Source organism: Phycodurus eques, chromosome 18 (genome assembly GCF_024500275.1).
Source record: "Phycodurus eques isolate BA_2022a chromosome 18, UOR_Pequ_1.1, whole genome shotgun sequence".
In the NCBI taxonomy this organism is placed as follows: Eukaryota; Metazoa; Chordata; class Actinopteri; order Syngnathiformes; family Syngnathidae; genus Phycodurus; species Phycodurus eques.
In genome coordinates, this window is record NC_084542.1 from 5348250 (window position 1) to 5420338 (window position 72089).

At 40.3% G+C, this 72089-nt stretch overlaps 1 protein-coding gene and 1 long non-coding RNA gene across 4 annotated transcripts; one reads left to right on the top strand and one right to left on the bottom strand.

Moving 5' to 3' along the window:
• Positions 1-25954: 25954 nt before the first annotated feature.
• On the bottom strand, positions 25955-47024 carry LOC133416945 (uncharacterized). Its single transcript, XR_009770305.1, has 3 exons — positions 46911-47024; positions 44781-44889; positions 25955-26014 (listed from the first exon to the last, which is right to left on the bottom strand). It is a non-coding gene; the product is annotated as an uncharacterized LOC133416945 (long non-coding RNA).
• Positions 46866-55415, top strand: LOC133416944 (protein FAM177A1-like). Of its 3 annotated transcripts, none has more exons than XM_061704325.1 (5): positions 46866-46966; positions 47141-47353; positions 50891-50957; positions 52692-52789; positions 52871-55415. In XM_061704325.1, the coding sequence occupies exons 1-5, from the start codon at positions 46898-46900 to the stop codon at positions 53060-53062; spliced, it is 639 nt and encodes a 212-aa protein (XP_061560309.1). In that variant the 5' UTR covers positions 46866-46897; the 3' UTR covers positions 53063-55415. The 3 variants fall into 3 exon arrangements, with proteins under 3 accessions (XP_061560309.1, XP_061560310.1, XP_061560311.1); XM_061704326.1 differs by having other exon boundaries at positions 52874-55415; XM_061704327.1 differs by having other exon boundaries at positions 47141-47347.
• Positions 55416-72089: the final 16674 nt, after the last annotated feature.

Here is a 72089-nt window from a genome sequence, read left to right on the forward strand (position 1 = left end):
GACTCAGGACTTGCCTGTCTTGACTTGGGAATTGACTTGGGACTTGAGGGTTAAGACTTGAGACTTACTTGTATCTTGCAAAGCAGTGACTTGGTCCCACCACTGGCTCGTACACAGTCTGTGACAGCGGCCTGTGGGAGGAAAAAACTCTTTATAAATCTTTATTTAACTCCTTATTTAAATCTTTAATTGACTGTGGTGGCACGGTGAATGTCTGGTTAGCACATCTGCCTGACAGTTCTGAGGACTCGGGTTCAAATCCGGCCTTCCCTTTGTGGAGTTTGCATGTTCTCCCCGTGCCGGTGTGAAGACTGAATTGACCGTAGGTGTGATTGTGAGTGCGAATGGTTGTTTGTTTCTATGTGCCTTGTGATTGGCTGGCGACCAGTTCAGGGTGTACCCCGCATCTCGCCCTAAAATAGCTGGGATAGGCTCCAGCACGCCCCTGACCCTCGTGAGGATCAGCGGTATGGAAAATGGATGGAAGGATGGATAACTGTGGGTCCGACTGAGACCTTGACTCAGTGCAGACACAGACTGCAGTCCGCCATTTGAAGCTGTCCACACTAGTCTGTACGTCAAGCCATTTTCCTGTTTACATCCTGACATGGCACTGACCAACAATAGAAGAGACAAGAGAGGACGCACTGTAGTTTGATGGCCGGCTAGAACTGTTTTTACCCTCGATTGGTTTGCTGGTTTACAATTTCTGATAGAAATAGCAACAAAGACAATCAGCACGTTTGAAAGACAATATCAGACATATCATCAGAGTGTAATTAGTGGTGGAAATTCATTTGAAATAAGTTGGTTCGGGGGTTGGGGGTGTCTTCAATAGCCTTGCTTCTGTAACTGTTACCCTCGGACTGTTGCCAATAGGTTGGACCATGTGCCAGATTAGGTGTGCGGGGTTTGTCTCTCACTTGTATGCACAATGTGAATTTAAGAAAAACACTGTTGATTATCTGCGCCTCATACACAGGCCTTTACCGGTGCCAGCTCTGACTATTTTGTGAATCCACACCAAATCATTCCGGCACAGGAAAAGGATAAGGTAACAAATGTGAAGAGAAGAGACACCTAACATGGGCCTTGTGTATTCTATAAATACATTAAAAAGCTGAAGAACTAAAATGCATTCTGTCACATGAACTTAAAGTTTATGAATTGCCTGTGTAAGAATTAATGAAGCATTTGTGAAAATTCATTAAGGAAGATGTTCTGGCTTCATGCTGCCTCATTTACCTTCATCCACCCTTCATTTCAAATTTCCAACATTGTCAAAATCCTTAATTTACAATTATACAGCTTGCATACCCAATAAGATCACCAGTCTTGCACTTGTGCTGTTAGAATATCCAGCATTTTTGGTATTCTCTCTTTTAGACCTACAATAGTACAACTTTCCTATGAGGTGTCAGAAATGTTCCAGGAATGGTGTAACAAAATGTTCAATCACAAACTGAGTTTTCTCCTTTAGTGTGGGCCAGACATTCAACCAGTGCATCTGCAAAGTGATACAGCATTTATTTGTTCAGTGCTTGAGAAGAGACAAGAGTTATGGCAGGGCAAGTCATGGCTGTTCCACCTCGGCAACGCACCCTTTTACAATGCCCTTAGCATCCGACAGTTCCTGGTTCAGAAAAAGATTGCTGTGCTGGAGCAACCTCCATACTTAGCCAACCTGGCTCCATCCATAGTAAGACATGTCTGTACCGAATGAAATTGGGCATTTCCATAAATACTAATGTACTGTATTTATTTATTTTTTTTAAACTAAAAAGAAAAAGCCTATACTACTAGCCTCTTTCAACTTTTTTCAACACAGCCCCGGGAACGCTTTAAAACAGGAAACAGAAAACATTTGTCATCACCCATCCTTTTTCTTCCAGCCTTGCTCCTCCATGGTCCTTCCTTTCATCGATTCATCCCTTCTCTCCACCCATTTGCTTTTCTCTGGTTCTCTCGCCTTTTTTTTCTCTTTGTGACCGGCCTCCAACAACACCTTTGCAGGTGTTGCAGTCACGATACGTGTCTTCACTTTTTCTTTTAGGCTTTGCTGCCTTCAACTAGGGGAATGGCGCTTACATCTATTACGTTGCTATGCAGCCAAAATAATACATACAATACAATAATATTAGATGGGAAGCTCAACTTGCCCCAGCCATATTGTGCAACCATTTTAAATTTACAGTGTATTAAGCCCTACAGCTAATATGGTGCACTTTTTTTTTACTAACTTTAGCACCCAGTTTTGCAGCTGTTGGATATCCTAACTGATGTACAAAACTAATTTAAAAAGACGTACTTTGGTCTCAATCATCGTGAACCTTATGATAGTGCTAATTTTACTTTCATGAGTAGAAACTGTTTTTATTCTGGACATAAACGTCAAACCACTTCTGCCCTATGACTCTTAGAGTGAGAGAGAGTGGTGTGTAACATAGGTGAGTGTGTGGGTGTTTTACTGTTCTTCTAGCATTGTATTAATGGCTGAAAAGTGCATCGGTGACTGCGGCTCCCCTTTCCTACATGTGAGGGCATTACTGTAAGCCTTAGAATACACTTAAAAATCCATGAATTAGCAGGGACGTACGGAATGATGAAGAGCCATATAGCAGTGGAACTGTCATGATTGGATTTATACTGGAGCCGAGAGCGGGCGAAGGCTGAGAGGTTGTTCTGAAAAGTTTATTGATAAAGATGGTCCTTGAGATGTGCTGCCGGGTTGTTGAGGCAGAGAACGTGTGGCAGGCCGTGACGAGGACAGGCGGCTGGCTTGGCGACGTGGTGGCAGAAATCCACGAGGAATACGAAGGGAACACTGAGGACAAGGAGAAACACGGAGGTCAGAAAGATGACGAGGAATAACGTAGCTTACTTGGTAACTGGGGAGCCGTTGTACCGCAGGAGAAGCTTCAATACTCTGGCGAGGATTTCCGGGGTCAGGCAGGCTTAAATGCAGGTGGGAACAAGGGCTGATTGGTGACAGGTGTGCGGCCGAAGAGGTGCTGGAAAGAGAGAGGGGAGGGGAGAGAAAGCGGGCGAGAGGGCGCAAACCGCCACCCAGGGTCCAACAACAGTACTGCAGGGCAGCTCATAACAGGAACACTGTTATAAAAAATATTAAAGTAATTTATAACAGTAAATCAATCCTTTACCTTTTCTGCGACAAATGATGTCTTACTGGGTAAAAAACATCGGACATGTTTCCAGCAATTTATCAGTTTCACCTTTATAATGTTTCCTTCAATAACAATTTATTGGCTTTTTTTGCACCACTCAGGCCAGGTTGTGGCTCATTTTTACTTTCATTTTTCTTAATGTCACAGTTTTTAACCTCAGCACTCATTTGACACTCCCTTAAGCTTAGAAACTGGAAACAACATTATCGTAACACTAGCTGCCAATTTACCACTTCCTATTTACTTTATGTCATGCTTTTAGAAAACTTGAAATTTTACCAGCCATTAAAGATGTGCATAAATTCAGTTTTTATTGGTTTTTCTTCCTTAAGGGCCTTATTCTCCCGTTATTGCACGTCTTTTCTTCTTCTTCTTTTTTTTATTTATATAAATGCACCTGACTTGTGGATCAGCAAGGCATATTCCCCCAATTGAGACTTCACATCCAACCACTGTGCATAACCTGGATGTTTGTATGCAACCTCCAAAGAGAGATCTGACGCTTGCTGTAAATTGTGGTGCATGGAGATTTCCTTAGAGTTCTGAATGTCATAGAAAATCAATTTGTAAAATATAGAAAACTTTTAATATGAAAAGAGCTTCAGTAGCGGATGTGTCTTCATCAGTGAGACGTGTGCACTACTCCGTCTACACGCACCACCAGCACTGGGGCGCCCCAAGGATGTGTCCTCTCTCCGTTGTTCTTCTCACTATACACGAATGACTGCACCTCAACGCAGTCAAACTCCTGCAATTTGCAGACGACACCGCATTCATCAGCCTCATCAAAGACGGTGACGAGTCTGCGTATCGACAGCTGGAGCTGTGATGCGTCTCCAACTACCGGAGACAAATTCCTCGTGTGTTTTTGACATACTTGGCAAATAAAGATGATTCTGATTGTGATTCTGATTCTGATGTTGCATTTTGAAGGAGAGCATGTTTTTTTCTTATTCTGTATGAAACAAAATCTTAAAAAGTAATTTAATCAAAATACTGTGCTTATGAAGGAACGCATGTATGGCGGTCCATCAATAAAAAGGGGGTGTGCCTGCCATCCTTCAGATGCCCTGCAACCCACCAAAACCCTCTTTTAAATACAGTGGTCACCACCACTGATACACCTCTTGCCAACAGATCACACAATCTATTAGAATCAGTGAACATGCAATTTAATGCCCAACATTTTGGATCTGAGTAAAAGATCACAGTCTTAGTAGATCACGCGCAACACGCCCACTAACAGCTCGCGCTGCTATCGCTTGTTGAAGTTTAGATCAGTAAGGGTTTACTGTATTCTTGGGACCGAACAACCATATCATATTTTTATTGTCACATCTGTCTGTCCATATACCAATACACATAATACAGGTGTCAGTTTCTAAGGGTACTTAAATGGTACCGTATAGCTGGCTACAGCTAGAAAAATATGCAACAAGAGGAACAATAAATCCCTTTTCTTGAAGCCCACCAGTTCATGTGAATTCATCACAACATTCGTAAATGCTTCAAGACATTTAGATCTCATTCCCATTGAACTATCTCTAAAGACTCATTGTCAATTCAGAGAAGCTGAATATCTGACAATTCTAGTCAGTCTCAAAACGTGACCTTACTAGATACGGCTGGTTGACTGCTAGCACGCTTGAGCTACAGTAGACAGACTGCCCTCAGAGCACTCGAGGGAAAGTCAAAGGTAGCCTCGACATTTTCTGTGAACACACACAAACACATTTCATGTTCTCCGTTCAACCCCATGTCCCCATCTCACACATTACACCCAAAAAAATCCTTTTAAAGAACACACACCTGCTTATCAAAGCCTTGGTTTGAAAGCTTCTGATCAGTGGTGCAGATGGATGGCCACAGAGAATGGGCGAGTTCGGTTGTGTAGAGCAGAGGGGTGCAAGGAGCGACGAGACACTGATGAGACAGAGAGAGCGTCTCTCTGATGCAGAGACTGTCCCCTCGGTGGAACACCCAGCTCCTTGGAATCCACACACTGTGACAAAGCAAGATTTCTTGTTCCGTAAAGGCTTTGTTTGTCATTTCAACATACTCTTTCATCTACTACCCAGTAGATGATTATATATGATGTCTATTCTGGCACTCAAATTCATGCCACCCTGTCCATTTACTTCTTGCAGAAGCCAAAGGGTGAGAATTTCCTCCAACCACAAAGTTCTCCAAAACCCATTATGCAGCTAATTGAAAAATAGTGCCCATTCAAGAGTAATGACAGAATAAAAACAACAATGAATAGATAGTCACTGGCCACTGAACAATGTCAGTATCCAAAAGAAGAACTTTACACTAAAATATAAAAGCTGACACTGTTAGAGGCATTTTCATTGATGTGTACAACTACACTGCATTTTGCTGAGAGGCATTTGTGACTAAGTAACTATAATTAATTCATTCTAAGCAATTTGTTAATAGTGCCTTAGGAGTCAGAGGAAAGAGTCAATATAATGGATTATCTTGTGGAAGAAAGTTCAGAGGCACAGTAATGGCTATGGTGCCGATATTGATCGAAAAAGAGATGGAAATCAAAACCCATTATCAGACCCTGATCTAATGCATAAAACGGATTGGTTTTATGTAGAAAAACATGGACCAAACTGGTGGGTATTGTCGTGGGATGGATTTTGTGTGTGACAAAAATAAAAAAACAACAACAAAAATAGCTCACAATAGTTTATTTAAAAAAATAACTGATATCTAACCGTTTTCCATGGTTTTATTGATAGTTGTTACTGGGAATATAATTAAGCTTAATGTTGGATTTATCTCACCAAACATTATAATGAATAAACACAAAAGGAATGAAGACGTTGGTCATTTTACTCATGAGGAGGGCGCATGGGAGATTGTTCAGGTTACAGCCTCTCAACACGCTCTAAACAATCTCCCCCGTCGCTCCTACATTTATTTGAAAATAGGAGGGTTCTACAAGACATAATATTCTAAGCATTAAGACACAACACAAAACATAGGACCAGACGACACCTGTCCCGTCCCCGACCACATCCGATCACGTCCTTGGTCAAGGCGCCCTTCCATCAAATGTTGCTGAGTCATCTTCTTGAAGGCGAGACATCTTTCTATCTAAATATTGTCCATAATACTAATGCAAGCTACTAATGCAAAATACTAATGCAAGCTAAGCAAATAAATGATAACTACTAAAATATATCTAACACTTAACCAAGTCAAATATGGAATCATTTTGACTTGGAATATTTTGTCAAGTTCATAGTATTCTTCAGGTACATTAATATATCTTTTTTGTTTTTTGGTGCGACAGCTGCAGTTCTGTGGTCTGCAATGTGCTAATTGCCTTGAATTGCATTTGGTAACCTTTAGCAACGTTTGTGTAGGCATATTAATTGAAAGTTTGAGACTTCACTTGTGTGGGAGTCAGTTGAAAGACCTCAGCAAATGGCAAATGATTTTGTTGTATTTGTGTGAGAAAGTTTCATATTGTGTGTGAGGCAAAACAAAAAAGACATCAGACACCTTGTACTGACACTAATTATTTGCTTTCTTCCACTTTAACATCAGACCATAAAAAGTTTACCAAGCCGTTACCTCTGCTTTCATCAGCATATTACTTTGTGCCTCTATCATGCAAATGAAATTGCACCTCAATAAACCAAACATAAATCAAATTGTGAACTTGTCCTGACAAAACTGCACACATGCATTTGTTCAACAATGCTGTAATAATCACAAGAACATTGGTAGTTCCATTCTGTTGCGTAAGATCATTTCACGCAATCAGCATGTCATGTTGCCACATTTAAAGCCTTATTGTCAGCATATTCATTCTCTGCTTTCAAATATCTTTCTGTAAATCCACTGTGCATTACCCATTTTTTAAAAATACATCCATTCCAGAATGAAGATAAATTAATCAGGTGGATGTAAAATTCATTCTTTCATTTTTAAATGCACCAAAGTAAAAAGGCAGGACGCAGAGAGGAGTGTGAGATGACGAGTCAGATACCCCAACAATATAAAAAATAAAACATAGCATCAAACAGTCTATAGTGGGACCTGATGCCATAAAGGGAATATTTTCACTGTTGGAATATAAAAGTATTTCATTATTTTTAGTCTGCATATTATGTCTGAGACTCTTGCAAATGAAATCCATTGTAAAAAACTTTTTAAGCATGCAACCTAATGTGACCCTTTTACACTACAACAGTAAAACTGTAGAATTACAACAATAAAGTTTAATTACGAGGAAAAAAATCGTACTTTTACAAGACTAGTGTATGTTTTTTATGAGAATATTATATTATATATATATAAAGACATTACAGAAAATATTTAACAATCATAAAGCCTGTGGTAATATGAGGACTATTAAGAGTCTTGTCAATCTACACTTTTCACATTTCATAAAAGATTAAACAGTCAAGTTTGTTGCCAACAACCCAACTCAACTCCACTTCATTTATAAAGTACTTTAAAAAAACAACAGCAGCCGAAACAAAGTATTGTACATGAATAAAATTGAACATGAAATAACCCAAACAATAACATTACAGTTTAATGTGATTGTGTCTCTTCCCGAGAAAGAACTACACAAACTTTTGTTGAGTTTGCTCAATAAATGAATCACCTCCTCATTGATCCCATGTGTACAGTATACGGGGCTGCAGGTTTGGCCTGTGTCTAGTATCATTTTATTGGTCTCGGAGGTGTTGATCACGATGTGCTACTGTCTGCACCACGTGACCAGGCTTTTTTACTGCCTCTCCTGTTCATCCCTTATACACACCACAATAGCTGTCATCCGAGAATTTCTGGATGTGATCCTGTGTTGTGTTGTAGTCTGATGTCCGCAGGTTGAATAGCACGGGAGAAAGCACAGTCCCCTGTGGCGCTCCAGTGTTGCTCACCACCGCCTCTGAGGTGCCGTTCCACAGCTTGACAAACTGAGGTTTCCCCATTTAAGCTATATTGTAGATAATATATGAAACGAAATGTCATGTTTAACATCCATCTTACAAATGGACCTTGTATTTAGCATGTTTCTTTCGACACTTGCGGTGCTGACCCAATGTTATCACGTACTGCTTACATTATGGAAGTGTTGCTGTAAAGGAAGACTCTCGAGCATACTGTATTAAGTTTGCTGCTGCCAATACTGGACGAGATGAGGACAATGCTTAAAGATATTTTTGTTGCATTTATTTCACATTGGAGTGTAGGGAATAAACTTTATTACTATTCCTTCCAGGAAATCGAGGACATTACATGCATCATGCATTTTCGAACTGCCTGATAACAAGCTATACTTAGAGTATATATACAGAATATATTCAATACACTGTTAGCACCTTTGGGATTTCATCCACTTCAGAAAAAAAATCACTGAGAAAACTTTCTGCCAAATTATGTTGCCCTCAAGCCGCAAGCATGTACTGGAGTATACGGTACATCTGGCCTAATTAACTAAAATCCATCCATCCATTTTCTGGACTGCTTATCCTCATTAGGCGCGCGGGTGTGCTGAAGCCTATCCCAGCTATCTTCTGGTACACCCTGAACTGGTCGCCAGCCAATCGCAGGGCACATACAGTGGGTACGGAAAGTATTCAGACCCCCTTAACATTTTCACTCTTTGTTATATTGCAGCCATTTGCTGAAATAATTTAAGTTCAATTTTTTCCTCATTAATGTACACACAGCACCTAATTATGACAGAAAAAAACGGAATTCTTGAAATTTTTATTTATTATTTATTTATTAAAAATGAAACTCTGAAATATCACACAGCTATAAGTATTCAGACCCTTTGCTCAGTATTTAGTAGAAGCACCCTTTTGAGTTAATACAGCCATGAGTCTTTTTAGGAATGATGCAACAAGTTTTTCACACCTGATAAACACTGACAACTTCACGCCAGCTTTTAAATCTTACATGATTATTGGCTTGTGTCTGCAAGTGTGACTTGGCTATGCAGAGACAGCATGAAACACCTTCAAATAAGTGTGAGTGGTCATCCAGCGCCGTCCTGTCAGAGGCGTGAACCCATGCGATCACCGTATCCCGGGTTGAGAGCCGAGTGCACTAACCAGCAGTCTGAAAGCTTGGGAAGCCAATCTACCAGCCAGCACTAAACTTAAACTAAATCCGAGAGGCCAAAACTTCCTGTTATATTGTAAATGTGCATATCTTTATCTAATGCTATTTACTCAAATCTACAAAGTATTTACTCTAAAAAAAAAAAAAAAAATTATGATATGCATCTAATTGCTTATGGGGGCCGCCATTTTCACATCACTATGTGTGCAAAGACAGAATTGGTAAATATTTAGCAACAACAAGCTAAACATCGGCCAGATTCACTTATTTAGCCACCAAATGGCGGACGCGCTAAGTCACAACAGCTGTTGTCATCAGTCACCGCTCGGCTTTAGCGGCGTGGCTAACAGCTAGCTGCCTTATCTATTCGCCCACGGCGCTCTACCGGGAACAACAGCTGCTCGGTCGGCAATGGTGAGCCGCAAATGTCTGGTAGGCTCCCGAGAGTCGGCAGACTACTTTTGAAATGCAATTTACCAGGCGAAAATGAATCTGCACACTTAACCTTTGGTGCTGAAAGTCTGACACAGTTGAAGTTCCTACCCATCCATTTTTATAAACCATGCTTTTTCAAATGTAAGGCAATGAGCTACGTTAATTGTGACGTCACTTCGTCCCTTTCGCTGGTGCCGGACAGGTAACTGTGAGCCACTAGCCACTAACACTGGCGACTGATAAGTGATGAGAACAGTCGTTGTGAGTCAGCGCGTCCGCCATTAGCTGACTAAATATGTGGTTTGGGCATCCAGCCTTTAAGGCTTCCGAGGAGTGAGGTTTCGAGTCACGGAATTTTGCAGAGCGCGAGCTGGCATCCGTTATGTAAACTTACTTTGTCTGTGGCAATTAATCTACATCCATTTCTTTCTAAAAACTACACTCAACCTCCATGCAGCACCTATTCTAAAATGATAAAGTTAGTATAAGAAAATAGTTATAATATGTCTAAAGAACTGCCAGTTTGATACATAACACAAACGTCCCAACTGTCTCACCAGCGAGCAGATCTGAACTGCCATTTAAAAGGCGCATTGGTTCACAAAGCATGGACACTCCCTCCCTCTCTCTCTCCAGAGGCTCCAGAATCAACCTGGCCTGCTGTCCTCCACTTCTAAGGCAACCCAGAGATGAAACAATAATTACTAACATATTGGGGTTGCATGTCACATATCAAACAATATGGATTTGGCTTGTGGCTTGCAATCAGATATTGGCATCATCATAAAGCGCATTCTCTCTGCATTTCATTGAGTGGCTCAACTCAGAAAATAGCCCCAAAATCCAATTACAGTACATTACCATGGTGGAGCATAAGGTTAAAGATTTAATCACATTTTATCAAATCATCCTTCCATTGAATGTCCTGCCTTGTATAAAAGGCTGTATGGACTGCATGCCAATTTCTATAACCATGGGTATTGTTAAAGTTTGCCTCAACTTTATCAAACATGTCGACTATTAGAGGAAATGCATTTTATCATACTGCCAGTAATGGGACTAAAAGCAACGGCGGACTCGTCAACGTTGTTTGGATCCCATCTTCTTGCAATTTTAGCTACATCAAAGTCTGCAAAAAGAGGATCATTTTCTCCTTATTTGAATGGGATGAGTACATCACAAAATTGGCTCCACATGTAAGACATAAAGGCTGTGAATGTAAACGCTATAATTCTGCACCACACATGGAATTCTAATTTGACGTCAAAGGCAAATCTATTGAATGACTTTGTCTCTTTATTTTTAAATCCATACGAGGGAGGCAGATGTCATACTCATTTTGCTCAAGATAAACACTGTATTAATAGTTTAATGTAATTACATTTAAGCCACAACACATACAGTATTTCACCATAGAAGGCTGTGTAATTTGCTCAAAGTAAATAATTAAACTTTTTATTTTTTTATTTTTTCAAAATGAAAAACAAGCTTAACTTGTTTTGGCTTTTACCGATGTGTTCTCCATCACTGACCTGTGTGATGTATGAATGATTTTGTTGAAAGCTTCACCCGTTCTACAGGAAAACACACAATACAATACACACAATAGAAAATAATGATAAAAGTTTGTCGGAAGTGTACAAAGAAGCTAACAACAAAATACCCTGCCTTGACTTTGACATGGTAAGAAAAATGTGTATGTCTTAGTCGTAGGGCCTGATTTACTAAGATTCCAAATCGCAAGTGCTAAATCTTGTTCACTCTAACAGACTGCGCGCGCTGTTGATGGGCATGTTGCACTTGATCTACTAAGATTGCAATCTTTTACTAAGATCCCAAATAGTGGCCACTAAATTGTGCGCACTCTGACAGACTGTGCATGCTTTTGGCAAGAGGTGTATTGTGGTGGTGAACGTCGTATTTAAAGAGAGTTTTGTGCTTTTAGCTAGCTCTGACGGTTGGAACATTTGGGAGAGCATTGCAAGCGCAAAATAGAGCTTGTCGTGATGGATTGGAAGTACTAGTGGAACAGGCATAAAAAATATCACTTAAAAAAACAGTTACAGAAGAAAATATTATTGGTCTGATAAATTTGGGGACGCCAGCAACCATATAAAAGCCAGGTTTTATTTGATTTCACTCATCCCATGTGTGGCAATTGGATGTATGTGCCCATCCTGGATAACACTGACCCAGATAGAAAGAAATGCAGAGTTGAAAGGAGTTTTTGGTTTTGGTATAGGTGATATGGCATGACTCCTTCTTGTGACTGGCTCCAAGTAAGCCCTTGGATCATTCAAAGGCTCTGACATTGCATTGCTGAATAGAGAGTATGTTGTAAAAAAATGTGTTCCTGAAATTTCAAAAATCTTTACACAAGCAGAAAAGTTTTCCCAACTGCGTATTTTGCCTGGTCTATGCTGGCACCGCTTCAGACACGGTAATTAAAAGACACAACATCCACCTTCACAGTTTGTCTCAGGTTTGATGAATCACATTGCGTGTGATAATTAATGTATTTGCATACACTCTTCCCAGAAAGCAAAAACTGAACTGTGTCAATTTTGCCCATGTGGGAGACACAGTCCTGGGTGTGCCAGCAGATCATTATCCACATCTGTTTGCGTGAGCAATCAAGTTTGCGGCCATTTTTGTATGCAAAAATATTCAGTCAATCAGGCCCTTACTACTTATTACCATAGAATAGATAATAACAAGCAAAACACATTTTACCAAATGCTGTCAATGAAAAATGACACGTATTCTGTTAAAAGAATTCAACGGCAAGTCTTAACATGTTTTCTCTCACATGCAGAGGTTATTTTTTGCTTGCTAAATTGAGGTACTATGAGGTATGTTGACATCTGACACAATATGCTGATGATGAAATTTTATGTGACTTAACATGCATTTTTTTTTCTTCCTTTTTTATTAAGGAATTTCAACTTAAAGGCCATTCACTTTTCACTTGACACAATTTTCTCAAGCCAGTATCTTACATACACATCAAAAGCATTTGATGACAAACTAACGAGATGTGCTATGCTCGATATTTGATTTTCTACAACAGAAATGTCTTAATTTTAAATTATGAGCCAAATTCTTTTCAGGTACGTGTGAAGACAATGCTTACGGCGGGCACCGGTTTTCATACTTTCATACTATTAGTGTCATATTCATTAATAATTCATACTCTAGCCAGGGTCTGTCGAATATAAAATATCAGACTTCAAGCTGAAGGAAATGGAAGCAACAAATACAGAGAAGCATAAGAAGCCAAGACAAACAAACTAAAACAAAGTAAATATTATTGCACCATGTCTCTGAATAAACTTTATCTGACAATTTTTGGTCAGCACGGCGGCTGAGTTTGAATCTAAGCTCTGGCCTTACTATGTGGAGTTTGCATGTTCTCCCCCGGGCCTATATTTTTTCTGTTTGGGCAACTGCAGCTTCCGACCACATCCTAAAAAAATACATGTTAGGTTAATTGAAGAATCTAAATTGTCCATAGGTGTGAATGTGAGTGTGAATGGTTGTTTGTTTGTATGTGCCCTGCGATTGGCTAGCAACCAGTTCTGGGTGTACCCCGCCTCCTGCCCGATGACAGCTGGGATAGGCTCCAGCACGCCCACGACCCTAGTGAGGAGAAGCGGCTCAGAGAATGGATGGATGCATGGATGAAATGGTTTGGTATAGCGTTAAGACATGACCTGATGAACATTGCCGTTTATATGGGGAATTGGCGCTCCCTTGTGGATGCAACTTCTGTAAGAGTATGAGAAGAGCACAGTACCGCACGTTCAGAGTGGATGTCAATCCCATCACACAACAAGCGGCATTTTATAAAGCGCTAGAAATATCCATCCATCCATCCATTATCTGAGCCGCTTATCCTCACAAGGTTCGCGGGAGCGCTGCAGCCTATCCCAGCTATCATCGGGCAGGAGGCGGGTTACACCCTGAACTGGTTGCCAGCCAATCGCAGGGCACATACAAACAAACAACCATTCACACTCACATTCACACCTACGGGCAATTTAGAGTCTTCAATTAACGTACCATGCATGTTTTTGGGATGTGGGAGGAAACCGGACTGCTCGGAGAAAACCCACACAGGCACGGGGAGAACATACAAACTCCACACAGGCGGCGCCGGGGATTGAACCCCGGTCCTCAGAAGTGTGAGGCAGTCGTCCACCGTGCCGCCGCTAGAAATATATTGATTTTTAATGTATGTTTGTCCCCCGTATTAGAGCAATAAATATTAGTTGTGTCTTTTTGTTGTTCCACAGTAGCAGTTGTACTAGTTGTATAACTTGTGTTTATGTTTTCCACACAAATGTGTCATGCTGTCATTTTGTTGGTACCATGAGTACGATTTGTATTCTGTTTATTGACCACCTTGTTAATTTTCACAGTATGAACATAAGAATATTAAGTTATAAATGTACTGTATCAGTAAGTTATCACTTGAACATAGAATTGGTCTATAATTCAACGTTAGCCCTGGATGGGATGCAAAAAAAATTTATGTTTTAAAAAAAAAACAATAAAAAAAAAAAAAAACAATGATGTTATTATGTTACAAAAAAAATATTAAAATTATGTGAATGTCCACATGTTGTTGCCAGGGAGTGGATAATACACCATCATAAAGTGTTCAGAGAAAGAAAGTGACATTTATTTATTTCTTTAAATAAATATCACAACAGTGCTTTGCTATTGATGATATAAATTTTTAAAGTGAGAAAATACCCTGGATCCACATCCTTATGCAGTGTTGCCTCAAAATATGATTAATTTTCTTTTGACCCTCTTGTCATTGGCCTTAAGCCCTACCTCTGCACAAAATTCCACTAAAAACTGTACATTAGGTGTGTTCAAGACAATTAAAAGGCATTAAAAACATCATCTCATTGGCAAGGTTATTCAACAGCTGTTAAATTGGCTGGTAGCTAATGAAGTTCTGCGGAACCTGGTGAGCAGTGGATTTCGCTTTCAGGTCGTAATGTCATTGACCCATTCTGGATCAATGCCAGAAACCAGACTCAATTCCACCAAATGTCGCTGTGCTTTTATAAGCTCCTGTGACCTTGATTTACGTTAGGGACAAAAATATACATTCAACAAACTCTTTTGGTCTTCTTGCTAATTGTGTGTTATCTTTTCTAGGAAGAACATTTATCTTTTGTTTAGTTGCACTAAGCATGAGTTGTTGTTTTTTTGCTGATATATTGTACACACAACTAATATCAAATGAATTAATAGAGTTGGCTGAAGAACATGTATTGTGTGAACAAATTAATAGACAAGTGTCCCCTCTGAATGTGAACTCTTCATCGTTTTCAATATTTTGGCCACAATACTTCTAGTATGGTAAGGACACAATACTTCTAGTATGGTAAGGACAAGCTCGGATTAGTGTGGTGTGGAATAAATCTTTATTTGCCTAACAGTAAGGAAGTTGAAAAAGGAGGTGCCAAGGGTGGGATGAGCATGTTTACATTTAGTGAGGACAGAACAACAATGTTTGGCAGGAATACTGCTTGAGGTAAAGAATGCAGTTTCATTGTTTCACTGAATTTACACAGTCCTTTGTCAAGAAATGGCTACACTTTTGGAATTTTAATCATGTTTTGTCTTGTTTTCCATTTAAAACATTTTTAATGACTCAAATGAATTTACTGTATAACACCTTTCAAATTTTGCATTGATGTGAGAACATAGGTAATTTAAGAATGGTCCCAGCATGTTCCATAATATGTTTCTCCACCTGAGACACCGCCTTCATCACTCCTCCCCCTCCATTTGCTTTGGTCTACTAAAGTGCACCTTCATGCTTGCCTTGCAAATTGCAGTTTTTACTTAACACAGCACTTAATTGCCAGCACATGCTTGAGTGGTCACGGTGCCCATCAGAAGCAAAATGAGCCGCAACAGCGCGGCATATATTATTGTGGAATCAGCTGCCGTGGTGCCAGGCTTCCACTCTAAGCCCTCGCCTGATTGCAAACCGGAGCCGAGTCCATCTCTGGAGTATCGGTACCAGATGGTAGCGCCAATAACAGCACTAGGAGAAAAATGACAGTATGGGATGAGGAATGGAGAGCGGAAGAGAGAGTCAAAGATTGGATGGAAAAGTGTTTGGTGTGATTATTAGATTCCTAAACTTGGTTGGCTACGGGTGGATTTGCATAGCCTTGGGTTGGCAGTGGCCCACTTTCCTCTCCTTGTCTGTCTCTGAGATTGCCAGTGCATTCTATTATTTGTCAAGGCGGGTTGCGGGAAAAAGAAAATAAGAGAGCTGGCACATAGAGTTTACATTCAACCCTCTTCCTCCCTCCTGCTGTTAAAATAAAGAAACAAGTGTTTAGGAGTTAAAGTAATGGACAGATCAGAACAGGACACAACTTCTACAAGCAGTTGAGCCCTTGTCCTTTTTGTGTTTTTTTTTTTTAGAATGAGACCAACTATCAGACAGTTCAAATGACTGCGACACATCAGCTTCTGATCTCATTTTGATCTCAATTACAAAATTGGAATGGTACAGAGTCTGAAGCATATGGTGGAGGCTGAAGAAAATAAATAATTCAGTGCAGAAAGATCAGTCTATAATTCTGACTCAGAAGTGTTTACTTTAAAATACGACGATATACTTTAACACTGAGCAGTTAAATTACACAACACTAGTAGTTTGTTTTTCCGTGTGCAGTGCACATTAGCAACTTGCAGCTTGCGGGCCAGAGGGCGGTATTGTGAGGTGGCGGATTGCGACACGTGCCCGGCCATTCTTGCAGATCGTCCCACATTAGTGGAGGACAAGCTAGCATTGGCCACCATGGCTTGACAGTGAACAGCAGTGTGATGGAAGATTCCAGTACAAGTTCGTCAGACACGTAAAGCTCCTTGTGGGGTTGATGCTGGAGAAAGCTGGGTGGTAAACATCTCAAGATGTTACAGAGAAAGGTCTGGATCACTATAGGCCGTGGTAGAAATGAACAGTTGATCATCTGGTAATGGCTAGCTCCTCAATGTAAGATACAGTAAGTACTGAACTAAAGATAAAGAATGCTGTATGCATTTAGAGCTATATTATCCAGTTGGTGCGTAAGTCTGTATTTTACGCGCCTAACTGTGGTTTCAAGGTGCGAAGATTCTCCGGTTATGACTTCTGACACACCCGCCGTGCGTAGCCGACTAGTTTGCACGTAATGACTTGAGAGGCGTGACTCATTGAAGTCGTAGGCTTGCTGGAATTCCTGGGTCATGGAGTTTGCCTGAGTCGCATGAATGCTATAGAAATCTATTTGGAAAATATGTCATACTTTACATGTGAAATTAACTTCTGCTGCGGATACAGAGGTTAATCGTCGCCAGTGAGACGTGCGCACCCCTCATGTAACAGGCTACTATGAAATGTAATTAATAAATCCAGTAAATGTAATTTCATCGTAAATCAGAATACTGTGGTCATGACTGAACGCATGGAGCCGGTCCGCTTTAATAGAAAAGTGAGTGAACCAGCATTTGTTCAACAGAATTACCCAGCAACGATGCTGGCGTTCCTTGAACGGATTCTACAATTGCAATATTAGTCGTTCGAACTGCTCTAAGTGCTAGAGGACTCTGCATCTTTTTGCACAATTGTTTTTTGTCAATGTCTTTATGTCCCCAAAGTGTTCTGTAAATTGACTGTTTGTTGTACTAGAGCGGCTCCAACTACCGGAGACAAATTCCTTGTGTGTTTTGGACATACTTGGCAAATAAAGATGATTCTGATTCTGATTCTGATTCTGATATAGATAACATAATAACAAATTATTCAAACTGTAAGTCATCACCGCGCCTCATTAAGATGCTGCATTTTTTATGAGGAGCGCTTTAGACAAACTCAGAGCCGCCCGCTGCCCAAGGCGGAAATGTTGCTAGCAGGTGAAAAGAAAAAGTCTGCTTGCCCTGAAGTTTTTTTCCATTAATTAATATGATATATGATGTCAATGTTCGGCTGTCGGCGTAATGTTTTAGGGACACATTGGGCAGTCTGTGAGTGGGCCAGACGTCTCGCCCGGCCGTGCCGGGTTGGCCGTCACTGGCCATCGGCGCACAGGAAAGTTAACTGAATCAAAACGTGCAATATGATGTTTCACCTCCCCAGGGCACTAGACTTACTACAGTCTCTGGAGCACGGATGAGGAAACGTGGTTAAGTCTTTGCAGAATACACGTAAGGCCAGATATGAGAGGGAATGCCGACACTTCAGGCTCCAAGGTGCGCACATGGCCAGAAGGTACGCATATAATAGAATTAAGTGGACGTTAGAATGGGCACAGTCAGAAAGCACGGAGCTGCGCAACTTTAGTGACTTAAGCATACGGGCGAATATGGCCCCTAATAAATGAGAGTTTCTACGTGTCACTGGGTCAAAAATATAATAAAATATCTCCTAGGAAAGTAGTAATTGGCTTTTTTACAGGTTTCGAAGTGGTAATATAAACACCAGTGTCCTTGCACTTTCAAAATCAAATAATCTATTAGCCATTTATTTAAACAAATAATTTGGAACATGGAAGTACAGTATGTAGAATAAACACATCAATAGTTAAGACCAAACTGATCACATCCTGTATGGGTATTTCTATTGAAATTGGTATCATCTGGCTGCAATTGGCACAACAAAGTGCAAAGAAACTGTTTGTGTATTCTATATTATTGTTATCGACACTTGCATATATATTAGCTATTTTATAACTTTACATATTGTGAATATAAAGCAGTTATCAGTAGGACATTTAGTTTAGATTAGAAAGTAAATAGAGGTGTGTTTCTTCACTTTTTTTTTCTATTTTCACCATGATTGTTTTGCTCCTTTACATATTTGTTGAATGTTGAATTTATTAGCGTTCTAAGAAAATGACAATGGAATGCCAAAAGGCAGACAAAAACACCTGGTAGGGTGGAAGGACCTATAGTTGTTTCTCTCAGGACCATGTCACCACGACGACCCACATACAAGATTCACAAGGTTAAAAAACTACTGACCACATACTGTTAAAGTCTGTAAGAACCCTGTCATAGTGCACTTGCATTACTTACAATGTTCAATTGGATAAATCCTTTCATTTAAGTAAAAAAAACACTGCTGTAGAGAACACCCACACAGGCAGCAATTTGATTAAGTCTGGAGGCAAAACACAGACTGTTTCTGTTCCACTGCTCTACCTTTTTAGCACAAATGAAATGAATTTTACAATAAAATGTAGTAGACCTGTTGTGTGATTTATGGCTATTATCAACAGCCAATCCCTTATGGAAAGACATTGGTAGTTGTCAGTAGCGGTTTGCGCCCGTCTGTTCAGTTTTTGTCCTTGGCTATTAGGCCCAGACAATAACAGATTTTTAAAAAAAAATAACTTTGTCTCTATTCATCACCGCATATATTTTAAATGAACAGTCAAGCTGTAGACTGTAGCCCTTTAATGCAAAGTACCTACATTTTTAGGGGCTGAAAAGTCTTTGCAAAAAGAGAAATTGTAGATAAAACTTAATGCTTACCATTATTGGCACCCCTTCATTTTTTGCAGAACCTGTATAATATCTTCAGAAATAAATAGAAATGTACCGAACCTATTGCATAGAGGTCCAAAGTAATTTAACAAAGAAATTGTTTTTTTTTTCTCAACCTAGATATTTTAATTTCAAAGAAGAAGAAGAAAAAAAAACAGAAAACAGCATGTACCACACTATTGGCAGGCCTCCTTAATATTTGGTTGCACACCCTTTGGCAGGAATGACAGCCTCCAAACGTTTCTTGTATCCATCTACAGTATAAGCTTTTTGGAGTTCTCAGGTGGTATTTCCTTTCAGCTTGTTCAAGATCTTGAACATTTGTAGGGTTATTTTCCCCAATGGCAGATTTGAGCTCCCCCCAAAGATTTTCAATTGGATTGAGATTAGGACACATTTTTAAACAGTCCATTTTTTTTCATTTTCAACCATTCCTGTGTGCTTTTGGAGGTGTGCTTTGAGTTTTTGTATTGCTGGAGGAAGCGTGATCTTCGCCTCAAACCAAGTTTTCTTACATTGGGTAAGGCATTGCGCTCTAAAATCTCTTGATAATTTTCTTATTTCATGATACCTGTGATACAGTCAAGGCCTCCAGTACCACATTTGGCTAAGCAGCCCCACATCATTATGCTTGACTGTTGGCACGGTGTTCTTTTCCCTAAAGGTAATACAGTTTGTGTGCATTGCTAAAAAGCTCTATTTTTGTTTCATCTGTCAATGAAATATTGTTTATCATTTGCTCTTTTCTCTATAGAACATTTTCATTCACTTGATTCATTTTCTTGAGGAGATATTCCACGTTTACTACTTAAACTTCATGGGTGTCAAGAATGGTGAGCACGACTGTAGGAGAACTAATATGTATTTTTTTCCTTTTGTCAAAAATACTCCAAGGATCAAGAATTACTGGACACATTTCCCCTTCTTTTTGCTTGTCATGGAGATGACTCAAATCAGGCTATTTTTGTTTGCCTTAGATCCTGGACACCAACTTGTTGACTGGGTTGTAGCCTATTGCAGTTTCCCCATACACATTTTGCAACCTTTTGAAAATATTTAGGGGTGGTTCCCCTTCCAAAGCATCCATCCATCCATCCATCCATCCATTTTCTGTTCCACTTATCGTCACAAGGGTCGCAGGCGTGCTGGAGCCTATCCCAGCTATCTTCGGGCGAGAGGCGGGGTACACCTTGAACTGGTCGCCAACCAATCGCAGGGGACACCTTTCCAAAGCAAGAAATAAATAAATCACAGCTCTCTGTTTCTGACAGGCATCCGACAACGCCATTTCCAAAATGGGTGACAGGAAGAGGACGGATTCAACAAAACTTAAAAAAAAAAATGTAAAAGAAAAAACCTTCGAACAAGTATTTAAAATACAAATCAAGAACATTTCAGAGAAAAGAAAAATCAAGTTATTAATAGGTTAAATTATATTTGGCTCATTACTTTTTGACTGCCCCTCGTACTCGCCGAGTATCTTATTTATGTGCATTTGTGCAGATTATTTACAGAAAAACTAAATGCCTTTCTTTTGTTCTTGTGTGCACAATGCCCATCCCACTGTGACTCTGAATGCGCTGACCTAATGTGCCAACCTGACTGACACCAGAGACCGTCAGAGCAGCCGTTTATTATCACTGCGGTGAATAAAATAAAGCGGTGTGTGCTACGTAACCAGGTCATTTAATCCATCCATCCATCCATTTTCTTTACCGCTTATCCTCACTCGGGTCGCGGGCTGCTGGAGCCTACCCCAGCTATCTTCGGGCGGGAGGCGGGTAAACCCTGAACCGGTTGACAGCCAATGGCAGGTCATTTAAGCCATTTTACAAAATAAAATTCAATACAAAACTGCCAGCACATGCCTAACAACGCCTTACCACAGCTCGTTTTCATAAACCCCACATGAACAGGTTTCGGAGGATGCAGAGAATTTCAAAACAAATGAAAAGATGATTGCTTTTTAGGTTCATAAAAGAACTCATTCCTCTATAAAATTGCCAGTGGCAGTACAAATTGAAGTGGGGGGGGGGGGATTTTTCTTCTTTCAAAAAGTTCTGCTGACAAGTTGGAGAAGGTGCCTTTAGGAGGGTGATGAAATGCAGCACATGAATGACAATAGTGAGAGATAAATGTGTTGGATACTCTTTTTTTCCCCTTTCATCGCTCCATGTGTATTCAGAGGCACACATCAAGCTGTCACTTAAATATAAATCTTGTAGGAAATTATTACGGTTCCAGTTCCATTACTGTTGTGTCTAAGAGGTTGAATATAACGAAACTTTATAAATCTGGCTTTATGCTTTCAAATGATGATAAGTGGGTAATGGGCTCTAACCATTTAACTGTGGAAGTATAAAATACAAAACAAACATACAATAAATGATGGAAAATTAGTCTTTTCTAAGGTGAAAGAGAAAATGGCACCACAATTACACAGTCATTACACAAATTGGTCATTACTGAAGTAGCCTTTTAGTATTCAAGGGTGAATCCAAATGACTGTAAGGTCAGCAACTTGTTTCAGGTGCAAAACTCATTCAAATTGAGAATTATGTTTTAGAATTGATACGCTGCTACTGAATAAACCTTTCATAAGGCAAATTTTCATATGAAGAATTTTCAAGACACAGTATGTTTAGCTCACGACGTTTTGACTCACTCTCATGTGGTCATCAATGTCAGCAGCAGGTTGTTAATACCATGGAGCATTTAGCAAACTTGACACACCAGATGGTTTGTATCACAAAATAGATTGTTTCAAAATCTGTCTGGGGAATAGCTGACAGAAAGTGTTTGGAAAAGGGCAGGCATGGGAACGTTATAGATCAAACTTGTGGTCTGTCACATCTATTCTGAGCCAGTCAGTTGAGTAAACGACATAGTGCTAGCTTGTAAACAGTTAGGGCCCTTCAGAAGCTCCAAAATTGTATTGCTGAATCGATGATATGTCGCGATAATTTTTGTCTCTGAGATTTCAAAACTGTTTACATGAGCAGAAAAGATCTGTTCTCTCCTTCACTTCTCTTTTAGCCTGCGCCGCACAGTGGAGGTGGTTTTCACCAGCCTTTCAGATGCTGTATTTAAAGACGCAAAATCAGCCATTGTAACTCATTTTGAGGATTGATAAATCACATTGCGTGTGCTAAATTAATCTATTTGCATCTACTCCTCTCAGAAGAAGCAAAATGAACTTTTGGCAGACGCAATCCTGGGTGCACGCGGTTAGTAGATCAGCTTGCACATCTGTGTGCACCTGTTTTTGCATGCGTAAAGCAGGCCTATTGGGCCTACCAAAATTGTGTCTGGCAAACATGCTAACTTGCCATGCAGTTAATTTTGCACGTAGTGGGAGGAGTAAATGCACGTCACAATGTCATTTATAAAATCTGAGACTCATTGCACGGGCTGATTTTTCACCTTTAAATAACAAGTCTGACAGGCAGATGCAAACCAACATGCAAACCTCTGCCAACATAGCTCAGGCAAACTGAGAGGCGGCGGGGAGCACTTTCCGCTCATGTAAATGTCTTTGAAATGCCAACAAATATTATTGGGACATATTGGCTATTCAGCATTGCAATTTTGGAGCTTCTGAATGATCTCATTGGGCACTGCAATGATAGTGATGGTCATTTTGGATGCTTCGGAATAAACTGTGCAAATGACCTGAGTTGAATTGTGCTTTACAGTTTAGATTTGTGCATGTATAAAGTCTGAGAATTAAATGACTCATTTTGATGAAAACATCATCAGTATCATTAGCAGCATGATCACATCTCTGATACAGACTACAGAACCCCGCCTGTTCTGAACAAGATGAGTTTGTTGTTCATGACTGTGGTGTATGGAGATAATGAAAAAAAGATATTTGAAGCGTGTGCACATCATCAACACTATCCCATCAAATTGCTGTGGTAGATTTGAGTACACTTCCAGACTTGCTTGAGAAACTGTTAATAGTGAGAAACATACAGCAGTCTTACCCTTATATGTTTGGTAGTTTAATCTAAAACCCCTGAGGGAGGCACACACCAATTTAAGGGCCATTAAATGATGATTGATGAGGCATCCTCGCAATAAGCGTGCTCCTTTCCACTACTTTGGAAACAATCTGTTATCCCTAAAACACCAAAAGTCAGGCCACTTTGTTGTATTAGGCCCTGTAATTTTCTTGCGCCGAGGGAATGGAAGTCATTAGCTGTTTAAGTGACAGCAGAGCGCTTCCAAGGGCAAGTTGTCCTGGGATGGAAAGTCCTAATTCTAACTGAAGGTCAGGGGGCAACATGTTTGTCACACCTCTTCGGAACCACACATAAAACACTCACACTCTGTTAAAAATACTTCTACAGAACATATGGCAAAAATATATTGGGGGAAACAAACCAGTAAATGAGAAAGAATGCGGTCATGTGGTTTAGTTTTAGGGTCACTTAACTTTGACAGAGTAGGATTGTGTATCTATCGAGCTTTCTATCCTATTCTCATCCATCATGCACCCCTTTCTTGTAAAAACCTATTCCACAGTAACAGCCTGTTACACTATTATAATAATGATCATTTTATCTGGTGTAGAGTGACTTATGTAAGAATCAGAATCAGAATCATCTTTATTTGCCAAGTATGTCCAAAAAACATCCATCCATCCATCCATTTTCTGAGCCGCTGCTCCTCACTATATTCGCGGGCGTGCTAGAGCGTATCCCAGCAATCATCGGGCAGGAGGCGGGGTACACCCTGAACTGGTTGCCAGCCAATCGCAGGGCACATATAAACAAACAACCATTCACACCTACGGGCAATTTAGAGTTGTCAATTAACCTACCACGCATGTTTTTGGGATGTGGGAGGAAACCGGAGTGCCCGGAGAAAACCCACGCAGGCACGGGGAGAACATGCAAACTCCACACACGCGGGGCCGGGGATTGAACCCCGGTCCTCAGAACTGTGAGGCAGACGCTCTAACCAGTCGTTCACCATGCTGATGTCCAAAAACACATAAGGAATTTGTCTCCGGTAATTGGAGCCGCTCTAGTACGACAACAGACACTTTTGAAACATAAAGACATTGAGAAAAACAGTCGCTGAGGATGGATGGACTGAAACGACAGTCTGTATCCTCTGTTGCGGAGTTTCACCTGGATACTGGCTCGCTTCCCTCTGTGGCGTCGCCTTCGCCTCCATACGCCGAAGACCGCGGTCGCCGCTCTGGTGAGTAACTCGGGGAAAAAACTGAGCAGATTTGCGAAAGTTGGTGAAAGAAAGTCCGGAGTAGCCTCCTTGATGCTCTGCAAGCATCCCCTTGTGTAAGTGAGTCGTGTAATGTCTCCAAAGACGAACTAAAAACAAAAACAAAAAACAATACTAGAGAGCGCGTAACCGAGGCGACCACAATGGTAGGCGCCATCTTGATATCTAAGTATTTGCATATTCGTCAAATGTTTATTTGGACTATTTTAAAAAGCTTAAACAATCTAGAAAAATGTTTCATCAATGTGAAGTGATCGAAAATCAGCAATGCAAATATCTCACATGCATGGCAATTATTCTGGATTCTAACGTACTGAATATCGTTTTCTTCATTCAGCTTTACTTTGCTTAAATATCAAACTGTATTTTTCATTCTGTAATTCCAACTGATACCTACATTTCTATAAATAGCCTCGATGGTTAATCAATTTAAGTCAAGCTAATTATTAAATTCACCAAAAGTAATTCCCTATGACGCATTTGTTGTTGCCATTGTAAATGTTTTACTTTGAGTTGCTCTAAATAGCCTTTGGTTGGCACATGTCAATGTAATGGAATTGCTTTTTTCAAGTGATTGTGGAACTAAGCATTCGACACCTAAGGAGGTGTGACTCATTCAGTGGTGTGATGAAATTTAAAACACGTTTTTTATGCCATTGAATGAGACGTGTGCATATGATGGATTTTTAAACTTTTAAAATTAAGCACTTACCGCAAGTAATAGTTAGTTGATATGACACTCAATGTTGTTTCGATTTTATTTTAAGCATATGTGTTTGCAATAAAGATGTTTTCAAGAGCAGAAAGAATAGATGGAACACAATATGAATCACTGGCTGAGACATCCACAGATGAGAAGAGGACATAAACGGTCATCCAGAACATACTGCAGAAGTAAAATGATTGCCTGGTTTTCATTTCGCCCCTCTTGTCATAGTAAATCAACCACTTGAGACTTTGTCCTCACCAAAAGCATTTCATGAGAGAAGGTATTTTACATTAAGTTAGAATCATCAGGGGGTGAGCTTGTCGAAAAAGAGAACGTACAAGCAGCAAATGTATGCCATCAAAAATGTTTATTACTAAAGCAGCATGAAAATGGAATGCCTTTAAAGGTTTTTTTTGTCAGCAAGTTGACGAAGACTGAATGCCTGACTTATCAGAATAGATGAGCCCACACCACCGTTTGCCCTCCCATTACAGATTTCATTTAATCCAGTAAACGGAAAAATCAACCTTTTATTTTGACTCTCTCAAGGCCTGCAATCATGTTCTGATTATTGGATGCATGTGACAATTCTATCATTGTATTTTTTGTTATAAGAATTGCTCCATATTTTCTTGTGGAAAACAGACACATCTCTATAAAGCCGACTGCTGTGTAAAAAAAATATTAGAACAAAAGAAATTACCTTATTCTTATCCTGGCCAAAGTCCACACAAAGTACTCCTGGACAGACAGCAGACAGGAGCTGAAAGTCAGACAGACCCACACTGTGGAATTTACTTTTTAAAAAGCACAACAGAATACACACTACATTTCCAATGGACCAAATAATTAAGACGTGTAATGTAGTGTTACTTTTGCTACTTGGGACTATTTCAAATGTGAACAGGACAAATACAACTTATTTGTTGTGGAATGCTAAAGTCACAGATAGGTTCAATTTATTTTAATGCCACAGTGGTAAACGCAAATGTAAATGTAAATTTGTTAAAGTAGATATATTGTACATTTTTTTTCAGAATTTGGAGAAGGCGTTTGACCGTTTCCCTCGGGGAGTCCTGTGGGGGGTGCTTCAGGAGTATGGGCTGATAAGGGCTGTTCGGTCCCTGTACGACCGGAATCAGAGTTTGGTCCGCATATCCAGCAGTAAGTCGGACTTGTTCCTGGTGAGGGTTGGACTCCGCCAAGGTTGCCCTTTGTCACCGATTCTGTTCCTAACTTTTATGGACAGAATTTCAAGGCGCAGCCAAGGCGTAGAGTTTGGTTTGGTGGCCTCCTTATTGCATCTCTGCTTTTTGCAGATGATGTGGTTCTGTTGGCTTCATCAAGCCGTGATCTTCAACTCTCACTGGAGCAGTTCGCAGCCGAGTGTGAAGTGGCTGGGATGAGAATCAGCACCTCCAAATCTGAGACCGTGGTCCTCAGTCGGAATAGGGTGGCGTGCCCTCTCCAGGTCGGGGATGAGATCCTGCCCCAAGTGGAGGAGTTCAAGTATCTTGGGGTCTTGTTCACGAGTGAGGGAAGAATGGAGCGATCGGGAGATCGACAGGCAGATCGGTGCAGCGTCTGCAGTGATGCGGACTTTGTATCGATCCGTTGTGGTAAAGAAGGAGCTAAGCCGAAAGGCGAAGCTCTCAATTTACCGGTCGATCTATGTTCCGACACTCACCTATTGTCACGAGCTCTGGGTCGTGACCGAAAGAACAAGATCCCGGATACAAGCGGCCGAAATTAGTTTCCTCCGCAGGGTGTCTGGGCTGAGGGTGAGAAGTTCGGTCATCCGGGAGGATCTCAGAGTAGCGCCGCTGCTCCTCCACATCGAGAGGAGCCAGATGAGGTGGCTGGGGCATCTGATTCGGATGCCTCCCGGACGCCTCCCCGGTGAGGTGTTCCGGGCACGTCCCACCGGGAGGAGACCCCAGGGACGACCCAGGACACCCTGGAGAGACTATGTCTTTCGGCTGGCCTGGGAACACCTCGGGATCCCCCCTGAAGAGCTGGATGAAGTGGCTGGGGAGAGGGAAGTCTGGGCATCCCTGCTAAAGCTACTGCCCCCGCGACCCGACCTCAGATAAGCGGTAGAAAATGGATGGATGGACAGCTTGCTAAGTTAGATACACTAGCTGACAGAAAATATTCAAGCTGGATCAGGGATAACCATTCCAAACTGTACCCTGGTGACCTGAACTAAACCATACCACGTGGTGGAAACTCAATTTTGAGATCACTTTCCTCATGTGAAAGCAATGTTGTTCATTGTCCTGCAGACTCATGCCTTCACCTTTTATTTGATTAATTCTGACTCTTCGTCTGTCAACATCTCAGTCTTGTCTTTATTGGGTAATAATTGGTTGCTTTGTTAAGAGACACAACAGCGTATTTGTGAGGGAATCAAGGGAACAAGGGAGGATGAGAATCAGCCCATTGTGAAGAGCCCAATTCTAACTTTTTTCCTGTGTGTTGGTAAAACTGACAGGATTTCAATGTGTAAGTGAAGTTCAGCCTCTTTAATGACAGTGAGTGAGTCTCTTGATCACAAATGCCTCCATCACACAAAGCCAAAAGTGTCAATTTAAGACATCAGATTTCAGCTGAAGGCTACTGTACACAGTAAAGGAGTGCCATTTGCACTGCAGTAATATCTTTGTGAAAGTTTAAAATAAAAATCTGAAATCTTTCAGAAATCAGTAGCTGTGTTTGGGGAGGTGTCCATCACATACACAGTGTAGTGTATGAAGTGCTGCCTCCATGGGTAAAATAATTTCATTGTCTTTATGGGTACTCACTTTTTTCCACTCTCTGGGCTCTGCTCTGACAATCAGAGCCATTTCAGTCGTAACGCACGGGCTCTGCCGACTTGGTTATGAAATTCGTACTCGGGCTACAGGCTAAGTTCAGCAATGCAAGAAATATTGTTGTTAATTCTTTATCCTTCCTTGGGGTAGTTTGACAAAAGCTTGTCACGGGCATGTAATTAAAATAATTGTTAATTTAAAAGTATTATGTGTCTCCTTTAAGAGAAAAGTCCCTTGTACCGTTTTTCTGGGTTACATTGTTAACTATCACTGTGCTGGCAAAAATATCCTAGAACATGGTGACCGTGGAGCTTTGTTCATGGGTAACCTGACATTTTTATACAAAATGTAATCAAGGGACACAATCTGTGCAGGTTCTTACCGGTGACCCACTTTTACCGAAACATGGTTCTCACCTCTGAGTCTCTGAGGTAGGTAGAGGAAAGGTGAGAACTAAAGGCTGCCAAGTTTTAATAGTAGAGTCACTCACCGTCATTGAGGGACTGTAGAATTATTGGGGCAGACAGGATACAAGAGGAATTAGAGCAGTAAGGCATTGAAGTCAATAGATAAGCATAAAACTGGTTCTGTAAAACATGCTTTGGAGCAATGCTGTTTCCAACAAGAAAGAACAAAAGAACAGTTATCTTTGTGAAGAACGCTTTGGAAATGGACACATTTTTGACTTGCAATTTGTTTAGGTTTTGTACACCTTTTCCCCATTAGTAATGTGAGACTGATTTAATCTGTTCGATGGATCCGTTTTGCCCTCATAAAACCTTTTGATACTGTATGCATGTACAGTATGTATTATGTAACATTTTAGCACAATAAACCTTTTGCATGAATCCAAGTGCCAAAAGACATTATACAAGAAACTGTTGTTAATATTAAAACTTAAAAACAAGTTAACAGTTGATGAGTAGTGCTTCCAACTATAATGTTTTTGGTTTTTTTCAGTCTATAGTCATCTGTAATTTTCCTCTTTGGGTTGTCATTGCAATGCCCTTGTGAAAGCATATACAAGAAAATACAATGGAATCTCAGTTCACGAACACCTCAGGTTTCAAACAATTTGGTCGACAAATAATTTCTTGGAAGAAATATTGCTTTGGTTTACGCATTGTGCTTCAGTTTCCCAGTTTACTGACCGTTTTAGCATCAGCCCGTGAGTCTCCGTTGTGATTTTTCTGACTCCGTGCAGGTATTGCAGGTAGGTTTTTGCTCTAAATTAGCCCTCAGTATGGCCCAGAAGAAACTGTAAACGGCTCACCATATTGTTATTAGGGAGCCTAATTATATTACTCTTGGAAGAAAAAAAGTAGGAAATAATGCGTAAACATGAGAATGGTGTTCGTGTTTGTGATCTCACCGTGAAGTTTGGTTTGGCGAAATGTACTGTATCTCTATTATTGTAGTAACAATAATAAATCAAATGTGTATAGCTATTTTCTCAATGCTCATAAAAGATTTATATAGGTGCACACAAACAAAGAGACAAGTACAAAAAAATTACAGCAGATGGGGCAGAAGGTGGAGTTGGATCCACCACAGAATATGGCAGACTGGTCCATCTGACCTTAGCACATCATGTTGGAAGCTGCAGGAAGCTAGCTAGCTAAATAGCTCATGAAGGAGGCAGCAGTCCCAACCACCGTGGACAAACTGCACCGAAGGAGGTGAAAGCCTGCCCGGGTTCCACCTTTGACCACGGTAGAGCAAACAACTATTGTTGGTAAGGATACATGAAAAACAATGTTGTTGGTATAGTGTTGGCCGCCCCCCACAGAATGCCGTCCATGGCGACTGCCCATATCGCCCATATCAGAAACCGCCCCTGATGACCAAACTCTACAAACGTGGTAAATTAGCCAACTCTTTTCTCTATATTTAAAAGCTAAGTCTGAGCAAATGTACCTCCAACCGGTGTGATGCTTAAAAAGCAAAATAACTTATCTGAATCCCCTTAAACATCAAAAAGCAAGTGCATCAAACCATTAGGTACTTGTGATTTTTGGTTGCACACTTAGCATCACAGAGTATCGCAATCACCTTTTCTCATTAAACGTCCTCAAGATGTGTGCTTCTTATAGCCCGGCTCTCATCTCAAGGACAGCCACCTGGTGTCTGCAGAGAGCAGCCTGCTCATCACTGTTTGATTTTGCCACTGCCAGCAAACTGCTGTTTTATCAGGATGGCTAATTATAGGCAGAGTAGGATGTGGAATCAGCATCCTGCCTCCAGAGTAACACAACTTGCCCACACATTCGTTTTGGAACACGTACGTAGAGAGACCACCACAGGCTGACACGGGCATTTGTGTCAATGTGTATCTGTGCAAACATAAATATCCATCCATCCATCAATCACGGGGGTAGGATATAAAAAAAAATAGGGCCCCTATTTGGTATGTGCACCACCACAAGAAGACATCATCAGTGGAACCTTGATATGTTGATTCACCAAGGCAGAGAGAAAAATTATTAAAATTATTTTTTTGCCATATGCAACAAGTACAATGGTATGCTTACTCACCGTAGCTCCACAGTATCAAATTGAATAAAAACAAGCACGACAACGAATAAATACACAACAATAAATACAGTAATATAAATAGTATCAAAAGTCCTACAATGAACATGTAACTGTTCAACATTCTCACTGCTTGTGGTTAAAAAATATTCTTGTAACTGTTGCTGTTTGTTTGTATACTGCAGTACCAATGACCGGACCGTTATATATAGAGAGAGGCGGGGTACACCCTGACCTGGTCGCCAGCCAATCGCAGGGTGTGTGTGTGAGATTTGTAGATTTTTTTTAAAATTAATTAATAGTCAGTACTTTGGAGAGCCACCTTTTGTCCAAGTCGTTTTTATGAGTCTCTATGAGTTTGTCACATCTTGCCACTGGGATTTTTGCCCATCCCTCAAGGGAACACTGCTCCAGCTTCTTCAGGTTTGAAGGTTTCCCATTGACTGCTGTTGAAAAATATCCCCACAGCATGATGCTGCCACCACCATGTTTCACTGTGGAGATGGTGTTCTTGGGGTGATGAGATGTGTTGGGTATGCACCACACATAGAGTAAAAAATGTCCTTGATGACCGAAAATATAAATTTTAGTCTCATCTGACCAGAGCCCCTTTCGCCATACAGTTTGAGAGTCTCCCACATGCCTTTTTGGGAACTTAAAAAGTGCCGTCATATTTTTAGCTGAAAGTAAGAGCTTTTTTTCTGCCCACTCTTCCATGAAGCCCAGCTCTGTGCAGTACATGACTTACTGTGGTACTATGGACAGATACTCCATAGTCTCTGCTGTGGAACTCTGCAGCACATCCAGTGTTAACTTTGGTCTCTGAGCTGCCTCTCTGATTAATGTCCACCTTGCCTGGTCCCTCTCTCTAGGCAGGTTTGCTGTGGTGCCATATCATTTTCATTTGATTAGGGTGGATTTAATGATGCTCCTGGGGATCACCAAAGATTTAGATTTTTTTTATTTTTTTTTAAACACAACCCTGACTTGTACTTCCCAAAAACCTTGTCCCTGACTGGTTTGGAGAGTTCCTTGGTCTTCATGTACACAGATGGACTTCACTCTACCAACTATGTGACTTCCGAAGGTCATTGTTTGCATCAGAGCGTTTTAGGGCTTCATAAGCAAGGGGGTGAATATATTTGCACATGGCAATTTTCACCTCTTTATTAAAAACAAAAAAAAATGTTTGTACATATACTTCTCATTTCACTTCAAAATGTAAGACTATTTTGTGCAGATCCATCACGTAAAAATCTGATTAAAAATTGTTTTAAATTAAAGGTAACAAAATAGGTTAAAGGTTAAGGTTAAGTAGGTTAAGATCATCGCCTGCCACCGTGGGGAACCTAGGTTCAAGACCCCGACCGGATCATCCACCAACACCTCCCGTACTCACGGCTATGGTGTCCTTGAGCAAGACAGTGATACCCCAAAACTGTTCCCCAGGCGCTTAAGCTGCCCCTGCTCCAGTGTGTTCCACTAACAAGTGTGTGTGTTCACTTTGATGGGTAAAATGCAGAGAACAAATTTTGTGTGTATGCATGCATGTTCATGACAATAAAGATGATTCTGATTCCGAAAAAAAAAAAAAAAAAAAAAGCTCTGGGGATCAGTATTGTCAGTACAGTATAGTGAGAGGCACTGTAGTGACTATGAAAATATATTCCGTAAAAAAAAGACAACACTGCTGAAGCAGCAAAGAACAACAAAGCGGCGTGGGAGCAAATTGATGTTTGATGCAGTTTTAATGCACTACTATTTAATATCCCGACTTAACATTTAACCACAGTTTAAATTGAAGCATATACCGGTATCTGATATTCACTTAGGTTCAATCCGGTGTCAGAGAAATGTACTCGGAAGCAGGCTAAAATAAAGTATAAAAACATCATTTATCAGGCAAGGCATATTTTGTTCGGCCATGATTGGTCCTCACTTAGATTGTATTTATATTAATTGATATTTGACAATCGATTAAGTAAATATTCATTCAATATTCAAAATATTTATATTGAACACAATATCCATCCATCCATTTTCTGAACCGCTTATCCTCACAAGGGTCGCGGGAGTGCTGGAGCCTATCCCAGCTATCATCGGGCAGGAGGCGGGATTTAGAGTCGTCAATTAACCTACCATGCATGTTTTTGGGATGTGGGAGGAATGTGCCCCAATTACTTACTTCTTCTTGCAAGAAATACAAATCCCTTCCCAAAACTAGAAAATGAAAAAAATGATTTTAAATTGGTGTTGATTTAGGTTCAGATGTTTGTTGCCTTGATCATGTCAGTGACATTTATTTGGTAAATGTCAAGCTCACTTTGAGCTCTGGAAGGTTTGTCCCACTATCGTCATGAAATTTCATTTCACATCACATCACATTTCTCAGCTATATTACCGATCACAACCACAAATAAAAAGTGATGTGTTTGTAAAAGCTCTGCATTCTGCAGATTTTTTTAATCTCATATCAATTTGTTTACAATTGTCTAACGTTGATTTAAATAAATTTCCTAATTCCCTTTACTTTGTCTTTCTTTGTGTTTCTGCAATCAGTGTGGCACTCTTGTGTTCTGTCTGAGCAAATCCAAAGTCCCTGTAATTGATGTTCATCCTTAATGACTTTGTTTTTCCAACAAGGGTTATAGCTAAATAGCTATGCTTTTCGGAACAAAAACCCAGGATTTATGACTTGAGGTTAGTGTGGCTTTTTGTTAGAAGGTTCCAGGTTTGATACACTTAATTTCCGAATTAAATTAAGTGTTGTCACCATAGACATTGTCACCATAGACATAGAATAGAATGTTCTTGAGAGGTCGAAACAGGCAAGGATAAGTGTTTAAATGAAATTCCCATAACTTTTTATGCACATCTGAGAAGATGTAGCGTTCTGTACAATATAGTCACAAGATGACTTGGAAGAGGTTCTCTGTCATTCAAAAGAATCATCAATGTGACCATGTTGAATGCTTTTCATCACAGAAGGTACAAAGACCTTACATATGTTATGTAAATCCATTTTCTACACCGCTTAAACTCACTGGGGCGTGCTGGAACCTATCCCGGCTAACTGTGGGCAGGAGGCAGGGTACACCCTGAACTGGTTGCCAGCCAATTGCAGGGCACATTTAAACAAACAACCATTTGTTTACCACTCACATTCATACGTGCGGACAATTTAGAGTCTTCAATTTACCTACCGTACATTTTTTTGGGATGTGAGAGGAAACCGGAGTACCCGGAGAAAAACCATGCAGGCACGGGGAGAACATACAAAATCCACACAAGTGAGGGTGGATTTGAATTATAAATTGCTTCTTTTAAGTGTAGTTTTTGAATAAACTGTCTTGTTCTATACTGATTTTGCTAATATTTTTTCAGAGTTAAGGGTGAATTTCTTGGAACCAGCTCAAAGGAGAAGGAGCCTAGTTGGTCATCCCCGAAAATCCTCACAATCTTATGATCTTTTCTCATCAAATTGGTCTGTTTTTCCCCCATTTCATTCAAATGTTTCAAATGAGTAGTACTCTCTGCTGACTGTTGTAACTTAAACTCCTTTGGCAATGGAACTGTTTTTTTAACTAACCAGATTTTAACTAATGTCCATAGATCATTTTACTCTTGCGACTATGTGAGTCATGGGATGCACATGTCATGGAAACAATGAGTCCCAGCTCTGGAACTATGAGCCTGTAATTTATCAAAACAGAATACAGATACAGTAATCCTCCCCTACATCGCGGTTCTTGCAGCACGGTTCCCCTATATTGCAGATTTTTTTTTTTACAGTTGTTACTCTTTAATCTTTTATACTGCTTGTGCAATATTTGTGTGTTATCCATTGCTCTTGCTCTCTATCAATATATTATATGTGTTTAGGTCTGCCACGATAGCAACATTTTTTTAGAACAATGTATTTTCCCCAAAACTTTGAAGAAAACGATAGTATCGTTGATGTTTTTCTATGCCACTGATATAATGATATTAGTGCATAAGGAAGGCTTGTACACAGCTTACAAATTCTGCCCTAGTAATCAAACATATGAGCACAACTTCTCTCATTTACAAAATAAAAGTAGGGCTGCATTTCACAATAAGAGCAAGTAAATAAAAAGAGAGTGTTATACGTGTTCCAATAAAGTGGTGAACTTAAGAAAAATAAAGTTCGAGTTTCCCCTTTTCTGTTTGGCATCTTGACACAACAGTGACGTCTCTAACAATTTAACATAGTTTAATTTAACAAATCTTAATTGAACTGTTTTAAGTGGTTATGTTTGTTCAAAACCTGTTTTGGTTCATAATGGCATTTCACATATTATATTCACTTAATAAGAGCTCTCAGTGAAAACGTCCCACTTGATAGTCTTTGTGCATCTTCACTTAGCATTTTGTGACATATTAATACATTAGGTTCATGACTGTGCATTTATAAGCTTAGACCAGCTGACTAGGAATAATAAAAATATTCTTTGTAGGACTAAAAGTTTTGGAAGTGTTCAATTCATTCAAATTAAAATGAAGAAACCTCAAGAGAGAAAAATATTTCCTTCATCTCCCTTCACCTAAATCCTCCTCCGTTTGGGTACATGACGATGATCCATTTTACTCTTATTCGTCTCTGGCATCATTTAAGACGTTTTTCACCTACTTGACTGAACGTTTTGCCACTTACAGATCATCAAATTGGCCATACGTCACAAAGTGACTACAATGAGCAAAAAGAACACTGTATGTGCCATTATGGTTGCATTGTATTGTCCTTGTCATGGTTTTAAAAAAAAATGAGATATCAGATACTTTAAGACTTTAACTCCAGTAATATTTTACAAGGTGACTTTAACTTATACTAAAGTTATTTTCTGTTTAGATACTTGTGATTTTAAATAAGTATTGCTTTTGGGTACTTTATACAAGACTGCGTATGTAATTCTTTCTTTTTTAGTTTCCTATTCGACCATGACTACACGCTTACAAAATCATCTGGAAGGCCTAGTATGCTGTCAAAGCTGATGCAAAATATTTCCAGTTTTAGGTCAATTAGGATTATCAAAATTATTTCTACTTGCTGAATGCCAAAATAATGAGAGATTTTATTTTTACTTTTTTAGATGTTTTCCTTACTTTCTTCAAAGTCAGAAGTTTACATACATTTCATTAGTATTTGGTACCATTGCCTTTAAAACTGTATGAGTTGGGTCAAATATCCTTCCACAAGCTATCTTTGGCAGGAATTTTGGCCCATTCATCCTGACAGAACTGGAGTAACCGAGTTCATAGGACACCTTACTCGCTTACTTCTGCCCATAAATTTTCAAAAGGATTGAGATCAGGCCTTTGTAATGGCCTCTCCATAACATTGACTTTGTTATCCTTTGCCACTTTGTAACCAGTTTGGCAGTATGCTTCAGGGATTGTCTATTTGGAAGACCCATTTACAACCAAGCTTGAACTTCCTTGGCTGATGTTTTGAGATGTAGCTTCAGTATTTCCACATCATGTTCTTTCCTCGTGATGCCATTTATTTTGTGAAGCGCACGAGTCCCTCCTGAGGAGAAACAACCCCATAACATGATGCTGCCACCCCTTTATTTCAAAGTTGGGATGGTGTTCTCAGGCTCACAAGCTTCGCCCTTTTCCCTCCAAACCTTATGATGCTCATAACGACCAAACAGTTACATTTTTTTGTTTCATCAGACCACAGGTCATGTCTCCCAAAATTAAGGTATTTGGCTCTGTGTGCATTTGCAAACTGTAATCTGTCTTTTTTGTTTCTTTTGAAGTAAAGGCTTCTTCCTCACACAGTGGCCTTTCGGCCCATGCCGTTACAGTACTCGTTTCACTGTGGATAATAAAACACTCTCAACCAGCTTCAGCCAGCATCTTCAAAAGGTGTTTTGCTTTCATTCATGGGTTGATATGCACATTTCCGACCAAAGCACATTCGTTTCTGGGACATAGAACCCATCTCCTTCCTGAGCAGTATGGCTGGATAAGGATTACAGTGTGCGCATAATCATGACCACATCTCAACACTGCTGTGACTCGTCCAAATTACCAGCGAGTCAGCAGTGCAGTCAGGAGACAGAAAACAGCCTGTGCACTAGCGATAGAAAACGCTCGAAATTCACCAATCATTTCTCCTTCAACGCATCAAACAAGAAACCATCTAATTATATAAAAACTTGCTTTTCATCATGGCTAGTAACTTGACCGTTTGAGATCGAAGCTTGTAACATTTTGACATTATTTCTTGAAAACACTTACCAGGTTCTACCGGCCTCTCCATGTTCCCATCAAGCTCAAATGCTGCCGTATGCTGGTCATATGTAAACCGAAAATGGTTCTGGGTGATCAATGTCGCAAAAAAGTTGATCGTTTTTGTTATTTTGTCCAAGTTGCTCGAGCGAAAATATGACTGACACTTAAAAATGTAAGTCAATATTGTCTCCTACTCCTTCTGAAGCAATTGATTGATCCTTCGATGATTATTTTTGGAGATTATTGCATCAATTCCAAATAGCCGTCGTAAAATGGTAGTTGTTTGTTTACAGTTATGAAATCGAGTGGCCGCTTGCTTGTAACGCATTTTGACCGACCAAGTTACAACCACGATGCCTATTTCTAATAAGTGCCTCTAAGAAATCTCGCCGTAGAATGTCATTAGCTTGTTGAGTGGTAGGCGCACCCTTTTAGCAGATATTGGCGAAGTGGTTGCATGATTTTGCAGATATTTTTCACACTGTGCCTATTTCCGTTGATGACTGCTAAAGTGTCACACTTCGGCGCTGGTCAAAAACCACAACACATTTTTTTTCATGGTTTATTGCAAAATAATTGGAGGTGTAAAATTCTTCATACAATATTATTTTATATCTACATGTTGATTCCTGATTACTGACGATACTGTTGTGTGTTAATATTTCATGCCTTTTAATGTATTTTGTCGTTAATAACTGCTTGTAACATTTCGCCACATCCGTGGAATGACCCATATATCTTTTTTCCTCATTTTAAAATTTACTATTAAACAATTTTTTGCAGATCCCTAAAATTCTGATTTAAATTATCAATTAGAGGCTGTAATGTAACAAAATAGGTGAATACTTTTACAAGGCACTGCATTTATTAAGCTGATTACTAAAATGATTACTTCTTATGCAATCTAAATCATCCTCTTACTCACTCCTCACCAGCATCATATGGCAGCCTTGAATCTAAGTGCTATTTCATTTCTGCTACATAGCAGGTGGCAGAGCCAGTGTTGACACATATTACCACCATAACGGGGCTGAAATACATCGAATTAGTTACCCATAAATAGAGTGCAATATGTCCATGGTTTGACAGCAGTTTGACAGTATGAGGAAAATTATATGTGACAGGTGTGAAAGTTGACAGCTATTGCGTGCAAAAATATGTAATGGTCATTGGTGCAGGTCATGTTGTACTATAGCTCATGTACAGTATTAGCTAATTAGACGCACCAGTTGGCAATCAGTGGGGCAATAATTCCAGCTTCAGGTCAGGTGAAGTACACAATAAAGCTTTCCGTGTCGATGGGGGAAACGTAGAATCAGAATCATCTTTATTTTGCCAAGTATGTCCAAAAAACACACAAGGAATTTGTCTCCGGTAGTTGGAGCCGGTCTAGTACGACAACAGATGGTCAATTGACAGAGAACACTTATGTTGTCAAGAACTATAGAAATTCCCTTGGACATCAGGAGCTCGAGTCAGTCAGGTGCCCGTAACACCTCAGTAGGGAGGCATCCAGCAGACATGCTAACCAATTGGCCAAGCCACTTTATCTAGCTCCTCTTGATGCGGAAGAGCAGCGGCTATACTCTGAGCCCCTCCTGGATGACCGAGCTTTTCACCCTCTCTAAAGGAGAGCCCTGACACCCTGCGGCCGAAACTCATTTTGGCCACTTGTATCTGTGATCCTGTTCTTTTGGTCACAAACCACAGGCTCACCTGTCGGTCTCCTCGCTTTATCTTCCCTCACCTGTGAACAAGACCCCAAGCTACTTGAACTCCTTCACTCAGGGCAAGATCTTTCACCCTGAGAGGACATTCCTCCCAACTGAGGACCATGGTCTGAGATTTGTTGATTCTCACCTGAACCACATCTCACACACTGTGAAACACTCCAGCAAGAGTTGAACATTGTGGCTTGATAAAGCTAACAGAACCACATCATCTGCAAAAAACAGAGACGTACTTATGAGGCCACCTAACTGGACACCTCAACGGCCTCGGCTCCACCTAGAAATTCTGTCCATAAAATGTATGCTCAGAATATGTGACCAAGGGCAGCTTTGGTGGAGTCCATTCCTCACTGGAAAAAACTCCAACTTACTGCAGACCAACTGACGGCGGATGCACAGGGACCAAACAGCTATTTTGAAAATAAAAAAAAAATAAAATAAAAATCTGATTCATGATACATCTGGTGGTGTTCATGACTCCCCCAAAGACCCCATTCAACCCATAGTATCATTGTCACCCACTCGCTGCCAGCACAATTTTGTTCACTCCACTTGAATCGTATTACTCCGAGGTTTCCAGCAAGATTTAAATTGACTATTCCAATATCCTTATTATTGACATGTTGGAAGATAATATGTTGGCAAGAAAACTTGTTCTTTTACGAGGTGCACAGCAGCCGTTGTTAATGAGCATTACTGCCAGAGTTGAGTTAGGTCTAAAATACCGTGTTATAGAGCCATGACTTGACAACGGTATGACAGGGTGAGAAATAGGACATGTGGCATGAGAGTGTGAAGAAGGTCGTTTGCATCTCAATGTGTGAGACGTGTCAGCTATGCTGTTAGTGTGCAAAGAATATGCTGTCGCAGCACTGAGGTGACCACCTGCAGGAGTGACAGCAGTGGCTTGGGGCTAATTTCGTCTGTCATCCAGTTTAATTCATAAAGGAATTTGACACTTAAGGATTGTATTGTTTTTTTTACTATTATTATAAATTAATAGCAAATATGTCTAAATAAATGGTCAAAAAAACAAAGTGTATTAGATCCTTCTTATGTATTATTATTATTATTATTATTATTATTATTATTATTAGAACTGTCACATCCTTACTTGTCATGGGAAAATTTATGACATCCCAAATTTGAATTCCTCCCCGACACTACGTCACATTTCTTTGGGAACTATAGTCTGTATTTGAGATGCAAAAAGCATTTTTGCACAGTTACACAATGGCTTGGGCATCCCATCGCTACTAAGTTCATTACAGAATTGTTTTTGCAGGGTTACGTTTCCAAATGTAGCTGCATTCCATGATAACACAAAAGCATGTAGCTGGTTCGCAACCCTTGCATGTGTGATGCCTAAAAGACTATTTCTGCTACCATTTGATGATGTACGCTAATTTTAGGTGCACCCTCTTAGTGTTTAACATCATGCAGCTTTCGATTACTTTGCGTTTTTCGAATTAATCAGCTGGAACCTGTAAAAGTGACCCTTGGGGAAGTATTTGTGACCAACACATTAAGCTAACTTTAAACTAATTAGATAACTAGATAATCTTTAACTCGTGCAATCTGCCAGCTAAGGGTTCTTATTCAGACCACAAAAAATAAGCAGAAATAAGAACACATTAAGTGTCAGAAAAGATTGAAAAATAACTATCTGAAGTGCCAGCTTTGACACAGTTAATCAGAATTTTAGAATTCTGGACACAGTCACTGCAATGTTCCTTTTCAGTGTCCAAAGGCAAACCATTTTACATTCTCTGATGAGTTTTGAATTGTCATGAATAACGTTCCAGTGGTTAAGAGGAGTTAAAACCTGACAAGTAAGATCATCACTCATTGAGTGTGACTTGCCTTGAGCAAAAGAAAGAAGCGAGCACAACAACCGCTGAGCATTTTCTTAGACATTCAGATTATGGGAGATGTTTATTTTATTTTTTTTAAGATGACAAATAGTCACGTGCTCGGGCGCAGAAAGAAGAGAATTTAAAAAAACCTAGGTACGGAAAATGTATGTTCACATTATTGAAGGAAGTATGACTGGGCAAATATACCGAGACATTCTTGACAAAATCTGCTGCCATCTACAAGGATGATGAAAATTAAATGACGGTGGACATTTCAGCAGGATAATGATCCAAAACATACTGCCAAGGAAGCTCTCAATTGGTTTCAAAGAAAAAAATTACCGCTGGAATAGCCCACCCAATCACCTGACTTGAATCAAATTGAAAATCTATGGAAAGAACTGAAACTCAAAGTCCATAAAAGAAGCTCACAGAACCTTCAAGATTTGAAGACTGCTTGTGTGGAGGAATGGGCCAAAACCACACCAGAGCAATGCATGCAACTAGTTTCTCCATACAGGAGGCATCTTGAAGCTGTCATTGGAAACAAAGGCTTTTGTATTAAATAAATACCAGTTGGCGTGTTCAATACTTTTTCCCTGTTATTTCACATTATTACACGTAATTTCTCATCTTATTTGTTCTACTTTCTTTGTAGTAATGGATGACTTGGTTGTTCCCAACTACTGGTGAAACTTTCATGTCAATAGCACCTTTGTAGATATATTTAGTGAGAAAATGGTGATGTGTTAAATACTCCTTTCAGCCGCTATATATATATATATCAATGCGTATGGGTGTGTACATTATAAACATTGAGGCTTACAAAATATGCGTCACTTTTTTAAAATTTTCATGTCAATAGCACCTTGATAGATATATTTTGTGACAAAAATGGTGATGGGTTAAATACCTATTTCAGCCGCAGTGTGTATATACAATATATGTATATATTAATGCGTATGGGTGTGTACATTATAAACATTGTGGCTTACAAAATATTCATCACTTTTTTTTCCATCCATCCATCCATTTTCTGAGGCGCTTATCTTTTTTTACAAATTTAAAAAATTGTGACATGCAAGTGTATTGAGTTTACCCCCTCAGACCCCACAAACAAAAATCCAGACATGTCAGGGATACAGTTAAGGAGACACTAGTTAATAATATAATAATTCTATCATCCAAAAATGGAAAGCGCATGGCACAACTACAGAAACAACTCAGCTTTTTATTGTCATGTAGCTCACCTGACCTGATCGTAGCTCACCTCATCTTTTGAAACTTTTACTGTGGAACATACTAGGGTGTTTGTTGCCAGCCTCCGGGCTCTGCTTTGTGGTCCAGCAGAAAGTACTTATATTTGTAACACATTTGTACATATAAAGGCCTTGCTCTTAATAAATGTCTTACCCTAAATACACACCTGGTGCACTCTGCAGTGGAGTAAATGAAAGTCATTGGCCACAGTATTTAAGATGTTTTTGTCGACTCACCCCATCAGGCATCCTCCCTTTTCTGTTCTTGTATTTTTGCAGAGCAGTGAACAACTCTCCGATAGCCTCAATGAAAGGTATGAGTGGACCCATAGACCTATAACAATCTGGAAGCAATGGTCCAGTAAAAGAAATGGCATTGACTGCAGAGAGCTCTGCGTATATATATATAAGGGAGATATATATTAACGAGCGGCTCCACTTTTGAAATCTCTGAACATGTCCTTCAAGGCATGAACCAAGGATAATGGAAACGCATGTAATCTCCCATGTAAACATCATTTCTGCAATTTGCTGTTCTTGTACTTGAAGCACCCGGGTTCAATCCCCGGCCCCGACTGTGTGGAGTTTGCATGTTCTCCCCGTGCCTGCGTGGGTTTTCTCCGGGCACTCCGGTTTCCTCCCACATCCCAAAAACATGCATTAATTGGAGACTCTAAATTGCCCGTAGGTGTGACTGTGAATGCGAATGGTTGTCTGTGTGTATGTGCCCTGCGATTGGCTGGCAACCAGTTCAGGGTGTACCCCGCCTCCTGCCCGATGACAGCTGGGATAGGCTCCAGCACACCCGCGACCCTAGTGAGGATAGGCGGCTCAGAAAATGGATGGATGGATGTACTTGAAGCCTGAATAGCCCCATCCTTTGAAAGCCTTTGCAAAGGAAGTGAGTTCACAAATATAATGTTCCAACTTGTTAAAGAGGATGCCAGATACCAAATATTGCACTAAATATTTTTCATCCATGTAACATTTTCAATAGCTACACTAAACAAAAATATAAATGAACACTTTACATTTTGCTCCCATTTTTCGTGAGCAGGACTCAAAGATCTAAAACTTTTTCTACATACACAAAAGGCCATTTCCCTCAAATATTGTTCACAAACCTGTCTAAATCTGTGTTAGTGAGCATTTCTCCTTTGTCGAGATAATCCGTCCCACCTCACAGGTGTGGCATATCAAGATACTGATGAGACAGCGTGATTATTACACAGGTGTGGCTTAGGCTGGCCGCAATAAAAGGCCACTCTGAAATGTTGCAGTTTTGCTTTATTGTGTGGGTCTGAGGGGTGTCAGAAAACCAGTCAGTATCTGGTGTGACCACCATTTACCTCACGGAGTGCAACACATCTCCTTCGCATAGAGTTGATCAGGTTGTTGATTGTGGCCTGTGGAATGTTGGTCCACTCCTCTTCAATGGCTGTGCGAAGTTGCTGGATATTGGCAGAAACTCAAGTCGATTACGATGACGAACTGCAGTCAGGTCGAGACTCCGATGAGGACGACAAGCATGCAGATGAGCTTCCCTGAGACGGTTTCTGACAGTTTGTGCAGAAATTATTTGGTTATGCAACCCGATTGTTGCAGCAGCTGTCCGGGTGGCTGGTCTCAGACGATCTTGGAGGTGAACATGCTGGATGTGGAGGTCCTGGGCTGGTGTGGTTATACGTGGTCTGCGGTTGTGAAACCGGTTGGATGTACTGCCAAACTGTCTGTAACGCCTTTGGAGACGGCTTATGTTAGAGAAATGAACATTCAATTCACGGGCAACAGCTCTGGTGGACATTCCTGCAGTCAGCATGCCAATTGCACACTCCCTCAGAACTTGCGACATCTGTGTATGTAGAAAAAGTTTTAGATCTTGGAGTCCAGCTCACGAAAAATGGGAGCAAAAACAAAAGTGTTGCATTTATACATTTGTTCAGGATAAATTAAGCACTATATAGGGTGGACAACAGGAAGGGATATGCACTGGCTTCACACTCATCCATCTGCCGCTCCAGAACACACGTCATAGTTGTATTCAGTGATTCAAGGACTTTTTCATACCAACACACATTTACACATGAAATGGCACACAATTTGATACCCAAGGTCCCAGATTAGCCTAATAAGCCTCAAGACTTGTGAAATATAAATAGAATAGAAAATGTTATGAGTCATATTCACAGCATGGACAGAACTGGCATCTGTTTCTTTAATTTGATGACATTTTATTCATTTCTTTTCCATACAACTTGTCCTGCATTAGGGCTGTGGGTGAGCTCCAGGTGGGGTACACCCTGGACTTGGTCACCAGCCAAACGCAAAGCATGTATAGACAACCATTCACACTCACATTCACACCTAAACTTTAACTGACTCAAGATTACTTTAACTGACTCAAGATGAATGTTTTTGGAGTGTTGGAAGAAACTGGATTTCTCAGAGAAAAACCATGCAAACACAGGGAGACCTTAAAACTGTGAGGCAGACATGCAAGCCACCCTATCACTGTGTTGCCTTTTCTTCCCATATAGCCAAAATACAACTTGATTAGAACTGTCCTTATTATTGGAACATTTTTGTTTTCTCAAACAGCAATATACAATATCATCCTAACAAAATCCCTTGAGAACAGTCTGCCGACACAAATCCGAGATACTCGAACCATGCTCTTCTTTTTGGTACTAAAAAAAGGACAAGATCGCAAACAATGCTGTTTCCGTACACTCATATATTCAATACATAATTGTAAAACTTAAGCACTACTGTACAGTAACGGTTCTGGCCCTGCACGATCTGCATGCACTTGGACAAACCTCAAACATATTACACGTCAGACATTAGAATATACATGATGGACAAGCTAAAATAATACATTAAATGAATAAATAAATAATACATAAAAATAATTATTTCTTTTTTTGTTCAACCAAAGAAAGAGTGTTATTGCCAAAAAACACTCTTTCTTTGGCTGAACAAAAAAAAATAATAATTCCACTTGGCATAACTTTCCATTCAAGATAACCCTCACTTTTCTTTTTCTCTTTTCTTTTGGGGGGGTGGGGGTGGACCTACCTACACAGTCACTGCAAGATTGATGCTCCTCCTTTTGGCCCTCCATCAATAAACCAGAAAGTCCCAATCAAAGTGGATTTGCATGATCCAACAGCTCCCCCAAGTTGGCCTGATGGAAGTAATTCAAGTAAAACCTGGTGAGCTGATTTTAATGTTAGAATCTAATTTAAAAAAATACGATCACCTACAAAGCTTGTAATAAACTTGACTTAATCTTTTGGCAGCTGTAATTCCCCTAAACATCCCATATACCGCTGGGACTGTATTTATATAGGGTAGGCAAGTAATCAGTAACTGCCAAATTCTAACAACTTCTATTTCCTTGCTCTTCCAAAGTGTGCTTTGTGTTTACAAATGATGTCTGTGGACAGGCATTTAATACAAGCTACAAACCAGATACATGCTAAATATCTATTTCCACCAACTTATTCCTAAAACGCAAAAGATGGTTTGGATTCTTAAAGGACTCTTTTGACACTTCAAGATCAATGCAGTTTTGCCAAATAACCATCTGACATAAACAATTATGACTGCTTTGCTAATGGTCTCCTTAAATGCTGTTGTCACTTGTTTATGGAAAACAAGGCTGGGACAATTGACAAACGGCAGCCCATTTTCTGATTCAACTAAATTTGTTCAAACTAGGGGAATAAATGAGGCTATAAATCCTGCAACAGTATACAATTAACATCTACTCGAATGGAGAGCGTTTGGCAAGACAATCGGCACTGGATTTTTTTTCACTCAAAAACATGCTGTTTAAGACAACAGAAATACACCTCAGGCAGAGCTTCGGGCTGACATATACTTATATGCATAAATTCTATATGCTGAGGCTGTAAGTCTGAAAGTATTTCCCCTCCGGGGTGAATTGGGTGATTGATTTTTAAATGTCTAAGCATCCAGGTTTCCACTTGTGTTTACATCACAATGAATGGAGATCCTGATCACTCACTGCCCATGCAGACTATGAGAAGGGTTGCGTTTAGGCATTAGATGGACCTTTACTGACATCTCGCGGTAGTAAAATGAACAGCAGAACATTACAAGGAACTTCAATGTAAATTACCCATTCAGTATTTTTGCAAAACTACACAGTTTGGTTGAAATATGATTAATTAACTTCGTAAAACAATAATCTCCTGACAATACAACCACCACATGTGTGTGTTTTAAATGTGTTTGCTTAATGTGCAATTTAAATTTCCATGGTTGTCATCCAAATGACCATACTGTATTATTAGCTCATGGGCTATATATAATATTGTAATGGCAACTACCGTATTGCAACTTTTTTCCCAAAAATATATACATTATTTTATTGAACGATTTTTATTTTAACCGTGCGTTTATTTATTTTACACAACTAAAGTAACAATTACAATAAATCAAATGTTTTTAAGAATTGCCTTTAATAGATATCAAAGTATGCTATGTGTGCTTGGTGAATAATAAACTCAAAAATAAAAAGAAATGAAATATGGCTATTAAAAAAGAAGCCCAGTTTTAAGGGCTACATGAACGAGTTTGATGGAGAATTGTGCTTTATTTTTATTTTATATTCCATTCAACTAGTTTTACTTTGAATGTAATTCTGTATTATACAACTAACATTTGTACTATGCAACTCAATAATAAAATAAAATAAAAAAAATTTTTTAAAAAGCGTTGGTTGTGAGCGCAACAAACTACAAACAGGTTTGATGGACAATTCCGACAGCGAGCGAGTAAAAATGTGCAATGTCATGGACTATTTTCATAAATCACTGTGCGGTGTTGACACCACCCATCAATTAAGAAACCTCAGAAAGTACACTTAAATGGCTTTCAATGTACAGCATGAACGCTGTTACCATATAGACGCTGTTGTGTTGATACTGTATTGTGTACCAGTAAATAGACAGTACTGCGTGCCGATAGACTCGAGGGATAACACTCCATTGACGACATTGCACACGTATTACCCGCAAGGCAAAGTGTAACATTATAGGCCCTTTACGTGGACACGTAAATAATATAGCTCGACGAGTGCAAGTGGATGTTACGTACTGTACATCTTGTACGGCACTTCCGGTCCGCGTAATTAGCATCATCGCACTTGAAGCTCGACTGCCACAATGGCCGACGTACCGTTGTATTTAACGAACGTCTGCGTGTCCGCGGGGCAGGATGTGGACGTGGAACGGGTCTGTGAACACGTTCTTCCTTTCCTTGGTTGTTAATATTCTCGCGTTATTGCGGGTTGTGCTTGTCGTCACGTGACAGCCGGCGGTTCGTCGTCATATTTGTATTTATTTTATTTATTTTTTTCGCGTGCTCGTCGTGAAATTGTAGTAAATGTATTCATGTTCTTCGTGGAGTCTTATCAGATTCAGAGTCCGAAGACAACCAGGGAATTTGAGAGCGTTGAGCTGGGCGACAAACAGAGACGGCACAGCAGGGAGAAGACCCCTCGAAGGATCATCCATTTCTCCAGCGGGGAGACCATTGAGGAGTACAGTACCGATGAAGAGGAGGAAGACAAGGAGCCGGAGAGGAAGGACCTGCTCTCCTCTTCTGCTGATGCGGTGAGGGTGAGCAAGCACACACAGTTCTGTATTACTGTATGGGTCACTTTCATATGAACTGATCAATAACGGTGAATACACTTGTAAAAATAATAATAATAAAATGAAACTCTAAAAATATATAATTGAGCTTCTTTTTTGTTTTCCTCCACCTTGGTTTTATATGGGTAAATGTCTCCCATGCTTGAACAGCCGCGCTTAAAGTCCATCCATCCATCCATTTTCTGTACCGCTTCTCCTCACTAGGGTCGCTGACGTGCCGGAGCCTATCCCAGCTATCTTCGGGCGAGAGCCGGGGTACACCCTGAACTGGTTGCCAGCCAGTCGCAGGGCACATAGAAACAAACAACCATTCGTACTCACATTCACACCTACGGGCAATTTAGAGTCTTCAATTAACCTACCCTGCATGTTTTTGGGATGTGGGAGGAAACCGGAGTACCCGGAGAAAACCCACGCAGGCACGGGGAGAACATGCAAAAGTACACACAGGCGAGGCCGGGGTTTGAACCCCGGTCCTCAGAACTGTGAGGCAGATGTGTTAACCAGTCGTACACCGTGCCTCCTGCGCTTAAAGTCCTCTTTTCAAAAAAAGTTATTGATGATTTAAAATTTTAGGCATTCAACGTAAAGGCAATCCTTATTGACAGCGTAAATGGTGGGAGCCCACTGAAATACACTTATTGCGTAACGGTAAAGACAAAAGTGCATAACAGTAGAGACAAACTACATAAAAATCATGTGAGTGGCACAATTTACATGTGTTTCCCTTCAAACTCTACAGATACAAGTGCATAAATGACTAACTACTCATTAAACCCATTACATACACTCTTGTCTTCATACAATCATAATCACAATCACAATAGTTACGACACTTTCACAAAATCATACATATGCATTCAAAACTAAAAAATAACGGCATTTATGTTGCTGTCTGCTGTTATGTGAATGCAAAATTGCAGCCTCATCCTGGGACTTCAGCTCACAGATCCCTCTGGTGTATTGCAACAACATAATGAGGGGCTCTCCAGTGACATTAACAGTAAAGACCACTTTTTTAAAAGAACCACTAAAATGCATTTGTGTTAGTTTTCATTGAAAACGGCATATGAAGCAATAGAATAAAAATCCTATGTATCAAAAAAATGTCATTAGTATCTTCAGAAAACATGTTGCAAATCATGAAACTTAATTTCGGAAACTTATGAAACTTAATTTCGGGACCCTAACGGTCAACACATATTCGCAAAAAAAATTATTGGGGGGTAAAAATGTTATTCTATGTGACAGCTAAAATTCTTCCCAAAAAGTCAAAGGTCCATTTATCGGTCAGGTTACTTGCGGCAATACTGTAATTGTTTTAAACGATATGTCATTTTCATTCTGAACAACAAAAATACGAACGGAAAGAAAATGTCAATTCCATTTCGACATTAATTGAAATAAATACTTGAATAGAACAAAACATAACCCCTGTCACATAAACAAACATCAGGAGGGGGTTAAGAACATTTTTCTATTGAAATATAAACACAAAGAACCACAAGAAAGGAGGAAACGTGTGCTTGCGTGTGTTTGTGTGTGGGCGATTCTTATTCTTATGGCATGTGTAAATGCATGTTAATTTGGTAGTGCTGATAGACAAGCATCGGTCCCTATTGTGTGTGGTGCTAAAAGACAAGCATTAATCGTATTCATCCATCCATCCATTTTCTGAGCCGCTTCTGCTCACTAGGGTCGCGGGCGTGCTGGAGCCTATCCCAGCTGCCATTGGGCAGGAGGAGGGGTACACCCTGAATTGGTTGCCAGCCAATCGCAGGGCACATAGAAACAAACAACCATTCGTACTCACAGTCACACCTACGGGCAATTTAGAGTCTTCAATTAACCTACCCTGCATGTTTTTGGGATGTGGGAGGAAACCGGAGTACCCGGAGAAAACCCACGCAGGCACGGGGAGAACATGCAAACTCCACACAGGCGGGGCCGGGGATTGAACTCGGGTCCTCAGAATTGTGAGGCTGACGCTCTAACCAGTCGTCCACCGTGCCGCCTAATCGTATTCATTTTAAAAAATATATTTTTAAAAATCTTGAAAAACTGTTTAGTGAACCCCCCGTTTAAAGTAGGGGAAATATTTCAGATTCATCTGTGGTAGGGGGAAAATAAGTGTGTGTGTCTGATAGAGAGAGACAGAGAGAGAGAAACCTTATATTTAAAATATTATATCCCTCCCATCATGCTTTAAACACATTTGAACTGTTTAAAACACACTTCAACTGTTTAAAACACACTTCTTTAAAGTATTCCTTAGCACCTGTTGTAACACTTTTGCTCGCACAGTTATCTAAATAACAGAAAAGTGTGCTTACTTCAAGCTCCATTTGTCACTCACAATTAAGGTTTACAGGAAAACTGACACATGAAACAAAACAGAATGTCAGCATTGTATATTTAAACACCAAAATGTTTAACCAAACCATATACAATCCCAATTCCAATGAAGTTGGGACGTTGTGTTAAACATAAATAAAAACAGAATACAAGGATTTGCAAATCATCTTCAACCTATATTTAATTGAATATACTACAAAAACAAGCTATATAATGTTCAAACTGATAAACTTTATTATTTTTAGCAAATAATCATTAACTTGGAATTTTATGGCTGCAACACGTTCCAAAAAAGCTGGGACAGGGTCATGTTTACCACTGTGTTACATAACCTTTTCTTTTAACAACAGTCAATAAACGTTTGGGAACTGAGGACACTAATTGTTGAAGCTTTGTAGGTGGAATTCTTTCCCATTCTTGCTAACATATACTATGAAACGCATTAGCTAGGATAATGGTAATTAGCATAGATGTTATGGTAAATATAAAACTTAAACCTCAGAGCTGCCCACCATCTTGCGGCACGTGATACTACACCGAAGGCTCACAACTTTAAATTAGGACTTGCCTGTATATGAGGCGTGTCCAAATGTTTCCAGGATATTTGTCACAAAAGATATATTTAAAATGCAGACACATTTAATTTTATTTTAATGGGATTCAAATATCACTGTCAAGCATTTCACAAAAGCATTATCATCAAAAAAACATTACCATAAATAAATTAATGATGGTTGTTGTTAAGTCATCAGTCGTATTTAAAAAAAACAGTATTTTACTAATTCTGCCAGGGTATATAAACTTATGAGCACAACTGTACATATTATGCAGTCATACGCCCCCCTGTCATATTGGAATGAAAATGTAGGCTACACCTTTTTCATAACCTCTAGGTGTCGGTGGCATATTGGAATGAAAGTGTACAGCTTTTTCATAAACTCTAACTGGCGGCATCCATTTGTAAAATGGAAAAGTTGTTTTAATTTTCCCCTATACCTATGTATAATGTGCACAACATTACACAACATAATGTGTAATTTATGTTTGACATTTTGGGTGGGGGTGTGCATTATACACGAGACATTACGGTATTCACAAGGAATTTTGTATGGTATTGCAATTTATAGTATGTCATTTGCTTTGCAGTCAAAGATGACTTGGGGTCCGTATTTCTTGTTCCACATGTGGAGAGCTGCAACATCAACCTTATCAGGTTTGTTGATTAACACACTCCATGTTTGCCTTTGTTGTCTTTGCAGACATAAGTTATTACATAATAAAGAAATCATATTGCCAGTAGAGAAATAAACATCCTCTGACTAATATGGTAAGTATTTATGTATTTATAGTATTTATAGTTGCTTTGTGCTGCAGGAGATCATTCTGGAGATGATGGGGTTGTCTTTTTGTCTATTTTTGTTGTCCCTTTGGCTGAGGGCCTACAGAGCTAAACGAATTTTATGTTAACTGCATCCACAATTTGGCAATTTCCACAGTATTCTGCATTTTTGTTGGCAAATTTTGTAATGCCATCTGTGTTTTCCCCATCATAAAAAGGATCAGACACACTACTGCTGTCTACCCTTTGTGTCCTGGTGGGAATCAATAACCAGTTTTAGTTGAGAATCAGTTCTGAATGGAATGCTGCAGCGACGAGCAAATGTCATCTACATATCAATTTATTCAGTTGTTGTTGTTGTTTCATCGTGAACAACCAATTAATGACAATTTTGTTTATATGTCACTATGAACTGCAAACAAAGAGTGTAACCAAAGTGTCCCTTTAGTTAATAAATATGACAATGGTACTTATAATGTATGTAAATGGTTATTGTACAAGCTTTCACACTACAATGTTCTTCTGCTATATCGCAGTTCATGGTTCACGCCCGTCCTATATTGTGTAGTTGTAAGCAATCATGTTTTACGAGTTACGCTTACTTACTGTAATGCCCTAGCATGTGGGAAAGGAGAGCTCAAGTCGGTGATGTACTTTTCAGCCAATTTGAATGGCGCGAGAAAAGTAAAACAGACACAGGAGCTGCTGTTGGCCACGGCTCACACCCAGACACGCACAAGCAAGACTTGCCGATATCACATGCTACCCTACCTGGCCCCGCCTCTTAGGCACGTGAATGTATTTAACATAGACACTACAATATGTGCAGTATTTTCTACACATTTTATGCTTGCAAATTTGTGTGTTCAAATATTCTTTTTTTTTTAAATATATTTGCTTGATAAACTCCAGCAGTTTGAGGGGGCTCTGGACTGTTGGTATTCATTTTTTTATTGCTGCTTTTGATTTATTGTGGCGGCACGGTGGCCGACTGGTTAGAGCGTCAGCCTCACAGTTCTGAGGACCCGGATTCAATCCCCGGTCCCGCCTGTGTGGAGTTTGCATGTTCTCCCCGTGCCTGCGTGGGTTTTTTCCGGGCACTCCGGTTTCCTCCCACATCCCAAAAACATGCATTAATTGGAGACTTTAAATTACCCGTAGGTGTGAATGTGAGTGCGAATGGTTGTTTGTTTGTATGTGCCCTGCAATTGGTTGGCAACCAGTTCAGGGTGTACCCCGCCTCCTGCCCGATGACAGCTGGGATAGGCTCCAGCACGCCCGCGACCCTAGTGAGAAGAAGCGGCTCAGAAAATGGATGGATGGATATATATATATACACACACACACACACACACTCTCTCTCTCTATTGCAGTTTCACCTTTTGCGGGCGGGTCTGGAATGTATTTAATACCAAAAATATTATTTTACTTTTATACTTAATTTCAAGTCCCAACCTATTAGAGGTCCTGAAAGTGGATTGTGTTCAATCTTAAATGTAGAATTTGATAGGGGAAACAATGTAACTTGCTCTGGCAATATTGTATTTAGCATATCGGTGCCACTGTAACTGGATTCTGATGAATACTTTTCTCACTGATGTCTTCCAGCATGTGATTACCTGGGGGAGAGGATGGCCTCCCTCTTTGGGATAACATCAGCCAAATATCAGTATGCCATTGATGAATACTACAAAATGAAGAAAGAGGTCAGTTCTGCAATGGGATTCCTTAGTCCAAGCACTTGATTGTGATTTAACAGCTTTAATGTTCACCGGTCCCTGTTGGAGGAGAAGGAGGAAAACCGACTGTCAGAAGAGGCCGAACATCCCTTTGACCAGTCCCATTTTGCGGAAGGAGACGGGCCAATCACCAGGAGAGAACTTCCTACTGCATCGCCTGATGTAACCTACCAGATTCATAATGAAATTCAGGCACCTTCAGGCGCCAGGGTAGTCCCAGCTATTGTCACAGCAAACTAACCATCTCTACATGTGCAGTTAGTCACGTCTTTTTGAAAGGGACACTGGCATTGCTAAAATAAGAATCATGTTTGTATGACATACATAAATGGGTCACAGTAAACAACATTTAGCCTTCTGGCCACGTGCAGACTATTTATCTGGTCATCAAAACGTGAGCTGTTATCTCCCATTTGTTGTTTATTGTTCATTTGTTTATATGCACATTTATTCATAAAGTTTCATAACTTTATATTTAAATGTGGTATTCAAAAATCACTAACATTTTTCAGTGTTCTCAAATTGCCATTCTTGTTGTGCCTTTTTCTGGAGATGTCTTTCTTCAGGCTACTGATTGTCTAAAATGGTCTTACTCTTTAGATGTGATACTGTACTACCCTTCGCTTGAAATGTGCTTGACAGCCTGCATTTTCATGGACTTTTTTTAACACCATTATGCGGAAAGGATTTTTTGAAATATTAAAGTATTTGTGGACATAGCATTCCATAGTGACAAGCATTAACAAATAACAAGCTGCAGCAACATTTGTGGCTACACTATTGTTCAAGCAGCATACACACATACCAAACATTAGGCTGAATTTGAGTATTTTACCCTTTTCCGATCAAAGTCAGCAAAGGCCAGATTATTCGAGTTCCCTAAAAGTCTCCGTGGTCAACCTGTTAAAAAATTTGCGATTGCAAATCTTTAATGTGTGTGTTCAACACGTAGGTCTTGATTGTGACTTGAAACAATAGCCAGTTAATAAGCAACCTGAAGCTTCCGGTTTGAAGCTGTTGCCAGACACAAAAGAGGTTGAATTACGTCATTCACCACAAACAAATGACAAGAAAAAGCATTTGCCATTGCAATGTACAGTATGTACCAGTTAGCGTAACCTCTATTCCTACTCAACAGCTACTCTTTCTTTGTATTTTCTGGTAGCGTGATGGCTCTCACAGGTTAGTCTTACCACGACAGACATCTGGTTTGACTCGCGATTGTTGGTGGAGACATCATTATGCGTGTGGTGTGCTGTGTTGGTCATCTCAAGTACACCACATACTATAAGAGCCATAACCACACTTCACATTTCCTTCATTTTTCCACACCATGTTTGTGGGCTCCCACATTTTTAAAATGAGATAAGATCTTGAAAATCGGTGTGTATGTACCCCAAATTAGTTAGAGGTGTCTTCAATTAACAAAAGTCACCTTTTTTATATTCAACTAGAAGTAATGGTTTATTGTTTATTGGATTCATTCACTCTCCAGAACCATCTATTGCAAAATCAAACACTGGAGCAGTCAAAATGTTATCATCGAAAGTTCCCCCCTTGTGCCGCTAATGGACCAGACACTGTCGCTGGATCCTCATTTCAATGCAATGCAGTGTCCAGTCTGCGTGTACTGTAAACAAGACAAATGGGAGCTGACATTAGTTTTCATTCCAACAGATGTATCAAGGCTATTCAGGACATACTCCATTCAAGTGGTTCACCATAAAACAGACATTCACCTCCGTGTTGTATTTGTCCATACCTAAGTTTGTGTTGCACTAAAGATTTGTGTTAAAGCACTGAGCATATTGCTCAGCACATTATACACACCCCACATGACTATTTGCTGATAGCAAAAGACTGATTTACTTTTCTGTGTGACTTTTAAATATTCACCAAATCAAGTGCAGATACAATATACACCTCATTGGAAACACTCCAAATTAAACACCGAATTTGCAAAGAACATTGGAATGCTCGCTTATGATATACGGGTTTTAACAATATTTTTTTGTGGTTGTGTGTGTTTCTCTGGTATATAACTGCAATATGTAATTTCAAGAGGTCTATTTTGTCCCCCATGTAGCTAAATAAGATAACCAAAATATTGTATCACAAACTCCTCTTAGGCTATTGTGCGGCAGTTCTGCATCACTGCAAACTACAAACACAATGGAGACATTAGTGTCTCGCAACAGTGCAAACTCAGCTTTATCATCTTTGTAAGAGGCAGATTTGTTGATACAGCCCTTGTATTCCATCTTGGTAGATTTTCTAACTTTACCTAATATTGTGGCCAGTGAATGTGATTCATTGCAGCCAGGGCATTGTTACACAAGGTCTGTATGAAGACCTGTGATGTTATACTTTTTGTAAATGTTTTATATTCATGTATTTACAACTCTGTGGTGGGGGCGGGGGGGTTAAATGAGACCACTTCAGAAAATGAAAAAGGCTCAAAATACCATGAAAGGTCCTTTTTTTTTTTCTTGTGGTCGCTTCCTTTTTCCAGAGCTGTATTTTACTGATCTTACACTTTATTTGGCCATTTTATATTGTTTTCCGAACACTGGATTAAAATGTTAATAGTAAAAACCGTGTTTCGAGTTTGAATTTAATTTTCTTGCCTGATGAATCACACACTGTTGCAGTTCTAGTAATGAGTGTGAGAGGAAACAAAAGAGCCTGTGTCACGCTTTATAGCGTCCCCCACCGTACTTGTTACAGAGTGTCACCACTCTGAGGAGGATTTACTTGATGTCCAGAGTGACCTCTGCAATAATCATGCAGCAACAGTACACTCGCCAGCCACTTGTTAGGTACAACTGCCAATCTGATGAGAACTACAGTGTATATGTTGCCCGTGATTTACTGGCGACCAGTCTAGGGTGAGTTTGGGGTCTGCCTTTTGCCCGATGTCAGCTAGGATTGCAGCACCCCTGAACAGGATAAGCGGCGGAGAAGGTGGCTGTATGGATCATCGAATAATTGGAATATCTGTGTAAAAGAAATTTCCTGTTGCCACAGATCATTGTGGTGGTGCCATGATGCGACAGCTCATCTGCACAGTAGTCTTGAGTGCAAAAATTACCCATAATGCAGTCAGGCCACATTTGGCAGGCTTCTCTACAATGCCATCACTGACCAACAGTACCACCCACTGACAGTCTGCGCACAGAATGTCATGCAACACTTGTGATTTGTCATCATGCTACCACTGCTACAACTTTTACTTTGAATAATAGGACAGATCTGGATTGGTAAAAGGATCAACTGTGGAGGCTTGCGTTCATCTTGTTTCAAATTTGGAGCCAAAACAACATTCCTTGGCTCAGCGGTCTCAAACCCATTTTTATCACGGGCCACATCGTAGTTATGACTTCCCTCGGAGGGCCGCTACGAATGTGAACCCATATAGATGAAAGATTACCTCATATACTGTAAATACATACAGTATACACAACACATTGATGAATAACCAGTTTTGAAATCAGAAGCCTATAAAAACATGTTTTTCGACTATTACATTGCTTTTGGGGGATTGGTAACAAAATAATGCTTGCAAATATCTGGTATATAAATGGTATTACACCAGAACACAATGAGCAATTCTGATTTGCTTTCGCGGGCCACATAAAATGATGTGGCGGGTCGGATCTGGCCCCCGGGCCACCAGTTTGACACCGGCGCCTTGGCTGTTTAAACTTTTGCACTTTACTCGGTCTCTCCTAAATCAGTTCAGCGCAAACTGAAAAACACACACGGCACTGCTGTTACTGACTGAATTTTATTTTTTTTAAATAAATTGTTGGGTAGAATACACAGTTTGATGTGTCAGTTACTAATACATTTGATTTATTTCGTGTACGTGATTTTTAAAGAATTTTGTTTTGTATCCATGAGTGTCCACCTTGTGTGTTATTTTAAGGATGTTTGCAGTATATTACTATTACTGTGGAACATATTTACTTACTTAAGATTCTCTTAGGAGTATAAGGATTTGTTTTACATAACGTAATTGAGTTTGTTTGCGTACCAAAATGGTGGCACAGTAACCCAGAGTGGTTTGCACATCACCAGACAGTTCAGAGGTTGGGGGTTGGAATCCGGGCTCTGGCCTTTCTGTGTGGAGTTTGCATTTTCTCCCCATGTTTGTCGTTCGCGTGTGAATTCAAAACTCAGTTTGTTATGTATTTGTAATAATATGAGCCAATTATCCATTATATGATTACACAGTGATAATGGCCCGCAGAGGGAAACCATAACTACGATGTGGGCTGCGCCAAAAATCACTTTGAGACCTTGCTATATATTATCCTTCTACAGGTACATATGACATACCAAAATAAATTATGCAACAGAAGCCTGCAGATGACAATAGATGTGATTTATTCAGTTGAAAATGCAAACGGGCCATAGCCTGAAGCCTCGCACAGTTCCACTAGAAATTTGAGAACAATAATGTGAGTGTGAAGGCTTGTTTGTCTGTGCGTGCCCTGCGATTGGCTAGTGACCAGTTTAGGGTGTACCCCGGCTCTCGCCCAAAGTCAGCTGGGGTAGGTTTCAGCACCTCGACCCTAGTGAGGATAAAATAAAGATGGATCCAAATCACAACACCGAGGCTAAGCGATCATGTAATGAGTACAGCCAACTTCAGTAGAATAAATATGAATTGTTTTAAATTTATATTATATTTTTTTTTATATCAGTTGATGTTTTTTGAACAGTGACTAGAATTTCGTGTAGACTAATATCACTTGCAGTATCTAACATATCCGCTAGAGGACACACTTGTCCTCAACACATCAATTTGGGACTGTAACTGGCCTGTGAAATATGGATTATTCTACAGCAGAAGGCGCATATTTAGTCATTTGGGGATTTAAGGCAAACCCAGTCATGAGGCCCTCCTCATTTTGAATATTCATGTTTATCCTCAAATAAAAAGTGGACATTTGAGCTAAAGTCGTTCTAGAGGATTATTGTCTAATAAGTGAATCATCTCAATGCTTTTTACTGTAATTGATAAGAAAATCAATCAATCTTTAATACAGTTTACCATATCCACCACTTTACACCGCTAACTGGAAAGCGCGTCTGGCTCTTGCTGTTGTCGGTTACGCACATTCGATGTCACCGTAAAAAAGTGAAGCTTTCCATTGATACATGTGTGCCTGCTTGTCAAGTCCCAAACTGCTTTTGTGATTCCATTGCAAAACTGCCAAGCCTGTATTTGTATCCAGCGGCATCCACTTGTCAGCTGCTTTAAGCATACCAGGCATTTTTGTAGGACTCCAGTAGGGAAGAGGGAGGACTGACATTTGTGCCGACTCCTAACTTACCAGAATTTAGAAGCTACCTATAATACAACACTCACTATTTGTGCTGCCTAATTCCTTGCAGAACAATCTGACACCCTGCTAATTTGCATATAGTTTTTTAGCAGTGTAGAAATTTCCCGGGTTTTCAGAACTCGATGCCAGGTTGGAACTTCCACAGGAGGATGTCTTCCAAATGTCTTCACTGTGATATCTATCTATCGATCGATCGATCTATCTATCTATCTATCTATCTATCTATCTATCTATCTATCTATCTATCTATCTATCTATCTATCTATCTATCTATCTATCTATCTATCTATCTATCTATCTATCTATCTATCTATCTATCTATCTATCTATCTGTCTGTCTGCTTGAGTAAGGTGCATGAATTACCACGAAAAATACAGTACACAGTACTTACTCAGTAATGTGTTGTGGTTGTTTTACTTTCAAATTATCTTCACACATTACAAAAATGTCTATGTAACTAATTCTAAAATGTCACCGTTAAATTCATAGCCTTCTGGAAGGCGCAACATTGTTTGTTTCTTTTTCTTTTCTTTTCTTTTCTTTTTTGCAACAGCGCTGATTAACAGAAATGTTTTGTTTCCTTAATCTTGGTCAAGTCAACCTTTGGTGTTGCCCCATGTTGCTAGGCAGAATTCATGAGCCACAATCATCTGTATCCCAAAGCCAAAAAAAAAGATTCACCTTCTACTATGCTGTTTTCTCATATAAAATATAAAACCATTATAAAACATAAAAAAGAACGTAACGACATAAATGAAACTTTATCAAGCGTAATTAAGGATACACACGCACACTGTAATACTTTCGTGTGTCAGTGTGCCATTAATGGGATGAGTGACATCCAGCACCGGTTGGCCATGATGCACGTCTGCGCCATGCTCCTTGCGAGTGTTCTAATTTTTTATTTGTGTGTTTGGCTGCTTGTCTGTGTTCAAGAAACAGTTGGAAGTGCATCGGCAACTGTCGTTTTCCCCTTTTTTCCCATTTCACTCGAGTGGCTGTGTCTCTGAAGCTCAAACTTTGACTCACAAACGCAAAGCAAAAAAAATCCACCATGCAAGAACTAATAACTCAAAAATTCCATAGGTTTTTGTACTACTGTTTGAGATCACCGCACTTCCATTGTGGTATCTGAGGCACATATGTACCTGTATAAAAATAGCAACAGGGATAAGGGTGAGTGGTAAACAAAAGGAAATTAGACATAAAGAAAGACTTGATGAGGGAACATATTGTGGACAGCAGCTCCTTTGATGTGGGCCTCAGTGGGGCCCAACATAAGGCAGACCTGCTAAGGGAAGGGGATTTCCAACACTGCCTGGTCTCTTGTTTCAACCCCTCAGCCTTTGCATCCTCTGCGGGTGCTACAGTTTAAAAAGAAAGCGCGTCTATGCACAGCACGATAAAAGCAAAGACAGGTATTGTCATTTTTTAGATAAGCTACATTCTTAACATTACCTCTCTCTGTTCTTGGCAGTGGTCATGTTCTGCCAAAAAGGATCCACGAGAAATGAAATGATAAGGAGTATTAAAGGCTATTTTTATGACTGAAAACAACAAAAATTGTCATTTAGGTTGCTAGTGTCCACAGCAATGCTGTTTTAGACCTGAAAACACAACGGTGCCTGCAGATAACCTGCCTGAAGAAGGAGTCTGTTTTTACTGCATACCTCGGGATTGCCCTGTCTCTTTAATAAAATGAAGAATGTTTGTGTTGTGCTTTACTTAGCTTTACTAGAGATTGCAAGTAGCATCTAAATCCTCCACCCCTCTCATTCATGCACATATATTCTGTCTTACTTTGGCTAATCTTCATTCCTCTCCTTTCCAGTGCATGCCTCCAACTTTCTAATTATTTCTCCACCTGCTCCCTGCTTTAACTGCAGATCAAAGTGTCATCTGTGAACATCATGGTCCATGGAGATTCCAGTCTAACCTCATCTGTCAGCCTATCCATCACCACTGCAAACAGGAAAGGGCTCAGGGCTGACCCTGATGCAGTCGCACCTCCACCTTAAATTCGTCTGTCACACCTACAGTACACCTCACCGCTGTTCTGCTGCCCTCGTACATGTCCTGTATTATTCTAACATACTTCTCTGCCACTCCAGACTTCCGCATGCAGTACCACAGTTCCTCTCTGGGTACTCTCTAGATCTACAAAGACACAATGTAGCTCCTTCTGACATTCTCTGTACTTTTCCATCAACATCCTCAAGGCAAATAATGCATCTGTGGTACACTTTCTAGGCATGAAACCATACTGTTGCTCGCAAATACTCATATCTGTCCTGAGTCTAGCCTCCACTACTCTTTCCCATTGTGTGGCTCATCAACTTTATTCCTTATTTAGTTCCCACAGCTCTGCACATCACCCTTGTTCTTCAAAATGGGCACCAGCACACTTTTCCTCCATTCCTCAGGCATCTTCTCACCCACTAGAATTCTATTGAACAAGCTGGTGAAAACCTCCACAGCCACCTCTCTTAGATGCTTCCATACCTCCCCAGGAATGTCATCAGGACCAACTGTCTTTCCATTTTTCATCCTCTTTAATGCCTTTCTAATTTCCCCCTTACTAATCATTGCCACTTCCTGGTACACCAGACTTGCCTCTTCTACTCATTCTTCTCTCTCATTTTCCTCATTCATCAACTCCTCAAAGTATTCTTTGCATCTATCTAGCACATTACTGGCACCACTCAACATATTTCTATCTCTATCCTTAATCACCCTAACATGCTGCACATCCTTCCTATATCTATCCCTCTGTCCTCCCAACCTGTATAGATCTTTTTTTCCTTCTTTAGTGTCCAACCTGGCATACATCATCATATGCCTCTTGTTTGGCCTTTGCCACCTCTACCTTTGCTCTATGTCACATCTCCGTGTATTCCTTTCTCCTCTCCTCAGTTCTTAGCTAAGCTCTTTCCTTGTATGATTTCCTGTACTTTGAGGTTCCACCACCAAGTCTCCTTCTCTCCTTTCCTGCCAGAAGATACACCAAGTACTCCCCTGCCTGCCTGTCTGATCACCTTGTCTGCAGTGGTCCAGTCTTATGGAAGCTGCTCCTGTCCACGAGAGCCTGTCTCACCTCTTCCCGAAAAACTGCACAACACTCATCCTGTCTCAGCTTCCACCACATGATTCTCTGCTCTGCCTTTGTCTTCCTAATTTTCCTCCCCACCACCAGAGTCACCTTACACACCACCATCCTATGCTGTCTAGCCATACTCTCCCCTACCACAACCTTACTGTCAGTAACCTCCTTCAGATTATATCGTCTGCACAAGATGTAATCCACCTGGGTGCTTCTACCTCTGCTCTTGTAGGTCACCCTATGTTCCCACCTCTTCTGGAAGGAAGTGTTCACTACAGCCATTTCCATCCTTTTGGCAAAGTCTACCACCATCTGTCCGTCCAAGTTCCTTTCCTGGATCACAAACTTACCCATCACTTCTTCATCACCCCTCTTACAATCTGCACCAATCAAGACTCTCTCTCTCTCGTTCTGGGATCCTCAGAACTACTTCGTCTTGCTCCTTCCAGAATTTCTCTTTCACCTCTAGGTCACATCCTACCTGTGGGGCATAGCCACTAATTGCATTATACATTACACCCACAATTTCAAGTTTCAGCCTCATCACTCGATCTGATACTCTTTTCACCTCCAAGACATTCTTAGCCAACTCTTCTTTTAAAATAACCCCTACTCCATTTCTCTTCCCATCTACACCATGGTAAAATAATTTAAACCCTGCCCCTAAACTTCTAGCCTTGCAGCCTTTCCACCTGCTCTCCTGGACACACAATATATCAACCTTTCTCCTAATCATCATGTCAACCAACTCCAGAGATTTTACTGTCATAGTCCCAACATTCAACGTCCCCACATTCAGTTCTATGCTCTGTGCTTTCCTCTTCTCTTTCTGCCTAAGAATCCACGTTCCACCTCTCCATCTTCAACCCACAGTAGCTTAATTTCCACCGGCGCCGGTGGCGGATGTTGTTAACCCGGTTCACGCCCGATCCGGTATGGAATTCTTTGGATGAACGCTCATATTTGTTTGGAAAAGTTTTAAGATGGATGACCTTCCTGACGCAACCCTCTGCATTTATTTGGGCTTGGGACCGGCCTACAGTTTGCACTGGCTTGTGCCCCCCATAGGGCTGCATTCAAATAAAAACATATAGTGATGAATAATAAGATATACAATAGAATCAGTCCTCCCTATATTGTGGTTCAATTTTGGCAAGATCAGTGCATCTGATTTTATACTTAATGCAAACAGTTAAATTGAGCATGCACAATGTGTTTTATCATTTTATTAACTCTTTATTAACTCATTTTTGTGCCTCTGGGTCATTCCAGCACACGATGACAATTGGTCCTGAGAAATGTTATGCAGAATTGCACATACCTGAACATTTAATAGACTATGTACGCAGCACTTCCGTGTTTGGTATAAGGTGGTATGTTAACTTCCGGATGGCGTCTAAATGCATAGTGACAACATGGGAAACTTTTTAAAACTCAAAACCCAGTTGATGCTGAACATAGCGGCACACCGCAGTATTGGCTGGAGGATCTCCTCGTCTTTGCCTCGCAACATTGTTGACAGTGCAAACTGCTCCAAATACTACATGGACGATAACTTTACATTGTAAAACCATTCGTCAACAGGGGGTGACGCATGGCTTTTATGCGGTTGCTGGGTTTCCCCAAAATTTCGGAGCAATAGATTTTTTGTTTGCCTCTTCCACTAACACTCCCAATTCCATCATTTCAAACTTTGCACGTGTCGTGCTCTCCCAAATGTTCCACGGTGACCAAAACCCTCATTTAAATAGGGAATACGAGCTGTTGGAGTGTTTCGATTCATCCAAAACCATCACCAAGGAGACTATAAGCTGTCCTGCAGTTCTCCTCACATACAATCTACAATCTGTTAAAGCAAACACGCAATTTAGCACCCGCAATTTGGGATCTTAGTAAATCAGGTGTTTTACCACATTAGTAATGATAAGGGGAGAGTTGGCAAGAAAATTGCCACCTGAATTGAATTACCAGATAAGCTAACAACTAGCTTCTACCACTACGAATACTACTACTACTACTACTACTATTACTACTACTACTACTAGTAATGTTACTACTACTACTCATTTGCGACTCATAATTGCTCACCCAGGCCTCTTGAAAAACTCACAAGCTTTTACACAGCACATAAAAAGACTGCGCATTGTGTTCTGGAATTTCCCGAGCTGTTATTGCTTTCAGCTGCCAGTTTGCATGTTGCAGGTGGCCACAACAATGGCAATGGAAATGTAGACAATGTGAACCTACATTAATAAAGTATTGTAATAGGCATGTCTATCTTGCTCTCTAGTATACGATTACAGCAAAATGTGTAAGTGTATGTAAAATGCTGTGTATGTGTAAAATATGTATAGATTTGCATGCAGGGTAATGGACCTGTAATGTCAAACAAAATTTAAATCTGACTCTATCTGATCCAGATTTTGCATTTGGAATCAATTTAAAAATAACATGTTCATATGTCTGTGAAAACTCATCATATCAGGTTGGAATTTGTTTTAATAACAAAAATTCATCCATCCATCAATTGTCTATATCGCTTATCCTCATTATGGTCATGAGTAAGCTGAAGCCTATCCCAGCTGACTTTTGGCAAGAGGCGGGTTACACCCAAGACTTGCCAGCCAATCATATAGACAAACATTCATTTGAGTCTTTAAAGAACCTAACATGCTTGTTTTAGAGAATTTGTGAGGAAACCGCTGTAGCCGGAGAAATCCCACGCAAGCCTGTGGAGAGCATGCAAACTCCACACAGTAAGGCCACAGAATTGTGAAGGAGGCATGCTTAACAATGGGCCACAGTGCCGTCCGTAACAAACATTATAATCTAATCAAATTGATTCTGCAGGTGAACCATGTATGCCTTGGTGGAGGTCACCTCTCGTATCTTTTCCAAAACAAGCTGACGATTAGTTTGACCAAGCTTGACTGGTCAGCCAGCGTTGTGACTTGCCGGGAGGAGGCCTGCTTCCTTTTTCACAATGATTTACCTAACTGCTAGTCGCAGGAGAACTGCAGTGAAACATCTCCTTCACAGTAATGTGTCTGAGTGTGGGGCAGGTATGGTAATGCACATTTAGGTGCAAATACTTTGGGTACTTTCCTTCATAAATAGCCACCCACCTCTGACATGAAAAGCAAGAGGTGTGAACAAGGAAACAGGAAATATGTCATATCCCACCTCAGGGTCAAAACAGCTAGTGGGTGTCTGTTGGTCACAAAAATGTCATGATCCTCACTCTTGACAGAACTTTTAATTATAATAGAATTTTGTTTTATTGTAATTATCATGAAAGAGGAGATGTAATATTTTAGTTGAGAAAACCGATGATTGTAAAGGGGACATACAACAGAAAATCTACCTTGTAATTGCTTTTATACAAATAATCGGGTCACTGCAGTGCCTATCCATCTATTGAGTGTGAAATTAATCAACCAAGTAAATTTAAATAGTGGGAAATGTCAGAAAAGTTATCTGTAAGCACGCCATTCAGATTTTGGCCAGACTCTGACATGACCGTATTTAGGCTTAGCAATGTTTCAGTTGCGTGCGCAACATGCCCGGACACACAGACTAATTTATTCAGTGTAATTTGGCAGATTGATGGTGTAGTGGCACCTCCACAAATGCAATTCACACTTGCCTTTTTTCAGTGCTGGGATCTTGAGACTTGAGGCTGGGGACCACGACAGGGTGTACCTCATCGCTCACTCTCAGTCTCCAGGGACGGCTCATATCATGTCGGAGTGATAATTCAAAGATACAATGGACAGAAAACCCCCCGTCATCAAACCTTTATTTACAAACCTAAAGACTTCATAATAATTTTGGAGGAGGACCCCCAAATATGTTGTTCTTTAAGTGCATTCTAAATTTGACCTTTGCCATGTTGTGTGGTTTGTTTCTAAATCAAGGCGGTACCTCACAGCAATGAATGACCTTATTCTAAATCATCATTTTAACAATTACTAAGTGTTACTGAACGTCATAATTTTAGTCTCTCATCCTTAAATCCATAATGGGAGTGGACATTTAATTGACAGATGCTTACCACTGTTGAAGAAAGTTTTAAGAACACTTTTTGGTAATTCTGATTCAGACAAAGAATTTATAGAGCAACAAATTTGGGAAAACATTCCCAAACATATTGGTTGAATGAGGACCATTGTCCCAAATCTTGGAATTCTACAATGAGGAAATCTCCCAACGTCCTGGAGGAGAGGAAACTCCCCGCTTTTGTTCTTCTTCGCCAACCCCACGGAGAAGCAAAACAATTGATATTTTTAGGCATTTTGCTAAATTTAACGTACTAAGCGCCTTTTAAATCGCATTGCTGTTTTTCCAGGCCTTGTGGCAAAAGTTTTTTGCACTCAGAATACGAGAAAGAAATTGTTCAGCGAAATAATTAGCCATTACTTGTTATGTCTGTGGCTCCTTTTTAGCTGCCCTCTGATTTTTTTCCAAACAAAGAATCTGATACCGCTCAGGCTGCTAACTAGACCGGCCTGTTTGTCTGTGTGGGGAAAGAGCTCGTGACACATAGGGGGAAATTTGAAAGGACGAGTAGAGGGAGGAGGTCAAGCAGCTCATTGTCTCGCGCTGAGGATCCAGGCTAACAAAGAGAAGCAGTGAGTGAGGAATTCCCCTAAGTAAGTTCAAACGTTTGCAGATGTGCGTCTGGCCAACCGCTACTGTACACATCTGGTGAAAGCATCCCAAGGAACCCCCACCTCTTCCCCCATTTCCATCGCCGTCTCTTCACCATGCCTTGTCTGTGTAACACTGCCCTCTGCTCTACCCTGGAAAAGCAATTTAGACCACGGCGCACGAGCCAGTCAGGCGGCCCGTCAGTCAGTCAGCTGCAGTGGATCTGCAGCAGAGTGCGAATCATAGGAAGCCTGAGAAGACCATTATATTGGCAACAGGAGGAGAGATTTGTGCTGAGGGAAAGTTTGGGGGATTTTTACTTGCAGCTTCCAAGTAACTGCTACTGGAGCTCAGCGGTAGTCCAGCATTTTCGCAAAACTTACACGCAAAATGGCAGCATTTGTACATTCTTTAAGCCGTATTCATACTTTACCTCCACCAAGCATAAAGGACAAAGGAAGAGGATATATTTCCGTGCGTGTATATATAGTATGTAGGTATGTAGAGTAGGGGTGTGACAGTCTGCCAAAAATCACAGCTCAGTGAGTACCTTGGTTTAAGGTCATGGTTCAGTTAGAATTTGGTACAGTATAGGAACAAAATGCAAAATATAAAACTGCTTATCTACTGTTCAAACAGGAACAGATTTAAAATTAAACATAAAATTGCAAACTCCTGGGGGTAAATCTCCAGTAAATAAAAGTTTCTGAAATGAGCAAACTCATGTATAAAGTAAGAAATGTAAATATATTTTGTAATAAATCTTCATCTATCATCTGTCTTTTTGCAAAAGTGCAACATCAATAGTGGTAGTGGGTCTAATGTGGGAACATACCATGTATCTAACCATTTCGGGTTTATGGACACATGCAGTGTGCGTGCTTACTGATTAGCTGTTTACTTTGCTCTTGCTTACAAAAGAGTAACAAAGGGTTTCACAGGACCACAGTTGACAAAGAAGGACAACATCCCCTGATCTGAACCTCCAATTGGGTGAGGGAAAACTGTAAGAAAAGAAACCTTGAGAAGGGACCGCAGATGAAGGAATCCCTCTTTCAGGATGACCAGGCTGCAATGGACGTCGAGTGGGGAACATTTATCACATAGTAAAGATTTTTCTATACTCGGCAAACCGCGCCGACATCACTGTGGCTATCCCACACGCAGTTTGCCTTTATACTCGAGCGCAACCCACGCGCGCTGTTTTGAAAATGTACCGCAGTGCTCCTCCAAGTCGGGGTGTGTCGCTACGGCTGGTATTGGCTAGGACACCACAGGGTGGCGTTTCCTGTGCATTTTATGGCCAATTCCGGTAGCAGTTTTCACTTTCCGGAAAGAGGAACAAAGCAACGACAATGGCAACTGTGGAACGATGCCTGGTAGAGCAAATGGACCTAGATGACCAGATGATGCGTTTAGATCAAAATAGATCAAGAAGGCGGCGGCGTAGGTGGTATGTGGAACCAAGGGGAAAGCTGAGTATGTCATCACAGGATGTGACTAAACAGCACGTGACTAAAACGGACCAATCACGAGAGATGATCTCCGCAGTATTCCGCGACAATTTGTGCCGTGTGTGCATAGGGGCCGCCAAGGGGTCACGCAGCCCAATGCGTCGATCACGTGATGCAATTCGGGCGCTGTCGCCCATGCGAGCGCGGAGAGTATAGAGACGCCTAAAGGCGCTGTACAATGTTAATTAAGACAACATAAGATTCCATTTAATGAGATGAAGCGCCACAGATACATTAGATGCCTCAGGAAAGTGAAAAACTTTAGCTAGTGTGGGCCAGGGTGTTTTAGGATTTAGCCTTCTGAGGGAATGTGGGAGGCTGGATTACGGTTCGGCACAGGTGCAGCTAAATTATGGTATAAAACAGTAAAGGCATTTGCCATTGCTTATGAGAGACTGTTTGACCACGCTATTTGTGTGTACGTGTGTGAGTGTGAGTGGCTAACGGTTTAGCCAATTAACAGCAAGTCAACTCTATTCACAGATACTAGAGTACTGTAGTATGTGAGGATGCTGACCCCAAGGGCATCAAATTAAGACCTGGACCTCACATGCATATTTTGCATTGATAAGCTTTAAAAAATATATACATTATCAAATCAATATACGGTGGCTACTTCACGGGTTTTCGTCTATTGCTGGTGGTTGAGGAATGTAAACCCCTCGATAAACGAGGGAATACTGTACTTGAGTAGTGTTTTCACTGAATACTAACTCTTACTCAAGTAATTATTCAGAGGACTATATTTTACCTTTACTGGAGTCATATTATTCTAAAGTAACTAAAATGTTCGTCTACTCAACCCACATCTGACCTTGGCAAAGGTCTGCACTATACTGAGTCCTCCTTTTTTTTCAAATTGCCTCCAAAAATCAAACTACCTTTCATCTTATATACAATATACCACATTAGTGTGCAAAATCTTTTAATTACGATTGGTTGGATTTGTTAAAATTGTACGTTTTGTCATCCATCCATCCATTTTCCAAGCCACTTATCCTCACAAGGGTCACGGGCGTGCAGGAGCCTATCCCAACTATCATCGGGCAGGAGGCGGGGTACACCCTGAACTGGTTATCAGCCAATCACAGGGCACACATAAACAAACAACCATTCGCACTCACATTCACACCTACAGGGAATGTAGAGACTTCAATTAACTTACCATGCATGTTTTTGGGATGGGGGAGGAAACCGGAATGCCCGGAGAAAACCACGCAGGCACGGGGAGAACATGCAAACCACACAGACGGGGCGGGATTGAACCCCGGTCCTCAGAACTGTGAGGCAGCCGCTCTAACCAGTTACCACCGTGCTGCCACCTTTTGTCATGCAATGCATAATGTCAGAATTTCACTTTTTTTGTGTTTCCCCTGACTGTAAGCAACAAATATGATTCAGATTCTATCTTGAAATACATTTAGCCATATGTTGTAATTAGTGGGGAAAGACGTTTGCTTGGGTGTTGCTGTTGTCATCTGGAGGGTCCTGATTGTTCACCTTTTCAAAATAAGACACAAATGTGAGTCAGTCAGACTTGTTTGTAGTCACTCAGGCGCTGCACACAGGCCAGAAGTGCACCAATGTGCACACACACAATAGCGGGAAATTCCCAACAAAAATTCCGTCCGAGCAGCGGGAGGACATTCCTGTGTTTTTCAGAACATTTTGTTGCTTAAATGAAAGTCACATTCACTGCTATGGAGTCTTGTTGAAAGTCCTGAGCAGAACCCTCGAGCTAGCAATAAATCTCCCCCGACTGGGGATATTGGAAGTAAGATTAGATTTCTTGACAGCACTTTGGAAATATGGGAAGCATGAAGGAACAGGCAGAAATGACATGAGGGAATTTAGGTGTTAACACAAAGTAAAATCCCACCCATTAACTGGTTTTAAATCTCTAAATTAAGTAATAGTCTAGCCAAAAAAAATAAAAAATAAAATAAAAACACACACACAGTATAAACATTTCAAGTGTATCAGCTGTTGAATTCTTGGAAAGTTTTGTCACTCCAAATTCCCCCAACATTCCCTGTAATGACATCACCACTCAATGTCGTTCTTTATTTATTATCCCTTTTGACATTGACATAACAAACATGATCCATGAGAACATTTTTTCCATTCAGGGACAGTGCGGACATGCAATTAATAAGTGCAAAAGTGTTTGAGAGGGGGGATTTTTATAGGCGTACAGTAGTGTGTAGAACATGAGTCATGCTGTTTGGTGGATCATTCAGTCGCCATCGTGTACCACAAGCATGTCTAACTGTTGTCGCCATCCACGTTCGCCCTGTATTTAGTCATACAGTGGTATCGTTGTTCCTTTTAGAATTTATCATACCGGTTTGCATCACTTTCAGTATTTATGACACACTCGTAGTTCAATTGATGTGTCACATCTGGCATTGCTACAATATTTCCTCTCTTCTAAGGCCATAAGAATACTGACTTTTCTATTTGGTTTCACGAGGAAATACTAACTCCCACAATTATGCTCTTGGATAAGTTTTTTTTAAAACCTCTAGTTCCCTTTCAGGGGGCTGTAGTGGCTGCTGGTTAGACCTTTTATAGAGGAGCGGAGGACGAATGGTTAAATAAAGTCACGTTTATTTACATAGCCCTTAATCACAAAAGAGTCTCAAAGGGCTTCACAGGACCGCAGTTCATAGAGATCATCGACATCCCCTGCTATAAAATGTTATTTTAAAAAGCAAGAGACTCCATTTGATGATTTAAAGTGTCTCAGGTAGACACCTCTAGGGAAGTGGGACTCCTCAAATCCTGTCCTGGTTTGTCTTAAGACAGTGCCCTTGGAGAGAGATAAGTTAATAAGGTTAATAATAGAGGGTTCTAGGATTGGAAACAGCTCTTTAACAAGTTTCCCAGGGAGAGGATTGTGCAAACATTGTTGTCTGTTTTGCTGCATTAGCGAGTTGTGTGAATCTTTCAACGGATACTCCCTAAAGGTGTGACACTGCAGCTATACAATCTACTTTAGTGCCCATACTAGTACACTAATTGAAGTGTTTAACTGGGTTTAGGGCAGAGTCCCTTTAATCTTTTCTGTAATGAGTCCATTTTTTTAGGAATCAAAATGACGACATAAGTCCCAAATAAAGAGAAGTGAACCTCGTTTGTGATCTAAGTAGGCTCTAATTTTTACAGAAATACACAAGATGCTACTGTGAGTTATCCATCCTCATCCATATCCTCATTCTATCCATCCTCCATTTTCTATACCCATATCCTGTTCAAGGTTATAGCCAGCTGAAGCCTATGTCAGCTGATTTAGGACAAAAGGCAGAATACATTTGCCAGTCAATAACAGGGCACAAAGGGTAACAGACAACCCTTTACACTCACATTCATAGTTTCACATGCTAACTGAACGCACACCGCCTGCACGGAGGTCAGATGAACGAACCATTACACCATCAGTGACTAATATAAGTTAAATGTCGTTACAAACATAAACAGCACCGTAAACATTACAGTTCAGAATCTTTTGGTCAAAAGCTAAAATTATACCTTGTCAGCGCTGACCTGTGTGATTTGCAGACTGCTATTTCAAGATGAACATTAGTGTACCACTTGGTTAGGTCATCTCATGTACCGCAATGAGATAGCATGAGATGGGAAGAGGTATTTAAGGAATGACGTAAGGCTTACTAAGCTCACCAGTCGAACTCTGTAGTTAAATTTAAACTAAATACGCTTGATGTTCACTGAAATGATTGTAAGATATGGATACATCTTATTTCTGAAGACCTAAATCATTTTAATGAGGTACAGTGGACAGTTCAATTGCAAAACACTGCGGTCAGACGCAGGAATGAGAGGAAGTGTAAGAGTAAGAAGGCTCAGACAGGAAGTGCATCTATTTTGAATCAGGTATTTTAACCAGCTGTGAATTACGTCTTTGTGTTACTTGTCTTGGGAATTTAATGTGCAAAATGTTTTAGGCTGAAAAAAAACAAACTCCCCATTTTATATAGTAGTATCATAGCCAGTGAGATTAATCTACTATAAGCTTTTTATTCTTTGCGAGCCTTCAACATATTCTAATTGTTGGGAAACACAACAACAGACAAACAGGAGATTTACAGGTGCATGACAAGTAATGACTCATAGTTAAAAAGACACGTTTGGAATCTTGTGGAACTGCATAGTCATCATGACTACCAGTCATGATGACTATACTATGATGTTCCTGGTGTCGAGCACATGCCTTTGGCTCTGGTTTAATGCACACTGTCAAAGTTGAAATGTTCCATTTTACTCAGGAAATTAATTTGAATGAAATGCGATTATTTTTCTCTGGGCACTCCGGTTTCCTCCCACATCCCAAAAAACATGCATAAATTGGAGACTCTAAATTGCCCGTAGGTGTGCATGTGAGTGCGAATGGTTGTCTGTTTGTATGTGCCCTGCGATTGGCTGGCGACCAGTTCAGGGTGTACCCCGCCTCCTGCCCGATGACAGCTGGGATAGGCTCCAGCATGCCCGCGACCCTAGTGAGGATAAGCGGCTCAGAAAATGGATGGATGGATGGATGAAATGCTATTATATGAACTTCACATCGACACTTCTGAAATTAAATCAGGCCAAACCAAGTCACATGGATTCTGACAAGTTTTTCTGTAGC

What these genes read in the sequence shown, in the direction of transcription:
- LOC133416944 (XM_061704325.1), top strand. Translation starts at nt 46,898, where the DNA reads ATGGCCGACGTACCGTTGTATTTAACGAACGTCTGCGTGTCCGCGGGG. An exon ending in AGGATGTGGACGTGGAACGG is followed by an intron (nt 46,967 to 47,140) that starts GTCTGTGAACAC and finishes TTCTTCGTGGAG; the next exon opens with TCTTATCAGATTCAGAGTCC. An exon ending in TGCAACATCAACCTTATCAG is followed by an intron (nt 50,958 to 52,691) that starts GTTTGTTGATTA and finishes GATGTCTTCCAG; the next exon opens with CATGTGATTACCTGGGGGAG.